This window comes from Lynx canadensis, chromosome B3 (assembly GCF_007474595.2).
Source record: "Lynx canadensis isolate LIC74 chromosome B3, mLynCan4.pri.v2, whole genome shotgun sequence".
Lineage (NCBI taxonomy): Eukaryota > Metazoa > Chordata > Mammalia > Carnivora > Felidae > Lynx > Lynx canadensis.
The window spans coordinates 121258720-121330808 of NC_044308.2; the positions used below are offsets into that span (position 1 = coordinate 121258720).

General features: G+C 45.8%; 1 long non-coding RNA gene across 1 annotated transcript; it reads right to left on the bottom strand.

Annotated features, from left to right (window-relative positions):
- Positions 1 to 1295: 1295 nt before the first annotated feature.
- LOC116738105 lies at positions 1296 to 18108 on the bottom strand. The gene is made up of 3 exons (XR_004343714.1): positions 18098 to 18108; positions 8252 to 8255; positions 1296 to 2447 (listed from the first exon to the last, which is right to left on the bottom strand). It is a non-coding gene; the product is annotated as an uncharacterized LOC116738105 (long non-coding RNA).
- Positions 18109 to 72089: the final 53981 nt, after the last annotated feature.

The following is a 72089-nucleotide window of genomic DNA, read 5'->3' on the forward strand; positions in this document are numbered from 1 at the left end:
AAGGGGATGGTAACGTTCAGATAATTGTGGATATTCCCTGATAATGAACCAAAACTCAACAAGTGACTATTTCTTAAAGATCAGCTGCAATGTGAAATCCGAAACCATCTCAGTGAACTTTTTGTACCCTTACATGAAGATGCATTGATCTCGGGGTGCCTGGGTGGCTCAGGCGGTTAAGCATCTGACTCTTGGTTTTGGCTCAGGTCATGATCTCACGGTTCATGGGATAGAGCCCTGAGCTAAGCTCTGTGCTGACAGCGTGGCGCCTGCTTGGGATTCTCTCTCTCCCTCTGCCTCTGCCCCTCCCCTGCTCTCGCTCTCTCTCTCTCTCAAAATAAATAAACTTAAAAAAAAAAAAGATGCATTGCTCTATCTTGTACTTTGCATACATCTTTAACTCGTGATTTTTGTAACACCATACACTAGTCATTTGGAAAATATTGGTTCACCGAGCCCTGTAGATCTTCCAGATGTTAGCACACTTCATTAGACAATCTCAGAATTTTTCACTTGTTAATATCACCTCTGATCTTCAAAAGCCTGAGTATTAGGAAGCTGTTGTGCTCACAGTGGCAGACCTAAGGGTCCTAAAATTGGAAAGTTCAGGTGTCATTATTGGAAACAAATATTATCAGTTGTTTCTCCTTGACGTGACAGGCTCACTTCAGTTTTGAGAAAATATCTGCCAAATATCCGAAAACCCAAATAACCATAGTTTGTTGGCAGTTCTTTCAAGGAAGAACAGTGCTCCGTGGAACAAGTGGCCAGTTCATCCTTGAGCTCAGTCACATACGTGCTTTCCCTGGGGACCACTGTGCTTGAGGATTCAGCAGAAGGGCTTTATGTGCAATTTCCATTTCATCACGGGGAGTATTATAAAGACAGGGACTCTGGGTCAAGATTTTTAAAAATTAAAAATTTTACTGCTCCATCAAGAATGCTCCTCAGTAAAACGGTTTTCCTCCCTACAAAGTGCACGGCAGCACAGAGTACAAGCAGGGCTGGTATGGTTTAGGGACACCGCCTTGATTCGCACCAGCAGTTTTAGCCACCATTGCTTTTACACCACCAATGCAAATGTGAACACAGCAGAAAAGACAAGTCACTTCTCTTTTAAAAAAAAATTTTTTTTAAATGTTTATTTATTTTTGAGAGAGAGAGAGCATGAACAGGAGAGGGGCAGAGAGAGAGGGAGGGATCCACAGAATCGGAAGCAGGATCCAGGCTCCGAGCTGTCAGCACAGAGCCCGACACAGGGCTCGAAGCCACGAACGTAAGATCATGATCTGAGCCGAAGTCGGACGCTTATCCAACTGAGCCACCCAAGCGCCCCGACGAATGACTTCTTAGTATTATTCTGAAGACATTTTTGACCTTGCAGGTCCCCTGAAGCACCTCAAAGATCCCCAGGAGTCTGGGATTACACTTGGAGCACCGCTGCTCTGGGGTGTCTACCCACAAGACAAACTGCTGGGTGGCCGGGCAGGCACGTTTTACCTTTACTAGTCACTCCCGAATCGCTCTTCTGAGTGTTTATTAACTTTAATCCCACCAGCAATGTATAAGCATTCTCAAGTCCCCATATCCTGGTCATCATTTATAATCCAACTTGTATTTTGCCAACCCAATGGGTATGAAATAGTGCCTCGTCACTGTATTCATCAGGGCATAGAGTTTCAAACATATTTGCAACGGTCTTTCAAATCCGTTCTCTAATCACTCATAGTGAGATGGTGTTTATTACTCTCACTAATAATTGAGGTAATTTACAGAGATACAGATATAAAAGACAGTCTCTTTCAACATATGTTTAAGAGGGCTTTTTTTTTCTCTAGCTTTCATGTTGGCAAAACATTTTCCACTTCTCTTCAATTTCCTTTTGCAATTTTCCAAATGAGAGAGCTTCTGGGGAATGCTATTCTAGGGTTTTTAATCATTTATTCCCTGTAAACACTGCCAGCCCATATGTGATTTGGTTTCAGAATTGCAGCTGATTACGCTGCAGATTTGATCCTTCTGGTCTTGGGGCTGGTGAAAACTGCCTAGTGCAGTTCCATGCACCTCGGTGTATACATTGTTGAAATGCTCCGCTCCATGCAGATTTGTAGATGCTGGTAACACTGTCTGTGCAGGCCTTTGTGAGCAAGAGTTGATCAGTCTCCAATATGGCAACTTCCAGGAGACTTTCCAGGGTGAGTTGGGCTGTGTGTGATTTTCTCTTTACAAGTTGACGGCACAAGCTGTCCCGTCCCCCATGTAAGAAGCAACGCTGTTCTAAGTAGTCGCATGTGGGAGCTGGAATTAATAGGCATTAGTTCCTCTTCCTGTTGGTTTGGATCCTCAGCATCTGTTCATCTAGACTGGGGGTTTGCCAACTTTTTTGGTAATAATCCAGATAGTAAATATTTTAGACTTTGTGGGCTGCATAATCTGTCACAACTACTCTACTCTGGAATAGGGCAAAAGTGGCCATAGATAATAGGTAGCCTGACAAGTATGGCTGTGTTGCAATAAAACTTTATTTACAAAAACAGGAGTAGTTTGTAGTTTGCTGACCTCTGGTTTAGATTGCTTCTTCATTTGGTTCTCTGGAGGAAGACTGCTAATCCTTCAATGTCTATTCTTGTAGTATGATAGTCTATAGTTTACATTTCATATCACTGTATGTGTGTGTGTGTGTGTGTGTGTTTGAATCTTTAATGAAAAAAAGTACATATGAGAAGTCAGAAATGACAATAATTCGGTTAATAAATAAGATTATTATTATCATTACTACATATTATTAGAACACAAATACTCTGAGAGAGCTTAATACAACACATGCCAACTGGACCACGGTGACAATGACATATACATGGCAGTTGTTCCTTTGAGGGCCTCCACTGCTCTCTAGATAAGTGAACTCTAATTGGGCCTGGAAGGCTCCTTGGTGAAAAATCTGATTCCAGCTCTGGAACAAGGAAAGGACAAGAGGAGCCCAAAACACCTCATTGTGCCAGACAATAATGTGTGCCAAAGAATAATGGAGACACAGAAACCATATTGAAGGGATGGCAAAGTCTGGGACAATTTGATCATCAAAATTAATAATAATAGTAATCAATTGTAGCTCAATAAATAAAATAAGAACCCCCCCAATCCATATTGATTTAAATTGATAAACAAGTAAATGAGAAAGAAGGGATAATTTTTCCTTATAGTAGAATGCCAAGTAATAAACACAGAATGGATGATGGAGTTAGAAAATCATCACTAAATGCTAGAACGATAGTGAAATGATGGTGAAACAATGGTGAAAATCTGAGGAGGAGCAGGATATTTTCATAACCTTGAAGTATCTTCCCATAAATGACTTCTTCATTCCAGAGGGAACTTTGGTGACTTTACAATAGAGAAAGCTAGTGGACATCTTCTTACCAAATGATCAAAGTTGATACCACTAATATTGGGGCAAATCAACATCATGTGCCTCCTGATATGATGCACTGAAAAGAACACAACATTGTTTCTGTGAAATTCCTGTCCAAATGCATCCATTCCATCTAATCATGAAAAATAAAAAAAAACATCAGACAAACCCAGAATGAAGGACTACAAAATAACTGGTCTGCTCTCTTAAAAAATAATGTCAAGATCAAGAAATGCAAGGAAAGGCTAAAGAAATATTACAGATCAAAGGAGATGGAAAGAAACATGACAGTTGGATGCACTCTGTAATCCTGTAGTCCTGAGTCCTGGACAGAGGAGGAAAGACAGCTAGAAAGGATACTAAAGGGACCATTGATGTAATGTGAATATCAACTGTGAATTCAAGGATGGTGTTGTATCAATGTTAAATGATTTGATAATTATGATGTTACACGATTTTAATAATTATGCTAAGGTTATGTGAGAGAATGTCTTTGTTCTTAGGGAAAAAACACTACAGTATTTAGGATGAAAGAAAAAAACTGCTTCTGGTAAGATGAGGAAATACCTCATGAACCAAAGTTGGGCTTTAAAATCAAACACTTCATAAGGCTGATCTAAGGTGATGGTACCTGGGAGTGTGGCGGTGGTTTCTGGCTAATATCATGCCTTGGATTACTAGACCCCGCAGATATTATAGACCATTTACTATAATTACTATGTATTTTATAATCAGGAAAAAAGTAATTTTTTTTAAAGCTTGGGAGGGTATTCCAGGTAGAAGGAAAGAAACTGAGCAAATTTATAGTGGTGAGATATGCAAGTGGTTTGAGGTTCAAAATATGTCAAGGCTGTAGCAGATACATTGTGGAAAAATAAGACTACAAAGTCTTATAAAAATAAGACTGAAAAGTTACAGTCAGATTACAAGGGATCTTAAATGTCATAGTAAGGAGTGTTAATTTTCTTCAAGGGCAAAGGGAAGCCATTGAGATCTATCAAACAGAAAACTGACAAAGAGCTGAACTTTGGGACAATGACTCTGGTTGCATGTTCAGGTGGGATTAGAAGGTGTAGAACCTGGATTTGGAGAGATTTTTGCAAAAGGTGGGTGACAATACACTTATTTAGTCAATCTGGGAGCAGGGAAACAGGAGGAGAAGGGCATAGAGTCATCTGCCTTGAGTTGCTCTTTGAGGCTAGCAGAGCAATGGACTTATCCAATGGACTGAATGTTTGTATTCCCAGCCAAACTCGCATGTTGAAGTCCCAATCCCCAAAGCAATGGTATGTGCAAGTGGAACCTCGGGGAAGCAATTAGGGTCAGATAAGGTCATGAGAGAACAGCCCTCAGGATGGGATTAATGTCCTTATAAGAAGAGGAAAATCCCCCTCTCTCTGCTCATGGGAGGACACAGCAAGAAGGCGGCCATCTACAAACCAGGAAGAGAACCCTCACCAGATGCCGAATCTGCCGTCAACTTGATCCTGGACTTCCAGCCTCCAGAACTGTGAGAAATAAACGTTGCTTGTTAAGCCCCAAGTCTATGTTCTTTGTTACAGCAGCCCCAGCAGACGGAGACAACTCGTCAGGGGGAAGAAGTGGACATGGCAGGACACAAAGAACTTCAGGAGGTACCTGAATCTAGGGGGCGGGAGGGGAAAGAAGAGCCAGCGAAGGAGACGTGAGTGATTAGGGATGAAGGAGGAGAGCCAGGAGGGGGCAAGGTCATAGACCTATGAGATGAAGTGTCACAAAGGATGAGCAAGAGGTGGGCAGCAGGTGTGAGTGCTGCTGGGCAGCTGGGGGTGGTGGTTGTGTTGTTGCTGATGCTGTAGCATCCCGTTCAGCAGAGCAGGAGAGGAGAAGCCAGACTGGAAGGAGGAAATCGAGGTGCCGGGTGAAGGCTACTGAAGAAGTTTGAAAAAGTTTGGTGGCGTTATGAAAGAGGAAGGTGAGAAGGTAAAACTTGAGGAAAATGGGGTTGAGGGATGTTTTGATTCCCTTTTGGGGCTGGAGCAGACCCCCCTCCCTGCGGCTCTGAAAGACTCTCAGAGGGCAGGCACACCTCCTTGGGTCAGGGAGACCCCCGGGTGGGCACAGCCACCTCATTCTGCCTGAGGGAATGACGGAGTGGTGTCACGGTCATAGCCAATGTCCCCTTGTACTTGGTTACCAATATGGATATTCTAAATCACCAGACATCTCAATTACAGACAAAGACAGGATACCTCTACAAGAAGACATTAACGAAGAAGAAAATAACAGGTGTAACAAGCAGAAAAACAGTGACAAATGCACATCATACATAGGCAGTGACAAGAAACAAATTCAGTGTTCCCATCTCCTCACACAGGAGTCTATTGGTCAAGGATGTCTTTTCATTGTCTACAATTCTATGTTCCTTTAAAAATTTCACTACCTAATTGTGATAATAATGATAATGGTAGGGGCACCTGGGTGGCTTAGTTGGTTAAGCACCCAACTTCGGCTCAGGTCATGATCTCATGGTTTGTGGGTTTGAGCCCCACATCCGGCTCTGTGCTGACAGCTCGGAGCCTGGAGCCTGCTTCGGATTCTGTGTCTCCCTCTCTCTCTCTGCCCTTCCTTCACTCACGCTGTCTCTCTCTCAAAAATAAACATTTAATTTGTTTTAATGAAAACAGAAAGAATCCTAACACATGGAGGGAGTGGGGGGCTCCTGTCTTTCCCCGGTGCCCTAGGGTTTCCCTGAGCTGACCCGGAAAGACTGCCTCTTTGAAGAGACCTGGCCACACTCCAGCCCAATGAATCCATCGAAGGTCCTGTTTGCAGAGAGAGAGAGAGAGAGAGAGAGAGAGAGGACAAGGCCTCACCATCCCTCCCAGCTCCTAGCATTCCTGCCTCTGCTCTGGCTGTGTGCCAGCCAGGGTCCTCCTCCCCTGGGGGTGGGTGGTACAGCTCTAGACAGTTGACAGGCGGCATGGCCCTGAGCTCACTGAAGGTCCTTGGTGTCCCTCTGATCCCCTTCCCAGGTCAGGGCCACAGGGACAACACCTCCCAGGTACCTGCAGGTGCCCGATGGTCCCGGCTTCTCTAATCGGGGTCTCTGGCTGTCGAGTCTGTTGCTAACACGGTGACTCTAACTGCCGTGTACTACAAATTAATTCATTCCTTTAGGCCTTGCTGTTCGGTAACTGGCTGTCACAGCGATCGCCCCAGGAGCTAATTGAGAGTTGCGATCCGTGGCAGTATTTCCATTAGCAGCATAATGACAGCAGCCACCGTGCACACGCAAATACACATGGAAGCAAAAACACATGGGTACATGTATACACACACACACACACACACACACACGCTAAACATATACACACACACACAGGTGCCAGGCACACTAACACATATTCATCTGATTAGCCCCAGTGTGTTAGCACAGAGACAACTGGAAGGTCATGCTGCCAGGGCTGCCCGTAGTTTGGGAGCCCCCGTAAGAGGATGTGGACATGACACCCTGGGGGTGGGCCTGCGGGCCACTGCCAAGAGTGCAGGAGCTCACGCTGCTGAGCCTGCTGCCCAGGTGCTGGGGACCTGGCTTCCTCAGTTGACCTCCTTTGATCAGGGGGAGGAACTGGGTGGTGACCATGCAGAGACCCCGAGTGTGTGTGCACAGGCACAGAGGCTGGGACGGATAAGGAACAGGATCAACGGTTCTCATTCCAACCAAAGTTCACTGGGCCATCTCCTCGTGCTGCAGATGCAGGAGTTGGTGACCCTCAAAAGCCATTTGGCTCTAGGTCAGGCACCGTTATGGGCACCCAGCTGCCCTAGGCTGGATCCCCCCCAGGGAGAGGCAGAGATGGGACGAGAGTGTGCTGGTTGGCTGGGATATGACCAGCAGCCCCAGGACAGGAGAGGGCTATTGGAAGTGGGGAGGGAGATGAGGCAATGCGTGTGTGTGTGTGTGTGTGTGTGTGTGTGTGTGTGTACATGTACCTATGGGGGAGTGTGTGAGCCAGTCTCCCCTTCTGGAGGCAGAACAGGTGGGGTATTTGCCCTCCATTCCCAGCGGTTATTAAGGAGGGTCAAGGGTTGCTCCCAGGGGAGTCAGCTCCCTGGTGCTTCCAGCCTAATGCTGTATAGACCTAAACATGCTTCCTCAGCCAACAGGTACTCAGCGAGTACCTGCAGGGTGAGTACACAGAGGGTGCAGAGAGGAGGGGTGAGCGCACAGAGGGTAGGCCACACTAGCAGCCTTTTCCTCAGTGGCGCACAAGACAGACCCAGTCTCTTTCTCTAAGAAGCTTGTTTCAGATGAACCAGACCAGGGCATCAAGTTCAGGAGTCAAGTTCAGGAGTCAGGACAGCAGTGGTTCAGAGCCAAGCCCTGGCATCCAGTGAAGCAGGGTAGAGGATGGCTTTGGCCATGAACCCCTCCGCTTACTGGTGCTCCACCAGGCCCCGACCCAAGGCCTCTGTGTCTCGTTCTATACCATCTCCAGCCACTCCCCTGCACCTCCAGCTTCAGCAGCATCTGTAGACAAGAGACCCCCACTCAGGTAACTCTAATCCAGCCTCCCCTCCAAGCCCTAGTTTGTGTGTCCGACTCCCTATCTGACACCCCCACTTGGAAGTTGTGAAGGCATAAGACACTAACATGGTCAAAACCAAACTCACCGGTCCCCTCCTCCCCAGACACCTGGTCCTCTGTAATGTGTCCCATCTCGGGACGGGGCAGCCATTCCATTCTCAAGCTGGAAGCCTAGGACCCAGCCAAGACACCTCCTTTCCCATGTCACTGATGGCCCATCTCTACCAGGTTTTGTTGATTTTACCTCCCTCTTGTATCTCCACTGCCACCAGTCTAATCTAAGCCCCTTCCCAGGCAAATACAAGACAGGCACTCAAAAAATATCTGATGAGGCACCTGGGTGGCTCAGTCGATTAAGCATCAGGCTCTTGATTTTGGCTCAGGTCATGATCTCACAGTTTGTGAGTTCAAGCCCCAAATAGGGCTCTGTGCTGAAGTGTGGAGCCTGCTTGGGATTCTCCTCTCTCTTTCTCTGCCCCTCCTCTCTCTCTCCAAATAAATAAATAAACTTAAAAAATATATATCTGATGAAGGCTCTACTCTACTCTACCAGGGGCCTGCAATGACACTCCACAGGGGCATGCCATCCACTTCTTAATCTGGGTTGTTCCATAGATAAACAAAAAGAAGCATTCCAACCAAACAAATTATAAAGCCCAGTCTGGTGGATCTATTCTAAGTGAATTATAATTAATAAACTTTCTGTACTAGTGATAGAAAATATGACTCAAACTCATGGCTCAAGCAAAGTAAGGAAGAGAGGTGGTGGTAATTTAATGACTCAGATAACTAAAAAGACCAATAGTAGAGCTTCAGGCAAGGCTTGATCTAGGGGCTACTGAGAACATCAAACCCCAATTTCTCTCTGTTGATCTTTTGATTCCACTTTTTCTATGTGAGTTCCATTCTCTGGGAAGTTCTGACCTCACAATGGCAAAGTGGCTGCTAGAGGTCCAAACTGCAGGGTTGCAGGTTCAAAACTAGAAGAAAGAATTCTCCTTTTCTGTACAAGTTCAGGGAATCACTGTGATTGCATTAATTTGAAGCATGTGCCCATCCACCTTTGTGACCAGGGGGATTGAATATGTTTATTGACCAGGCTCGGAAGCCTCGGATGGGGCCCTATATAGTCTAAGAGTAAGGAGGACACATCTCCAAAAGGGGATCCAAGAGCTATGTACTCAAAGAAGGGAACTGGAAGCCCAGGGCAGAGACCACAGACAACAAATACTCACTATTAATACATACTGCAAACAAGAGGATGCTTTGCCCGGGACCAGCAGGACCCTTGGATGGAAGGCCACGGGAGCTGGTTAGTGCAAGCCATTAACTGTGCTGCAGTCATCTGAAAAGAGCTCTGGGCATGAATCACCTGCTCCAAAGTCTACTACACAGGTGCAAGGCCACATCCTGCATGCATGTGATGCAAGGATGGGGGTGGGGGAAGGGCCTGGGGTCATTCTGCTTTCCCCAGGATTCCACTTACGGATCACAGTGCCTCTCATTTCGTGAACTGGGCTGAATAGCGTGCCTCCCAAAAGTGCATGTCCGCCTGGAACCTCAGAATATGAACTTATTTGGAAATCGGGTCTTTCCAGATGTAATTAGTCAAAATAAAGTCATACCGGATTGGGGGTACCCTAGATCCTATACAACTGATGTCCCTGTAAGAAGAGGAGAGGACCCACAGGGACACAGACATGCAGAGAAGAAAGCCATGTGGCGACAGAAACAGATCAGAGTCAGCCAAGGAGTGCCAAGGGTTGCCAGCAGCCACCAGAAATGAAGAGCTGGGAGGGAAAGATTCTTCCCTAGAGCCTTCAGAAAGAGCATGGCTCTGCTGACACCTTGACTAGGGACCCCTGTCCTCCACAGCTGTGAGAGAATATATTTCTGTTGTTTAAGCCCCCTCATTTGTAGCAGCCTCAGGAATCGAACACTCTTGGGCTGGCCTTGCTGTCCAGCTCCATTTCCTAAATAGCCACCCTCTCAACCACTGCAGACACAGGCAGGCATTTTGGTGCGTAGCAAACATTTTTGGAAGTTTGGAGGAGTTTTATTTGGTCACATCAGCAACCCAATGTGACCCTCATGACACTCTGGTGCCCTTTTCTCCCATCTGCCTTTCCTCCCAAGTTCCCTCAGAAACTCAACTCCCTCAATTTATTGTGCAGGATGATCTAGGCCCCTGGTTGTCCTTGCTCTGGGCTCACCTGACCCTCCGAAGCCCTCTGCTGAGCTCTGCAAAGACCAGTTAGTTACTACAGGCCTCACTGCTCAGCCACAGAAAACACGGCAGGTGTTTGGACCTTTCTGTCTTTCTCCTCTTCCTCTCACAGGTCTTAGCTAGAGGAAGAAAGGAATAGAGAGCTTTATTTCCTTACTCATTTGAATGATTCTTTCCTCCCTAGAAAGCAGAAACAGTTATACTCTGTTTGGTTTTAAGTAGCTTTTTTTAAGAAAAAAACAAAAAACCCCACCAAGCCTAGGAAGGCCATGTCTTCTGCCATGGGGTACAGGGCCACGACTGATCTTTAATTAGCTTTGGTGACCCTTTATCCACATGGATCCACCTTGGCTCCAAATCGTGCCCCATTCCCAACTGCCACAGAGAGATAGGCCATCTTCCCAGCTCCTGCTGGAGGACCTCGCTCCCCGATCTGTGGCCGTTTTGATGGTCAGAGCAGACGGACATCTGCTCTGGGATCTCAGAGTCCATCGAGTGAGGAAACGGAGGCTCAAGAGGAGAGGGACTTGCCTGGGGCCGCCCAGCAGGTGGCGAGGCAGCTGAGACCAGAACAGGGTCTCTTGTCTCTTTCAGCCTAGTCTGCTGCAGACAACCTGCTGTCCAGCTGTTTTAAAGCACTCTCCTTGCCTGTTTGCTAAGGTTTTCTCAAATTTCCCCATTTAAACTTGATCTCAGATTGTCTCCATAGGGCTTTGGTTAACGTGTTAAATTCTGGGACACCTGGGTGGCTCAGTAGGTTAAGTGTTTGACTTCAGCCCAGGTCATGATCTTGCGGTTGGTGAGTTCATGCCCCGCATTGGGCTCTGTGCTGACAGCTCAGAGCCTGGAGCCCGCTTCGGATTCTGTGTCTCCCACTCTCTCTGCCCCTTCCCCACTCGGGCCCCATTTTTAAAAAATGTTCACGCACTGCCTCAAAGGTAGCATATTGTCAGCATTTGGCACTATAGTAATAGTAATTCATTACAAGGATGATAGCTCACACATTTAGCCTTACAGAGTGCTTTTCCATATAACTCAACCAGCAACTATTTTGTCCCCCAGAGGATATCTGGCAATGCCTAAAACCAGTTTTGATTGTCACAACTGGGAGTTGCTACTGGCATCTAGTGGGTAGAAACCGGAGACACCGTGAAACATTCTACCAAGTACAGAACAATACCCACGACAAAGAGTTATCTAGCTTAAAACGTTAGTGGTGTGGTTGTTAAGAAACACTGCCATAGATCATGTCATTTAGTCCTCCTACAACCTTCCAAAGTGGAACGTTCCAACCTGGGTGCCAGGGGCGCCAATGGGTTACATACACACAGTGAAACCTCCCCTTCACCCTTGAGGCAGACAGGTAGGGCCCAGGAGCACCCCAGGCCCACTTGCATCTGGCTATTTACAGACTCCTGCTCTTGCAAAAGTGGCCAGAGCTGAGGAGGAAAGTGCTTAGCAAGTGTTCTCCAGTCTCTCGCTTGGAGTGAAATCCCTATTCCAAAGGGAAGTCAACTGAGACCCAGGAGGCCTGTCAGTTACAAAGTCACACAATTAAGTCCTGGTTCCAGGATTAGGGAAAAACCAAAGCAGAATTTTTTGATGCTCACCATGTAATATAAAGAATGAATGACAATTGCTATTTTGTGAATAAAGAAATTATTGCTGAGATTAATTTAACCAGGGTCATATAGGTCATAAGTAGAGAAAATGGATTCAAACTCAACACCTGTCCTATTCCAAAGCTTGTGCCTCTCTCCCAACATATAACAGGTGTTGGGTCTTACTCCCCTCGTGGCTGAGCTCAGCATAACACGCGGTACACAAAAGGCGCTCGATAAATACTTGTAAAGTGAACAGAGCCATCGCTCTTTCCATCCTTGGCTTAGGTATCCAGATTGAGGACTACTGGATACCTCTGAGTGAACTGGCATTTCCCACAGCAACTCTTGCTAGAACTCTGTCTCCACCAACCTTGCCCCTCCTTTCCAAGGTAGTAGGTAGGATGGAAAGAAGATGAGGCTACATGCCAGGAGGCCTCATTGGACTTCTGTCTCTTTTTCTAGAATGTTAAGAGAGTTGAAAAGATCATAAGACCCCTTCTGAGGTTGGCCGAATAATGGTACCCAAAGACGTCCTGTTGTAATCTCCAAGAGATGACTAATTTCTCTAATGGCTACCTATTGGACACCTACCAAGGCTGGCACTGATATAGACACAAGAGGAGCAGTGGTGAGCAAAGTAAGATAAGCCCCTGCTTTCGGGGAGCTTGTCCCCCAGCATGGAGGGGCCACTGGGGCTGCTGACAACAATCCAAATATGTGCACAAGGCTTTATGGTCTTTGGCATTCCTCAGTAGCCACATGTATGCTGAGGTCCAGGCAGGGAAGCCACCAATTCCCTCACTGGAACCTGTGAGTCAGGTCCCCCTCTGGAGGGACACATGCTCGATCCAATTGATAGAGGATTTCCACACATAAAATGTCACTAAAGATAAGCTCACAATCCAAAATTACAAAACTCACAAGGAAATAATACACTATGAGAGAATGATGGCAGATATAAGAGATGATAAGTTCAGATCCCCAAGAAATTCAGGTAAAGAGACTATAGGCACAACCCCGTGAATATCCTAAAATCTACTCAATTGTACTCTTTAAAAAGGTGAATTTCACGGCATGTGAATTATATCTCAATAAAGCTGTTATTCAAGAAAAAGGCCACAGTGTGGAGACTATCATATACATAGGTTTAAAATGACTAAAATCACATTATCTTCCTGTGGGGATTATTTAAGAATTAGAGAAAATGTATAATTGGCACAAAATAAGCACCCAGTAAGTAGTATCAGTTATGATTATTCAGTGCTTATGAATTTATCCTCATTTCCACATTTCCTAAGCTCCTTATCATCTATCAAAATGTACCTGTGCAGTGTCCCCATTCTTTTAGAGCCTTAGCACCACATTCTCTCAATTCTAAGACACCAACAATTGTAACACGTGCCATCAATTCCATAAAACTTTTCTTAACTAAAGCAATATATCAAATGAACTTATCTCTTCTAAGTTGCATTCTAATTCTGGAAATATTAAGATGAGAAAAACACATTTAAATTTATAGTACTTGATAAAGTTATTTGTGGTAATGTGATAATGGATGCCACTGAGCAGCTGACATAATGTTTTTTGGCTCTAAATCCTACATCATCGAAAGGCTGGCAGCCAGAGGCTGGCAATGTTAGAGGCTGGAGCATGAGATGAGTGTCACGGCCGTGATGTTTGTCCCCAAGGCAGTGGAGCCCACAGGCCTGAAGCAGAAAGGGAGACAACTCAACAAGGGAAATTGTTTTTGTAGCACGTAGGCTGCATTGGCTCAGTCTTCATCTTCCTATCAAGGACGTGATACTTACTCAGTGTTTGGTGTCATCGCCTACATGGGGCCTCTCCTGCCTCCTGGGTCTCAGTTTCCCAAGCTATACGACTCTATTAAGGAACAGGACTCTATTTTCCAATGGACCACAACAAGTAGAGGCTTATTCGGCTCAAAGCTCAGCAGGATTGAGTTCTCTTTCTTCCTCACCCCTCTTTGTTCTTCCCCGTGAGAGGGGATAAAGTCTTCAACAGAGAGTATTGTGGCCAAGGACAGTGCCCAATCTGAAGGTTTCAAGGATCCACTACTGGCCAGGACCACAAAGCTGGGACCTGTAAGGAGGGAAGAAGGGAAAAGAAGTAAAGGGGCAGGGAGACAAGGAAAGAAAGGATTTGCAGGTGCCCATACATGGCTGATTTTGACCACCCCGGAAGATCATATAATGGTGGTGATTTAACAATGGGATTTAATGATGCATAAAATGCTATCACAGAAGTAAATGTGAAATTCAACCTCCCTTCACCCACGATGATGGAGCAAGAAAGCTTGGGTCATCAAGACAAAGGGTCTCATATATATGCCAATGTCTCTTAAACTTTGGCATATACGTGAATCACCTGAGGAGCTTGTCAAAAGGCAGATTCCGATTGAGGAGGTCTGGGGTGGCACCTGAGATTCTGCATTCCTAACGAGTGCCCAGGTGATGCCAATGCTACTGGTCTCTGAACCATACTTTAGTTGGCCAATATTCTACCATATTGGACTGGACCAATATTCATTCATTCAGTCAGTTATTCAACAAATACTTGTTGAGCACCTACTACAGGCCACACAATGAATATTCCAAGTGCTGGAGATACCAAATAGGAAAGACCAAACAGAACATAGAGCTTACATTCTAAATGACAATATGGGATTGAATTAATGATGGAAGCTTGTGTGTGGTGCAATGTAGCAATGAAGATGTAACAAAACCACATTTCTCATGTGACAATTTATCTTGCCAACCCAAACTCTAATCTTTGTTCATTGAAGGAGAGGGCAGGAAGCGGTGGGAGAAGAGAGGGGATCCTGGCCACTCAGGAGTGTTTCTTAAACTCTCTGGTCTTCAGGTTCTTTTAAAGAGGAGCTTACGCTAACTTTACACTATCATCGTGAGGCACTTGATATATGGCGACTGCTATCATTTTATTATTACCGGCCAAAGTGTGAAAATGCAGCTGCTGGAGTCTGTGTCTCCCCTGCACCCCCACCTGGAGTTCTCCATCCTCCCCCACCACCCTTGCCTCCTGGAGCCACAAGGCTACCCTGATGAGCTGTGCAGCTTACTGTGAAATGCGTTGCATTTTCTCCCCAGCTGCCTCCTGATTGCAGTATTTACTTTTAATCTCCTGTGCCTCAATGCCCGATAAAAACTTTGTCACATTAGATGGTGACAGATGGGGGAAAGAAGGGGGGTAGCCCTGCGAGGGAGCATCGGGGGCTGCGCAACAATCCTTCACCACGCCAATTACGTCCTTCGGTGCTCCCCGGCATGGGCACCCATGTCAACGCAGAGGGAAATGGAAAAGCATAAATAAAGACAAAACCAGGCTCGGCGAGGCTTTAATCTGCAGAATAACATTTCTCATTTGTGTGAAATATCACTGGATCCTCTCCCTATGCTCCAGGAGGCACACATGATTGCACACGCACACACCCTGAGGGAGACAGGGGTTCCCAGCCCCCTGTGGGGAGTGTTAACTATGTGCCACAAGGCTTGGAGCTGGGTTAACCCATCCCATGTTCCCAACTGGGCTGTCAGGAATGCTTGCTCCTTCCAGTAGGCATTCGAGGGGAAGAAGGGAGACAGAAACTGGCAGAGAGGGGAATGTAAATGGTTAAGAAATTATCAGGCTGGTGATCAGAATCGGTTCTGCTTTCACAATAGTGGGATGATTCTTTCATAATAGTACCTGTGATGGTGCTTAACACTTTCCAAACCTCTTCTTTCACAGGTAAACTTCTTGATCCTCAACAATGCTGTGAAGCAATTAAAAACACACCCTCCTAAGTTTTCAAAACATGTCTGTTTTTTCTCTCTCTCTCTCTCTCTCTGTGGAGGTGTGGACTAACTTCCTGGTTGCCCTAGGGCTGGGGGTGAGAAACGGAGGGTTCCTCCTGGGCCCCTCTTTGTTCTCCAGAACCTGGTGTGTGCGTGAGAAGGGAGAGACAGAGACAGAGACAGAGACAGACATGACAGCCCGGCTGACTATTTAGCTAGAAGACAAGACCTCAAGTAAATTGGGGTGACTCCATAATATTATTCTTAATGAACTACATATTTCTATGTTTAACAAAACTACCCACAGTTTCCTCTCATGTAGGCTCAAGTTTTCTCAGACAATCCTTTTCTTGCCTTCCTAAGATCCTGAGTTCAAAGGCCCCTCCAGGATTGGGACTTGAGTCCACGTGTATGGGGTCCACATGGAGATTCCAGATAAACAACACCCATGCGGTGTTTCTCAAAGTGTGACCGGGAGACGTGCGACACAAGAAGCTGGGGTACTTGCTCAAAATTCAGGTTCCTGCGGCTTCTGTGAGAAGCGTTCCTCTTTCTCAATGGTGGTCTTCCCACCAAAGTCCAAGAACTGGGTCCCACTGGTTCCCGTTTTTCTGGCTTGAGTCCTGTGCTGCCCAGAACCAGCCGTATGGCCGGAGGTGGGGGCAGGGCTGGAACCCTCTGTCAGGCGAGACAACTGGACAAGGGTGTTTTCCAAGAGAAACTGACAGCCATGAGAGACAGATTTTGAGTCCACAAAGGAAGCTTTTTCCACAACGACAGCTGACCAGTATCTGATAAGCTCTGTGCTAAGGAGTGAGCTCCTGGTTCCTGGGAGTCCTCGAGCAGACACCGGCTGACCAGGAATCAGGTTTGCTGCAGGGAGCTAAGGAGCTGGAATAAATGAGGGCCCTGCACTAGTCCTGTATGGCTGCTGTAACCAGTGACCACAAGCTTTGTGGCGTCGAACAACACGGACATACTATTTTACAGTTCCGTAGGTTAGAGATCTAACGTGAGATGCACTAGCCTAAAATCCAGGTGTCAGCAGACTGTGGTCCTTTCTGGAGGCTCCGGGGAGGATCTGCTCCTCGCTTTCCCCCTTATTGAGGCCACTTGCATCCCTTGACCTGTGGTCCCCTCCCTCCATCTTCAAAGACGTCATGGCCAGCTGAGTCCATTCCCCATCACCTCTCTCTGACCTTCTCTTCTGCCTCCGGCTTCCACGTGGAAGGATCCCTGTAATCATATTGGGCCATTCTGGATAATCCAGGACAATCTTCCTATTTTAAGGTCAGCGACCTTCATTTCATCTACAGCTTTAGTTCCGTTTTGCAACGTACTGCAACAGAGTCCCAGGTTCAGGGGATGAGGATGGGGACATCTTTGAGGGGCCTTATTGTGCTTACCCTCGCACCTCCACTCCCTTCCTGGCCAGGGATTCAGTGGTCCTATAACTGATTGGATCACTGGGTCTTTTCGAGCAGGGCAGAGCCTGCGACCCAACCGGGTACAACAGTAACACCCTTCAGATGTGCCCCCCGGCCCCCCAGAGCACAGCACATGTGATTGTTTGCTTTGAAACCAGAAGGCAGGTTACACAGTAATTACCTCTTTGTCTATTAGCAGCAATTACACTCAAGTCAGTAGGAGGTCCAGAATGACTGTGGACGTGAGCTCTTTCTCAGGAAATGCTATTAAGGGTAACTAAAAAGTTGTTATACAGCACTTGAAATTATAGTGTCCCCTGCCTGAAAAGATCCCTGCCATCTCCCAGAGAGGGGAGAGAGAGTGAGGCAGCAGGTGGGTCGTGGGGAAGAGCCTTCTCCCCCTGAATCCTCATGATCCCTTGAAAGTTGGAACGATCTGGGCCTTGGTAGTGCCCAAAGGTGGCAATCTGTAAGAACAGCTATTCGTTGCTCCTTCCTGGGTGACAGGCATAGAACTGGGGCTTTATGCACCCCAGAGCCAAGTTCCTGAGTGACGCTCACTCCTCAGGGCGTTCCAAGGCTGAGAGGAACACCGAATCTGTGTTTCAAGGATGGAGGTGCTGAGGCCTCCAGGGATGGGGCTAAGCGGTCCAAGTGGGAGTTGGGAAAGGTGTTCTGGCCTCAGCCTGCCAGAACCATCCCACGCCAGCCTCATGTCCTTGGCAAATGCATGGAGTGAGAAACAGCACTGAGCAGGGGAACTGCCAGAGAGAAGCTTGTTTCTAAAGCATGCAGTTTGGAGAAGAGGGAGGCTGGCTGGTGGCCGCAGCCCGGGTGTGGAGGGGCTTCGCCTCTTATGTTTAAGAGTTTACTCTGTCGTCATCAGGAACCAGTGAAGGGATGGGTAGGGACATGGTTTTACTCTTTAGACAGATCTTTCTGTTGGCTGTATAGATAAGGGGCCAGCAAACTTTTCTGGGAAAGGACTAGATAGTAAATATTTTAGGCTTTGCCGGCCATCTGCTCTCTGTCACAATCACGGAACTCTACTGTTGTGTAAAAACAGCCAAGACCCCATGTAACTGAAGGAGCATGGCTCTGTTCTGATAAAACTTTATTTACAAAAGCAGGCTGTGGGCCAGATTTTCCCCACAGGCCATGGTTTGTCAACCCCTGGTCTAGATGATGGATTTGAAGAGCATGTGTATTCTATGTTCCTGTAACTCATGTGGATTCCCATCCGTTGCTCTTTTATTCATTGGCGTATTTAAATGGATCATTGGACTGGTGCAAATGACAATTAACAGTGATAGCAATTTATCATATTAATATAAGTTTTATAGTTTGCAGAGTTCTTTCATATAAGCTATTTCACATGATCTGTCCATAATGTGGGCACATAAAGACTCAGAGATGTTAAGTGACTTGCTCAGAGTTGCACAGCTCATAAGCAGTTTGTTTCTGTTTAAGAGCAGTTTTGTCAAGGGTAGCATATCCCAGCTCCATGTTTTCCTTTCATTAGTAAGAAAATGTGACACTTGATTGAGCAGTTCATTCTTTGGAGATGTCGTAGGATGGCAGGAAGTCCTACCCAGTTTCTAAATTCCAGAAAGCAGACTAGAGAGCAAGGGTGGGTCTCAGGCATGGGGCTGGGCTACACAGTGGGGAAGGTCTTCAGGATTGTGGCTATGCCTCCTCTCTCTCTCTCTCTCTGCACCAAGCCAAGAGGATGATTGCTCTCAGGAGGATGACAGCTGTATCCAGAAATTCAGCTCCTGGAACGTGGCTTCAGAAAGATGATGTTGATTGACATGGGCCAGGCTAAAGGAATATGGAGTCGAATAAACATACAGAGGAGGGGGTTGCAAACCATTTCCTGGAGTGGCAGGAAGCCTGGCATTTCAGGCCCAAATTCAAGACAATTAATATTAAATGAATCCCCTTTCTCCTGCCCCTCTGCATGTTAGGAACCCAGTTCATGATAATGGCTCCTTGTGTATGAGGGGTAAGTGTTGGTTATTCCAGTGACCAGGTTTCCACATTGGCATTTCGTGGGTGTGTCCAGGGAGACTGGCGTCCAAAAACACACAGGGTAACCCTGCACAACAAAGACTGTCTCCTATCCCATGTGAATTTTGGACATTCCACTGGATATCCATGTACGTGAAAAACCTGATTTGAGTGATCTGAGTCTGGACCTAACGGTGTCTTACATGTAACACATAAAGCAATTTTTTGCAAAGTTTTAATATCACCAAATTTTCCAGCAGTTCATTTCTTGTGTATCAAGGTGAAACTAGACTTTGTTTTGTTCAGGACCTTGCCAAGAATTGCTCACCGTTTCAGAAAAGGAAATCACAAAATGGGGACACCACTCATAGCATTTTGCTTGTCTGGAAGGATGTATCTGTCTGTATTTGAAGCTGTCAAATTCACAGTGAATCTACAAATAGGTGCAAGCATCCAACTTCTTTTTAAAACTTTTAGCTCATATTTTGAAATACGTATGGACTCAAAATAAGCTGCAAAAATAGTACAGAGAAGTGTCATATACCCATCACCCAGCCTCCCCCAATGGAAACATCTTACCTAATTATATAGTTCATTATCAAAATCAGAAAACTGATTGGCACGATATGATTAGACTGTAGACCTGACTCAGATATCTCCAACTGACTCTTCCTTTATGTTGGCTTATGCCATTGATTAGGTTAAAATATAAATGGTTTTGTTATAAATTATTTGGATTTTATTTTTCTTTATATTACACCTAAAGTCACTTTATTTTTTACATAAGTCACATATTTTTTTACATAAATGACTTTTATTTCTTCCTTACATTACACTTGGACTCATGATGTTATAGTTTAATTATGCATTCAAGTAGGTTATATTATTTATGGATTTCCTGTTAGAGTGGTAAAGGAAGCAGTAAAATATTTGGTAGAAGACAGGGGTAGGGGGTGAAGAACTTATCGGGTCAATGTCAAAACTGGCACCCTAACCATCCCCGTGCTCTTGCCTTACGCTGCTGGGTCCCTGCTTGGGTGGTAGGCATCTTTGTCCAAAAGTATTTTAAGACCTTTGCTTCTACCTTTCTTTTTTTTTTTTAACGTGTATTTATTTTTGAGACAGAGAGACAGCGAGCAGGGGAGGGACAGAGAGAGAGGGAGACACAGAACCTGAAGCAGGCTCCAGGCTCTGAGCTGTCAGCACAGAGCCCAATGTGGGGCTTGAACTCATGAACCGTGAGATCATGATTTGAGCCAAAGTCAGCCGCTTAACTGACTGAGCCACCCACGTGCCCCTGCCACTCCCTTTCTGCCTAAGTCAGCTCAGGCTGCTGGAAAAAATACCATAGGTTGGGTGGCTTAAATGACAGATATTTATTTCTCACAGTTCTGGAAGCTGGAAGTCCAAATTCCGGGTGCTGGTTCAGGTTCCGATGAGGGCCCTCTTCCTGGCCTCCTCACTGTGTCTTCACGTGGAGACAAGCAAGAGCTCCGGTCTCTTCCTTTTCTTATAAGGACACTAATCCCATTATGGGGCCTCACTCTCATGATCTCATCTAAACCTAATTAATTACCCCTAGAGGCCCCGCCTCCAAATACCATCATACTGGGGATTAGGGCTTCAACATATGAGTTTGGGGAGGGACAAAAACATTCAGTCCATAGCACATTCATACCTTGGTTTAACCTGTTCAGGAAGCAGGAAAGCCACATTAATTGTAAGACAACGTGGCAGGTCTTGTGGAGAACACAGAAACGGATGAAGTATGGCTGCTGTCCTCCAGGAATTCACATCCTTGCTGGCATGTGCAAAGACCTGCTCCCTCCCATCCTCAGAATCCGGAGATCAAAATGCAGTAGCATTACCAGCAACGGGTAGCACTTCTCTGCCTCTCTTCTCCACCCATTGTTGGCCAAAGTCCATTCTGGAGGTTTCTGGGAGTTCCTAGTAGGTATGTCTTATGGTCTCATCAACAAGCCCTCTAGCCAGCAGGGAACGCCTTTCCGCTCCCCCCTCTCCCCCCGGGCCTGATACATCCCGGGTACTGTGGAAACACTCACCCTCACATCACTGCCCCTGTGGCTGCTAGGAGGGCGCCACATGGGCATAGAACCCACCTTTACAGAGCTGGTGTTGGTTGCAGGCAACACCCAGGCCTCCAAAGCACCCTTCCTGCACCAGGAGCTCCCACAACTGCTATTGCCGACACATCCTGCACCAGAGGTCCCTTCCTGCTGTGGGTGCTGCTGACACACTGCCCTGGGGACTCCCACGTGCTGGAGCCCCCACCCCCACCCCCCACCCCCCGCTCCACAGAGGAGGAGGAAGAATTCCCTTCTTAGCTTCCACCCAGCCCACCCGACCCCCAACAGTGCTGGCCCGAGCTCCCAGTCGTTCAAGGAGATTTGGAGTAAAAACAGCTAGAGTCAGAACACCTGCTTTCAGGTCCCAGCTCTGGTATTTACTCTGTGACCTTGGGCAAGAAACTTAAGTTCTGAGCCTCAGTTTACATGTGAGCAACACAAAGTAAGACAATAATAACTATCTCATAGGTTTCTTAAAAAGACGAATACCAGTCAGACTTCAACAAGCACTACTCTAAGAGATTTCATTCAACCGCTATCATCATCCCCTTTTCACAGATGGGGAAACTAAGGCACCCAGTAACTAACTTCAACTGCCAGAGGCCACATAGCTAATAAATGGCACAGCCAGGCCTCGTAGCTCCAGAGGACACGTGCTTAACCTCTGTGCCACATCGGCCCTCACAGGGAGCCCTGTTCTAAGTGCCTTGCTTGAAAGAACTCACTTCATCCTCACATAATCCTAGGACCTAAGAACTCTTAGTATACCCATTTTACAGAGGCAGCAAATGAGGCAAAGAGAGAGTAAGCAAGGAGGACGTGTGAGACAGTGCACTTCAAGTGTGTGGCACTAATCACGTTAGCTTACTGTTCCCAGAATTGGAATATGCGAGTGTGGTTAGTACGTCAGGAGTGACTTGGAACACCATCAAGTTTTCATTTATTGACATTTTTCAGGGTCCCATGGAGTCAAAATGCCTTTGTGTGAAGCCCAGTCTTCACCAAGTGCTGCCAGGAGCATGACCTTTTTGAAATTCCATTTCCACATCAATTATGTAGGTAAAGCAATGCCTTGCTGCTCAAAGTGTGGTCTGTGGACCAGCGATGGCATCGCCTGAAAGCTGGAGGGAGATGAAGAATCTCACTCCTCAGAACTGCTGAGTGGGTTGCCTTTTAGTTTTCTCTTTGCTGTGCAGAAGCTTTTTATCTTGATGAGGTCCCGTAGTTCAGTTTGCTTTTATTTCCCTTGCCTTCGGAGGCATGTCAGGTAAGAAGAACGACCCAGCGATAGCACTACTAGGAATTTATCCAAAGGACACAGGAGTGCTGATTCATGGGGGCACCTGCACCCCAATGTTTATGGCAGTGCTTTCAACAACAGCCAAAGTATGGAAAGAGTCCAAATGTCCATCAAGTGATGAATGGATAAAGAAGATGTGGTTTATGTGAACAAGGGAATACTACTTGGCAACGAGAAAGAATGAAATCCTGCCATTTGCAACGACATGGATGGAACTGGAGGGTATTATGCTAAGTGAAGTAAGTCAGTCAGAGAAAGACAGATATCATAGGTTTTCACTCATATGTGGAAGTTGAGAAACTTAACAGAATACCATGGGGGAAGGGAAAGAAAATAAAATAATTACAAACAGAGAGGGGGGCAAACCATAAGAGCCTCTTAAATACAGCGAACAAACTAAGGGTTGATGAGGGGGTGGGGGAGAGGGGAAAATGGGTGATGGGCATGGAGGAGGGCACTTGTTGGGATGAGCACCGGGTGTTGTATGTAAGTGATGAATCACAGGAATCTACTCCCGAAGTCAAGAGCACACTGTATACACTGTATATAAAAGAACCGCTAATTGGGCAACTTATTTTACCAAGAGTCCCGGGGATTCGTGTGCATTGTCACACTAGTCCCATTGCGCTTAGGAGGGTGGTGATAATGATGAACCTCAAATATTTAGATGGGGTACCAGATGCTTAACAGAAAATAATAACTGACTTTTTCTATGCACTCACCATGTGCTAAACCCTTAACGTGTTATCCCATATAATTTGTATAATGTCTTATGAGATGGTTTTTATGATCTCTTTTTTTTGCAAATTAGGAAACCAAGGCACAGGAAGGTTATGTGGTTGGAACAAAGTGATAGGTAGAAACAGGTGCCTCCTGAGTCTGCAATATCAACCACAAGTCTGGATGTTTACAAAGCATTGTCACTAGGTCTCCTAATAATGCTGCCATGAATGTAATAATAATCCCTTCTACTAATTGAATCCCTTTTAGGTGTCAGAGAGTGGGCTCTGTGCATTACACATGTTATCTATGTCTCAACAGTCCTAAGAAGAAACAATTTCTATCCCTACCATAAAACCAAACCACAGAGACCAGAGAGGTTAAGTAACTTGCCCACAGTTGCATAGCCCGAAAGTGGTTGAGTCAGGTTTCCAATCAAGCAGTCCCACTTCAAAGCCCAGGGACTCCAGCCACACATCATGCTGTCTCAACTGCCCTTCCCATTTCACATTGTGTTTTCATCATAATCTCCTAAGATCTGCCCCCACACCCAGGCAACAGGGTCCCTTATCCCTCACGCTGTGACTCTTCTCTAGCCGTGCTCTTCCCTATGGGACAAGGAGTCCTGGAGCCAAGCCCGTGCCCCTCAGTAGACCATATTCTGCATCCTCCTAATTCCTGGTCACTTGGAATTCTGCCTAAGTGGCTTCCTGTGTCTATATGGGCCCCCTTCGTGGGTCCACGCCCGGGGTGGGGGGTCGAGCTACCACCGTGCTCACGCTGGCCTGCTGCAAGGTCAAGAGGCAGCTGTGTGGCACAGAGGGTTACAGCGCCGGGCGGAGGCTGGGATGTCCTGTGGGAAAAGGAGTGGGAGAGCCACAGGTTGGGGACCGCCCACCGTCCACTCTTGTTCCAGCCCACGCAGGTGAGGGGTGGGCCTCGTCTTAGCTTGGCCTCCAGGTGTGCCTGCTTCTAGCTCTATCTACACTTTGGTCTGAAGTTCCTGGTTTAGGAGCACTTGAACTTAAATTCCTCTTGGCCACCACCCCCAGGGCCCACACCAGGTGCTCTGCCCTCTGTAAGCACGTCGAGCCAACAAGGAGCCAGCCGAGGGGTCTTGTTGATTTAGCTCGGCTTCAATCCCAGCAGATGGGCCAATGGGCAGAGACCCACTGAGGCCTGTTGTCAGACCTCCGGGGGGCCCTGCCTAGGCGGGAGTGGGGTGGGGGGGACAGCTTGTCAGGACGCATGAACAATGCGGGGGGGCGGGCATCGGGTGGGGGGGGGGCGCTCAGAAAGATTATCTCACAGTTCAAACTCGTTAATGAAAGAAATAAATTAACCAAGCTCATTTTTCAGGGAATTCTTGTGTAAACTGGAAATTTTCCAGTCTGTGAGCCCTGTGCCAGGGCCTCCCATAAATCAGAGCAAGCAGGCTGTCTGCGTGGCAGACGGGGAACGGGCCGAGGGGGAGAGCAGCCAAACGGAGGGGAAGCAAGCCGCTGGCCGGGCAGCTGGGCCGGGAGGACCATGCTCTCGGGGCGCCTTCTCCCTCCACAAAGCACCAGGAAAGGAAAAAGGGAAAGAAAGAGCAGCATGCCCCCAACCTGGGAGAGGCCCCCGAAACAGGTCATTTTTTAATTGAATACGATATTAATTACCGCGTGCACCATTAACGGTTTGTGGGATTTGACTAATTAATGTAATAGTTTTTGAGTCACGCTCATTAAATATGAAAATTACGCTGGTGAAAGGTATTGGTTTCATTATTAATCTTGTATGGACAGGATGGGGGCAGGGGCCGGCAGAAGGGACGGACCCCTGCCTGTCTCTTCTGGCCAGGAAGAGCTGTATTGGGGTTCGGCAGTTGAGGGGAGCGTGCGAGGGGGCGGGGTTAGAGGAGGAAGGGAAGAGGGGTCTGAGGGAACGTGGCAAGTAAACTCATCGGGCATAAGCCAGTGCGACCACCAGGACTCTGGACACCAGCTCTCCAATTTCCTTTCTATCCTGGACCTGTCCCGGTGGGAACTCTCTTAGATTCATCATTCATTCATTCATTCATTCATGCACACTGCAGCAGGCACTCGTGACTGGCTATCTGATACAACGCCTATCTGTAGCCCCTCATTCCTAGCCTGACGCCACCTCTGGGGCTGACAAAAAGGGAAACACATAGATTCCCAACCTCCTTTGCAGCTAAGAATGGTCATGTGACACCGTTGTGCCAATAAGATTTAGGGGGCAAGACTGAGAAGACAGTTACTGCTAATGGCACTGTGGCAGCTGTTTGTAGAACATGAGGGGAAAGCCAAGGGTTGTGCAAAATGCTGATGCTGTGGAGACACTGAAACTCCCTCCTTCCCATCATCTCCCAGACTCCTTGATTTGGGGGGATGGGGATAACCCTTTATGTCTCTAAAACACGGAAAGTTGTTTTTTCTTTTATTTGCATCTAAAAGCACCCCCCCCCCCCCCCCCCCCGAGGGCACATGAGTGGCTCAGTTGGTTAAGCATCCCAACTCTTGCTCAGGTCCTGATCTCACAGGTTTGTGAGTTCAAGCCCCGCCTCGGGCTCTGTGCTGACAGCTCAGAGCCTGGAGCCTGCTTCAGATTCTGTGTCTCCCTCTCTCTCTGCCCCTCCCTCCTCCACTCATGTTCTGTCTGTCTCTCTCTCAAAAATAAAACATTTCAAAAAAATAAAAAATAAAAGGGTCCCTAATAAACACACATGATAAAGGCATTAAGCCAGGTGCTGTGAGAAATTCATACAAGCTTACAATTTAGTCACAGGGAAACAGCAAAAAGCTGGAAAATTTTAAAACACCTACCATCTAAGGCAGCCAATGCCAAGTACCAGCCGGGTGGCTTCCAAGGGTTGCTCTTCAGCTGGGGGAGTCCCATAGAGGCTTATGGTTACAGCTGGGGAGCATCTTGACCCACTGGTGCCCGTGACATGCTGTTCTCAAATATTTCGATCATCACCCATGGATACAGCAGCCTGAGGTGCTCAAAGAAAGATCCACGGGGTTGTCCAGGAAGGCTTTGTGGTCACAGGGGTGGAAGGGGGTGAGGGAGTAGCTGACTTGAGATTAATAGGATGGACGGGATTTCCAAAGGCAGAAATGGGAGAGGGGAGGAGAGGAAGTATCTCCATGGGTAGGTAAGGAAGTGGCAGCAAGCCAGGCCCAGGGGTGAGAACGGGAAGGTCTGTTTCCAGAGATTAAAAGTAGCCCCAGTAGGTTACAGCGGAGGGAAGAGAGTGGGGTCCCTGCTGTTTTCCCTGCTGCACCCCCTCCCTACCTGTGTGGGTAGGCTGCATTATTGTGATTAAGTTACAGAAACGCCAGTGGTTAAAGACAACCTTGGGCACAGGGTGACTGATACACTGTGTTCTTCCTGCTTAGCACAGGATTTAACACAAAAATAACCGGCACTCAATAAATATTAATGGGATAATCAGGCAGAAATCAGGGTAGTAGAAATAAAAACAATTACCATTTAATGAGAACCTGCTATGTGCCAAGCCACTGTTTTAGCTACTTTATGTGTGTTGTTTCCTTTGATTTAACCAGAGATTTGAGTTCCAAATTTAACTGTGTCCTCCCTAACTCTGTAGTCTCAAGCAAGTTTGTTGACCCCTTCGAACATCAGTTCCCTCAATAGCAAAATGGTGAGAATAACACCCAATCAATATATTTACTGTGGTGAGTAATAATACTACCACCGAGAATAGTGATATTTATTGAGCATGTGCTGTATGTCTAATACTGTGCTCAGTGGCCACTGTGCTCAGTGGCATGTGCTCAGTGGGCATTTATTGCCCACTATCTCATTTATTCCTTATGATAGGCCTATGAGGTAGGCCTAATCTGCCTATTATAGACAAATAACATCAGGCTCAGAGAGGTTAAGTAACTTGTCCAAGGCCACACAGCTGGTCACAGGAGAGTGCCAGAAAAGCTGATTCGTGCAGTGGGTGCTGTGGGGAGATACAAGGAAAGAGAAGACGTGGTTCCTTTCCCTGAAATGCTTAGCAGGTGGCCAGCGAACCTCGAAGGTAGCAGCAGCCAACAAACAGGGTCAACAACCTGGAGGGCCAGCTGTACAGTGCCTCAGAGGACATGGCCAGGGAATGATGGGCCACCCCTGGGTGGGGCAGGCGCAGAACTCAAGCCAGGCAGGACCGGAACAGGCCTAGAGCAGTGCCGTCTGCAACACCTGCTCCACTCCCTCTTTCCCACAGCCGCACTGAACTGCCAGGGCATCAACTCCTTCCCCAGTGAATGTTAGTTGTGCTCTGGGCTGCGGGTGCCTGAAAAAAACCCTGAACTTACAGTGGCTGTGTTCATTTCCTGTGACTGCGGTCACAAACTACCACAAGCTTAGTGGCTTACAGTAGCAGTCCCAAATGGATCTTATCACACTAGACTCAAGGTGTCACAAGGCCATGTTGCTGTTTGAAGGTTCTAGAAGACAGCCCATTTCTTGCCTTTTTCAGCTGCTAGAGGCTGCCTGCATTCCCCGAGCACATTCCTTGGAAGGTCTCACGGCCCCTTTCTTACCCTCTTTAAAGCCAGCAACGGCCAGTCACGTCTTTATCACATAGAATCACTCTGACACTCACTCTTCTGCCTCTCTTCTACAGTTTAAGGAACCTGGTGATTACCGATGGCTAATTTTATGTGCCAGCTTGACCAGGCTATGATGCCCATTCTTTGGTCAAACACCAGTGTAGATGTTGCTGGGAAGTACTTTTTAGATGTGATTAACATTTAAATCAATAGACTGAGTAAAGCAGATTACTCTCCATAATGTGGGTGGGCCGCATCCAATCAGTTGAAGGCATTAAGAGCAAAGACTGAGATTTCTCAAAGAAGCAGCAAATTCTGCCTCAAGATCACAACGTGGAGCCCTGCCTGAGTTTATAGCCTGCAGATTCTGCATTCAAGACTGCGGTATCTACTTTTCCCAGAATTTCCAGCCAACTGGCCTACTCAATACATTTCAAACTTGTCAGCACCCACAGTCCCATGAGCCAGTTCCATATATATATATATATATATGGTTCTGTTTCTCTGAAGAATACTGACACAATTACATTGGGTCCACCCAGATAATCCACAATAATCTCCCCATTTTAAAGTCAGCGATTAGCAGCCTTAATTCCACCTGCTACCTTTAGTCCCTATTGTTATGTGATTTAGCACATTCACAGGTTCTGGGGATTAACACACAAACCTATTTGGGGTGGGGGGCATTATTCTGCCTATGGTAACAACATAAAGAAATAGAGGCTTATACTCCTACCATAATAAGGAGCCTGGAGGTGAGACTTGGGGCTTGGGGGCAGTGCTTCATGATTCAGTCTCCTCATATCCTTCAACATATTGCTCTTGATCCTAAAGGTTGGCACCTCATGCCCACAAAATGGCTGCCTTGGCTCCCAACATTATATCCTAATACCACCGTGCCAAGCAGGAAAGAAGAGAATAGGCAGAAAAGCCCTTCCTTTTAATACAACAAGACAACACACCTTCCTTGGAGCTTTCTACAAATTTCTCTTGTGTGCACCTGTGGGACCTGAGTTACATGGCCACCCTAGCTGGAAAAGACACTGGGAGTGTGGGTATGTGGCTTTCTGTCCTGCTTTGGGTAGCCAGATGGCAACGTCTGCCACACACGTTCACACAGCTTTGCTGGGAAGAGCTGGGACTGAACACACTCCTGCCTCAGACTGGGGGCCACTCCTGTCCTCCCTGGTCCTGCTGAAAGAAGCAGGTCCTCTGCACAAAGCAGGGCAGCCTTGAGATAGAAGCGTGGCTCTCACTACCGTTTGAACTTGGGCACTGCCTTACTCGTGAAGAGGGGCTGCTCTGAGGATGAATAAAATTAAGCTGCAACTTACCTGCAACTGTCAGAGAAAGTTACTTTTCCACGGAAATCTCGGCCTCAGTGGTGTTGGAGAGGAGTCGCAGGGGGAGACAGGAGACCCAGCCCTGGGGCTCCAGCCCCACATCCCAGAACCCTCCACCCTGCAAGCTCTTTATTGGTGCTATTGATTATTCTAGTTAATTAATCAGTGTTTGCTGAGTGAAGGAGAGAGACCCATTTGGGCCAAATACTCTTTCAAGCTGCCAGCGGGCCTGGAGCAGGGCAGGGGGATCACAGTAGCAACACGGAAGGCAAAGCTCCCTCTGAGGAAAATCAAAGTCCCCTTCACTCTGGGCTCTCTCCTCCCAAGCACCGTGAAGGGAGCTGGGGACAAGGGCCTGTTAGCCACAGTGAGTGACTGCCGGCCCTGGGGAGGGGGCCGTGCCAGCTCCATTACATTTATGGCCCTAGCTTGGCGGCTATGGCTCTGGGCTTGCTCCCTGGGTGAGCTCCGGGTGGCTGTGTGCCAGGTGGGGGGCTGTCGGAGGCAGTGTCTGTAGGGGGGATGAGGGGAGAGAGGAGGGAGGAGAGAGGAGAGGGAGCAGGGCAGTGGGAGTGCATAAAAACTAAGCCCTGGCTGCAAGACTGCTTCTTTCATTTTAGAGAAAGGATTAAGGATTATTTTAAAGAAAGGAAGCTGTTGGAACAGAAGTAGAGGGGGAAACAGTACAATAGAAAGAGGGACAGGGGAAGACCGGAGGGACAGGATAGGAGACCAGGAAGTAACAAGGCTGGCCATGGCATAAGGAGGGGCAGCAAGCCTCAGAGGTGGGGGAACTAGTGCAGATTTCCAAGAGCGGCTTTAGCCTTGGCCTCTCTGACCCCAAAGGGCAAGCTCTTGCACCAGGCCACAGGCTGTGGAGGTGGGAGTTAAAGACGGGGTTTCTGGGGACCTGAAACAAAGCAGGTCACACTGACTGGCTCATACTGAGGGAAAGGGGCCCAGGCAGAAAACCTGACTGGGCGGGGGTGGGGGGGGGGGGTACTTGGTGCCCTGTTCTCTGATCATGTGGCAGCCCATGTCGTGTCTTGGGGAACTGGGCTGCCTCCCCTGCATCCCTGAGTTGTGGCATTGCCTAGAGGCTAAGCGTTAACCTCTTCCTTAAATCCTAATGCTTCAATTTCCTCTTACGGAAAATAAGGGTAGTAATGGTTTTCATCTTACAGAGTTGCTCTGAGTATCCCACAAGGTGATGTATGTAAAGTGCTTAGAACCAGTGTCAGTACTCCATGAGGGTTAGCTGTTCGATAATTCTTTACTAACAAAATCCTCATATTGTTGAGGAGGGCCATGTGCCCAGTTTAAATACTACAGTTCCTAGCTTCCCTTGCAGTTGGGACAGCCCATAGAAAAAGTCATTGTGTGGGGTTTCCAGGAAATCTCTTGAAAAGGGGCTGACTCTTCTTGAAAACTCATCCTTTCCCCCCTTCTTTAAGCCAGAAAGGTGGGCATGATGATCTGAGCTGCAGCAGCCATTCTGCAGCCCTGAGGTCCCTTGAGGATGGAAACCATGCTCTAAGGGTGGTGGAGCAGAAAGTTAAGGGAGCCAAGGACATTGACCACATCCAGGGGCTGGACCTCCTATCTCCACGAGCTCTTTGCCTGAGAGAAAAATAAACCCCTTACTTGTTTAAACTACTGCTGCTTCAGGTTTCTGCTGATTACTGCCGAACAAACCCTACCTGACATGGATAAAAAAGTTAAATGGATTCCAGGAGAGTTAGAGACATGTGTACTATTAGATCCAAATCAGGTGACTGAGAAAGGTGGGGTACGGTGGGGGCACGTTTGAGGGATGTCAAGTAACCTGACGGGTCCCACGACCTGCCCCCTGGACTAGATTGTCTGTGAATCCAAGTCAGGTAGTGATTGTCTTAGTACTGTTCTCATCAAAGCAATGAGGACAAAGACCTTCTAGAAACCAGGGAAGGATGTGGGCTCCTGGACATCGACATCCCATCATCAGGAAGGGCGGGAAGTCCCCAGAAGATGCGTTTATCAGCATAAGGTCACACGGGCAGACACTGACGTCAGTCACCTGCCTGGCTCAATTCATGCTTCTGAGGATGGCAGATGTTTCTGGGCCACACAGGAACCCTCCAGAAAGCCTCAAAAGATCACTATCGGGTTGGGATGGGGTTGAAGGAGGGCCCCAGGATGACTCCTAGCTGCATTTCTCCCCTGAGTCCGTGTCCAGCGGGGGCTCCAGGCCGGGAAGGAATAATGACTCTTGGGCTGCGGCCACCTTGCCAGGGCAGTTCAGAGCAAGATCGGGGTTCTTGGCTCCTCCTGTGCTGGCCCTTCAGTTGGATAGTGGCTGCTTCTTGCAGGCAATGAGGAAGGACTATTTTCTTCTAGGGAGCAGAAGTGGGCTGCTTCCTGCGTGGTTCTCCCAATCCCAGCTCTTTGAAATGGATGCGCGGAGAAGGGGCCAAGAGGCTGTTCCCTGCGAGGACTCAAGGACTCGACGGAGGGTGCACTGAGAAGCTGCCACGCCCAGGTGTTTGAAGGAAGGACACTGGTTAGAAAGAAGGTAGCACTGAGGTTCCTACTGATGGGCTGGGGCCTGAGGCCGAGGGGTAAGGAGAGGCGAACCCTGGGTGGTGGGCAGCAGGTCTCCCCTCCAGACCAGACACCGAGACTGGAGGCTCCAGCTCCGGGTGAGCGTGCGCGGAGGCTTGGCGGGCCTTCGGCTTCCATTGTGTTCTGCAGATCTCTGGTCTATGCCCACGCATTCTCGTCAGTGAGTTTCTTCGTTGACGTTGAGTCAAGGGTGCTTGCAGATCCAGAAAAAGTCTCCGATTCTCAAGTGGAGCTCCGGAGCTAAGGGGAGAGTGGGAACCCACCCCACAGAACCTGGGGCCCTCGGGATAAGGAATTCGCCTACGAGAGCAAAACAACGACGGTGCACGCCTGCAGAGAGCGCCAAGGAGGGATCAACACCAAGGAGGCTCAGGATACAGCTCTAGACCAAACTTTGTCACAGGTATAGGATTGGGGGGACACAGAGGGGTCAATGCCCAGAGGAGCCCCTGTGAGGCTATTTTTACACAGAAGAGCAACCTGCGAACTGTGAGAGCAGCTGTGACCTGTAGGGTGGCTCCAGCCGCATGCAGCACAGTCAAGGTTTGCCTCCTCACCAACACATGCTCCCCAAGTCTTTCACTCATCATTTAGTCCTTCCTTTATTCAGTCCACAGTATCTTTGCTGCGCTGGGCACATAATAAATATTTCACTTTAAGCCATATCTGTTGCTTCCTCCAGTGCTCAATTCTAGATTCACTGTCTCCCTCCTATTGCTGGGAGACCCTTCTTTGGCTCGTTGGGGATCGCTGATTTTCTACTCAGGGATCTGAATGTGGAAGGCCCAAGGGCAGCAAAGAACTAGCTAGAGCTGGCCATCCACCTGGCTTCAAAGTCACAGATGCCACCCTGCCCTGGCCACCAAATCGTCATTGCATAAGAGGTCCATTTCTGCCATTTTTGTACAGGGTCCCAGAATTTCTGCTACACTGTCAGGATCTACTCAACAGTCTAAAGTTGATCCAGTGCTGTTAAGAGTCTTCATTCATTTAATATGTATTTTTTAAGTGCTACTCTCATACCAAGCACTTTACTGCCTGTAGCTTTCCCTCCTGGGACTCAAGCACCAGAAAGCCCACAAGAATGGCTGTACTCCTAAGACATACACACACAGGCAAGGTCTGCAAAAGAAAAACAGAATGATGGCACCAAGATCAGCATAGGTTCGCATCTCCCTGAACTCTCCCAGAGAAACAGATGGAGGAACAAGGATAGAAAGACAAAAGATCCATAGGCAACATCTACAACAAAATTGGTGAAGAGAAATCCCATGAATCCCCAAATATGAGTGGGTGAGGCCAAGCCTCCAGCAACAGTAAGTCCTGTGTGGTATGAGTAACTGTGCCCGAGGCAGCAGAGACAAGGCCCAAATACTTCTGCTGGCCATGAGAATTAGACACCCTCCAAGCCACTGGCAGGTGCTGGCCTGAGTGACAGGCCAATGGGAAAAGAGCAGCCAGGCTGGATGTAATCTTGACGGGCTCCAGAATGCCGGTGAGGGCGTGCTGGAGAGGTCTGAACCTCATAACTGTTGAAACTAACACATGGGAGCTCCGTTCCAGATCAGAACCCCACACAGAGGAACCGCTGGTTGGATACTTTCAACTGAGGAGGCCTGGGATAGTAGGGGCAAAGGAGAAAGAAAATCTAGAATCCTGTGCTGGCCAGTGTGGGAGCCCCTAGCCACATGTGGCTTCTGGCACTGAAGCTAATTAAAATTAAATTTTAATATTCAATTATTTTCTGGTATTCATCACATCCCAAATTCTTGATGCATGTGGCTAGTGATTTCCCATTGTATGGCTACTGTATTGGACAGTGTAGCCACAGAACTTATCCATCACCCTAGAGAGTTCTATAGGACAATGCTGGAGGTGAAGGTGTGGTAGGGAAGCTTGGAAAGAAAACGGTCATGTTTTTTATCATTTTGATAAAACAATAACAGACGAGATCTTGAACAGAAAGCTAGAAAGTTCTCTTGCCTGTGTCCCCTTCCTAATAGTATAGGACACAAATCTCCCTTAAACAAGAGCCAAGAGGAAAGGATTAGAGTCACGACGGCAAAAGGCCAAGTCATTTACAAAGGAGAGAAAATCGAATTGTCATCAGACTTTCAACAGAAATGCTTTGTGCCCCCCCCCCCATATAAAGAATAGATCAGTATATTAAAGCAACTCCAGGAAAGTAAAAGTAACTGAAGGATGTTATATCCATACAAACTTATAGCCAAGTACAGAAGTTGCAGACAAACTTGTGAACTGTCATGAAATCCCCATGAACCCCTCCTAAAGACTACCAAAAATGGACTAAGACAATTAAAATGATTGGAGCAACACTGACCAAGACTAGAGAGGAGCATTAGAAATGTAAATGTAAGGCCACCTGGGTGGCTCAGTTGGTTAAGCATCCAACTTCGGCTCGGGTCATGATCTCACAGTTCATGGGTTTGAGCCCCGCATCGGGCTCTGTGCTGACAGCTCGGAGCCTGGAGCCTGCTTCAGATTCTGTGTCTCCCTCTCTCTCTGCCCCTCCCCTGCTCATGCTCTGTCTCTCTCTGTCTCTCAAAAATAAATGTAAGAAAAAAAAATTTTGAAACGTAAATGTATTTAATACATAAACATATATATTTAATATAGAAATGTATTTTTATGTTTATATGAATATACACATACACACAGACATATATATATAATTCCAATTATATATATATATAATTTCAATTATATATATATATATATACACACATATATATATAAAATCCCAATTATGTATATATAATCCCAATTATATATATATATAATCCCCAAAAAGGAGAGAATTTATGAAGAGTTATTTGAAATCCAAAATAGGCTTTCGGATTGCCTGATAGGTGTTAATCAGGAGTAAAAAGTTATTGTAAAGAATGAATAGTGGGTCAGTCTGCCTGTCTATATGTGACCTTGGCCATGTAACTTCTCTGATGCTCAATTATCCCAGCTTGGAGATGGGGGGAATAAAACCTTCTTGTCTATCCTATAGGATATGAAGAAGTGGCCAGCATTCCATAAACATCAAATTGTAGTATTCTGAGACCTGGTAAAAACACTCCATTCTAGAGTTGAGGAGCCTGGGGGCGAGGGGTGGCAGGGTTAGCCAAGGTGCGTGAACGCAAGAAGGTGGGGACACAGTGGAGCTACTTAAGTCTTTTGCTTCTCTCTGGAAGAGGTGAGCTGTGGCCTCTCCCTAGGTGCGGGTGGGAAGCAGGAGGTAACCAGATTGCACCAGAAATTCAGGGCCACATGTTAGGGAAGTGAGCCCCCGCCCCCTTCAGGGACCTCTAAGGAAGTGTGTTGCTCTCGAAGAACAGGAAAGAAGGCAACGGGGGCCAGGGAGAGGGAGAGGAGAAAGGCAAAGTTGGAGGGCTGGAGACCAAGCCAGCAGGCTTTACAGCAGAGGCTAGAAAAGCTTGGCTGCAAGGGGAAAAAATCCAACAGAGGGGTAGTCCTTTGTTGAAGGGCATATTTAGGAGTTACAAGGTCAAGTAGCCCCCACAGGGACAGAGGAGCCAATTTAGCTTTGTGCTGATCTCAAAGAGACACCCCTTTTGCTTTCCTAGCAGGAAGGGACAGATGACCCTCATATGCAGTTAGCCACGTCACATTCGTAGAATGCACACCCAAGCCCTCCAGAGAAGGTTGGAAGCTGGGTTCCCACCCTCGGGGACCTGGCATATTCTGGAAACCTCTGGGGCTGAGCTGGTCCCTGACACTTGGTCAAATAAAGTTTGCCCATGGTCCCATCACTACTGCTGTGTCCCTGACTCCCTCTCCAAGGAACCCTGCTCTCCATTTGTCAATTTTAAGTGATAATTTCTATTCAATCTGATACATATTATAAGAATATAAACAAATGCCTCTCCCCCTATCGGCACCATAATCACTTTCTTTTATAGCTATCATTTATTACGGGACGACAGATGGCCAGTTCGCAGAATTCCAAAGAGGCTACCCGCCGGCCAGTCACCTGGGAACACGGGCACATTTACATTTCTCCAAAACAGATGGGAAAGGGAGGGGAGAAGGAGGCAGATTCCTGTCAAAACTTTGGCGCTTTCCAAAATATGTTTCTTTTGCTTCTCCCTCTATCCCTTTGCTTTTCTCACAGATGGCATTCCTGTCCTGTCGCCCCTTCCAAACCTCCTCATACCCCCATTCATCCATTTCCCATCAGTGGCAACTGATACCACCAATATGGCGGCCTTGATAGGTGGAGACTGGTGGGCCCTTGGCAGGCCACCTTCTGGGGATTTTCAGGGCCTGCAGTTCAGTATTCCAGCATCCCCTCCTGGCTTGTTATTTGAGGCTGAAGTAGGAAGCCAGAAGACGGCGAGATGGGAGTCTGCTTCACCGAGGGCAGATGCTGGATATTGCCGTTTTCACAAAACTACAGAGCAGTGGGTCTCAGACCTGACAGTACATGAGATCATTTTTTAAAAAACATTAATGCCAGGGTTCCCACCCAGAATGATTAAGTTGGAAAGCCTGGGGGAGGGGCCCGGCAAGGTGTGCAGCTACGGCTGAGAACCCATTGCCGCAGAGTCAAAGGCAAAAGAGATTGTAGGAAATCAGGAAATGAAGAGGCCCTAGGGAGGAGAGGCTAATGTGTGCCCGGCATTACGAAAGTTGCAAAGTTAGAACTGGGTGATATAAGATCCCTGCTTGTGGCCCGGTGGGGTGAATGCAAGTTACTGATCACTACAGTGGAGGAGGAGAGCTGTGAAAGAGGTGACATGGGAGAAAACCCACCAGTGAGGGCCTCAGGAACATCTTCCTATAAGAAGACAGCATCCCTAATGAAGAAAATAAAGGAAATAAGAGAATATCAAAAGCCCCCAATGTAGAGAATGATTTCTTATGACACAGGAGTGTAAACCATAAAGGAAATTATTGTTACATTTGCTTACATTAAGATCAAGATTTTTTTGTTCACCGAAGGATACCATAATGAGAATGGAAAGATAAGAAGGCATTTGTAACACAGGTAATTGATAGAGGGTTAATATCCAGAATACAAAAAGAAGGTATATAAATCAATAGGGAAAGAAACAAAAACAATAAAAATTGTCAACAGATGTGAAAAGGAAATACCCACTAGAGGAAATAAGGAATAGTCTATAAGCATAAGAGGGGGAAAAAAACCCTTTAGATCATTAGTAATCTGCAACATGCAAATTATAACCATACTGAGATACCATTTCACACATCCTAGATTGGCAAAAATCTGACTGTAACAACAGCAAGGATCATGAGGATGCTAGTGGGGGTGTGAACTGGCACAGCCACTGTGGAAAAGCCACTCAGCGATAACCACGAAGGCTGAACACACACACGCACTGTATATGCAGCCTTCTATTCTCAGTTCCTATTGTAAGCAACTTGTACATGTGCCCTAGAGATGCACACAGAAAGAATCTGTATAGCAATGCTGATCATAACAGCAAAACTTGCAAGCAATCCAAATATCCTTTGACAGCAATAGGGTAAGTAAATGTGGGTGTGATCGGGCAATGGAAAACCACACAACCGTGAAGCTGGAGAAACTATAGCTACACACACCGACATGGACAACACCCGAAAGCATAATGTGCAGTGAAAACAGCAGATTGTGGAAGAATACATCGAACATGGTTCTGTATATATTTACCTACGTGTATACAGTTGAAAACACATATATCTAAACAACACATTGTTCAGGGATATAGATAGATGTACCAAAACCGCAGATAAAGGCAAGAAATTGTCAACACAAACTTCTACAAGTCGGATGCCATGGACTGAAGGTATCCCTCTCCCACCAAATGCTGTGTTGAAATCTTAACCCCCAATGTGATGCCATTAGGAGGCCTTGGGGAGGGGGTTAGTTCATGAGGATGGAGGCCTCCTGAATGGGATTAGTGCTTTATAAAAGGGATCTCAGAAAGATGTCTCAACCCCTTCCACCAAATCTCCCAGGGCCTTGATCTAGGACTTCCCAAATTCCCAAACTGGGAGGAAACAATTTCTGTTGTTTAGAAGCCACCCAGTTTATTTATTTTTTATTAAGTTTATTTATTTATTTGGGGGCGGGGAGAGTACATGCAAGTGGAGGGGGGCAAAGAGAGAGGGAGAGAGAGAGAATCCCAAGCAGGCTCTGCACTGTCAACACAGAGCCCAGTGCAGGGCTTGAACCCATGAACCGCGAGATCATGACCTGAGCTGAAATCAAGAGCCAGATGCTCAACCAACTGAGCCACCCAGGCGCCCCTAGAAGCCACCCAGTTTATTATATTTTGTTATAGCAGCCAGAATGCACTAAGACAATGGGAGTGCTCAGATGGCATTGGGAATGCCCCACACACACACACACACACACACACACACACACAGATTTCAAAGATAACGGTGATTCTATATTTTAAACTGAGTAATGGGTACAGAGAAGTTCATTTTATTACTAGTCTTTAAATACTTTTATATGTATGATATAGGAAGAAAATTCTAATGAAAACAAAGTGGGTATCGCCACGAAAAGCTCATATTATAAATGTTATTCCTTATCCCAAAGTTTATCCAAGAAAGTGGCCCAGTCTGGCCTATTTTTCTTCCATGGGAAACAGCCTTTCCTCCTTAGCATATTGGAAGAGCTTACTGGACCCATATCAAACATTAAGTGGACAGTTTCCAGCTGAGAAGCAGGGCTCAGGGGTTTGGAAATGGCCCGTGTCCTACAGGCCTCTCAATACCATCTCTGCATCGATCAGAGAGTCAACAAGCACCCATCCTCTGAAAATCCCTAGACTAGGCCCCAGGGAGAATTGATGGCCAGCCCTTGTCCCAGTGTGTATTGCCATCTAATGATGAGGCAGGACAAATGACCAGTCAAAATAGCCATTAAAGTAAACTCTAATGAGTGACAAACATATGGTACTCCGGTCATGTCAGGATGTGCGGTGGGGGTGGGGAGTGGAGGTGTGTACATGGGCTGATGGTCTGGAAGCTAGAAGAGGTCCTGGAGTCCTGGGATGATGACTCTGGCATTATGAACAACACTCTTATTTCCCTGGGCCTCAGCTTCCTCATTTGTCAAGTAAACACAATGCCCCTTCCAATTCTAGGCTTTTTTATCCTATGTATATTTGGGGCTAAATTCCCCCAAATACGTATTAGCAAATTATCCGTTTATACCTAGGCTGACAATTCGGTTCTCAAATTAATTGCATGCTTATTTGCATGACTTTGAGCACACAGAAAGTAAGGAGAGAGTCAGTGTGCCCCCATCTGTTCTTGTCTGAGACAGGTATCGGTCAGGACTAGGACTCTGGCCTTGGTCAGCGTCTGGGCAAAGATGAGATTGTGGGGGTGGTAGTGTCTGAGGGGATGTGGCAGGATGAAGATTCAAGAGATGGCCTGTGAAGCACCACAAATGTCGGAAGACTGGAAGAAAAGTGGGATGTGGGTGTCCTTGCTGACATTAGGGTATGAAGAAGGTTTGCCAAGGTGGAGGCAGTTCAGTGTTTGTAAACAGAAACCTCCTTGGGGCACCTGGGTGGCTCAGTCAGTTAAGGGACCGACTTTGGCTCAGGTCACGATCTCGCGGTTTGTGGGTTTGAGCCCCATGTCAGGCTCTGTGCTGACAGCTCGAGCCTGGAGCCTGCTTCCGATTCTGTGTCTCCCTCTCTCTGCCCCTCCCCCACTCATGCTCTGTCTCTTTCTCTCTCTCGCAAAAATAAACAAACATTAAAAAAATTTTTTTAAAGAAACCTCCTTAACCAAGGGGTCCCTCACACTCCTGAGAAGGATTTCCATTCCAGGGGTCCTGACCCACAAGTCACCAGAGGAGTAGTGAGACAGGAGGTGGTGTTTTGAGGAAGGGGATTCCTGATGGCAAGAGCAGAGGACAGAGCTGGATAGGGAAGGTGGGGAACATGGGAGCTGCAACAGAGGCCAGCAGGGGCCACTAGTGGGGGGCAACGGTGGGAAGGTGGCTGATCCAAGAGCCACCACAAAGCAGACCTCTGGTGACACAGCCTGGTTCTGTTTGCCACCACACACACGGCCCAAAGCCTGGCGTGTGGTCAGTGCTCAACAAGTAGTTACTGAATGAATGGATAATGATGATGGCTACCGTGTATCAGGAGTTTACTCCTAGACACCGGGCTAAGCCTGCGGCACACTTCACCCTTCAGTGGTCTAAGAGTCTGGTGCTATTCTTATAACCATTCTGCAGGGCGGCTATTGAAGTGCGCAGCGGGGGTTGGAGGCGGAACTGGATGTGACCTTGTGGTCTGACTCCGGAACCTGCTTGCTCACCCTGCTCTCTTCTTGTCGGAATGCCCGTAACGACTCTGGCGGGTCACTGCCACATGAGAACATAGTCTTTTTTTTTTTTTTCTAATATTTACTTATTTATTTTGAGAAAGAGAGAGAGAGAGAGCAAGTAGGGGGGCAGCAGAGAGAGAGAGAGAGAGAGAGAGAATCCCAAGCAGGCTCCCTGCTGTCGGCATGGCCCAAAGTGGGGCTTGATCTCACAAACCACGAGATCACGTCCTAAAAATCAAGGGTCGGGTGCTTGACTGACTGAGACACACAGGCGCCCTGAGAACATATTCTAATTACAATTTGATAGACAAAAAAAGCTGAGGCACAAGCTGAGGGCCACACCGCTAGTTAATGACAGAGGGGAGGATGACCCACAAGACTTCTGACTCCTCTTTTCTTGTTCCACTGGGGTGCTGCGATACCACGTGAGCTTGGGCATTTGGCCGGCACACCTGGAGACACCTCATACAAGGTCACTGCCCTGACGGCATCTATAGTGACAGAGAGAAGGGCATGGAACCAGCTGGCAGTTCCTGCTCTGTGCTCCCCAGTGGGTGAGGCCCTGCACCTCTCATCTGACACCTGCAATAGCTCTAGAATGACATATTCTCACCTCCACTTACAGAGGAAGAACCTGCGGCAGAGAGAGGCGTGCACCTGGCTTGGGCGCCAGCAGCCGGGTCAGACTCGAGCCCGCATGGCCCATGGCACCAAGGCTCCTTCTTCTGCTGCTTCAGACTCGGCGTGGAAGGCGGGGCTGGGGAGACAGTAAGCTTGTGGACCTGCCACATCCGTTTGTCTCCTCTGCTTCACATGGTGCATTTAATTCTAGACAAGCATGATTTGCGGAGGGGCTGGCAGGAAGAAGGCAGAACATCTGGATGCACGCATCCCAGTCCAGTGGTGTAGACTTGAGGTAAGCCTGGCTGTGTACCCTCTTGGTCCACACCCTCAGACAGTACCCAGAGGGCAGAAGGTAAACGATGAGGCCACTGCTCCGGGAGCCACTCGACACAAGGAACAGAGGCTGGGAGGTAGCACAGCTTGGCAAAACTGAGTTCCCTGAAAACTTTCCTCCAATTTTCGATCCCTGTTTCCGGGCCTGTTTCCTTCTTCTGGCCCCGTCTCTCTCTCATCCCTTCCTACCAAGCTCAGGTCTGTCCTGCTTCAGGGGTCTCAGCCCCATCCTGGGAAATGACGAGGATTAATCTCCACATTGGTACGATGAGGGGCTCTGGGCCCCGCCTGGATCTGACCTGCTAGGCCCTAGGGGCCCAGGAACTGTGGGCTGGAGCCAGAGAACCAGATCGAAATGCCCGCTTTGGCCCTGACAGGCTGCATGGCCCAGGATGACTTCCATTCTCAACCTCCAGCTTACCAGGTGTAAGATGCAAATAATAGCAACTGTTTCCTCTGTGAGTGTGAGGGTCAGCGACATACAGGACACCACGTGCTCGCCCAGGGTTGGCAGAGCCTAAGTGTTCTCTAAATGCTGGTCTGTGCTAAGTAACAGCCTTCCCGCTAAAGGGTGAGGCCCAAGGACTGACTTCGTCCAGAGCTATTTAGGCCCAAAGACTGAATTTCGATCTGTGGAATTTCAGGCATCAGTAAGCAGGCAACTAAGAGGAAAGAAGAACTTTTCGGTGACATTCAGTTCACATTCCTTAGCAACCCAGGCCGGGAGATGCATAGCTGTAAATACTAACACTGGTTAGCACTTTAGAAGCATATCCTGTTTGCCAAGACAGGGCTCAGCAAACTTCAGCCCAGGGGCAAATGGGGCCCACCGCCTGCTTTTTTGTAATCCAGGCTTTACTGGAACATGGCCTCTCTTACTTGTTTCCGTCCTGTCTGTGGCTGCTGTCCCGTTACCCTGGCAGAGTGAAGTTGCTGTGAGACAGGCTGTCTGGGCTGCAAAGCCTAAATTGTCATGATCTGGCCCTTCCCAGAAAAAGTTCGCCAGTCCGTGTTCTAAGTATTTGGTGCACTTAATTTAGTTTAATCCTATAATATTCCTAGAAGTAGGTAGTATTGCTGTCCCCATTTAATAGACGAAAAAACAGAGGTCAAAGAGGTGAAATTAATAGCAATTCAGTTCTGAATGTAGGTGATGCAGAACCCGAATCTGGGATCATAACCATTCCACTAGGTAGGGAGTTCTTTCCCTGGTAGGGTTGCCAAACTTAATAAATAAAAATACAGGACACCAGTTAAATTTGAATTTCAGATAAGCAACAAAGATTTTTTTTAGATTTAAAATAATTTCTTTTTAAGGAGGCTTCATGCCCAGCAGAGTCCGATGTGGGATTTGAACTCACGATCGTGAGATCAAGACCTGGGCTGAGATCAAAAGTTGGATGCTGAACCGACCAAGCCACCCAGGTACCTCACAAATAATTTTTAAAATACAATTATGTCCATGAGATATTTGGGACATACTTATACTTTAAAAGGGTTCATTGTTTACCAAAAATTCCAAATAACTGGATGCTCTATATTTCAACTGGCAATCCTGCTGAGGACCCGAGGAAGAAAGAACTCAGCCAGGCAAGTGGTCACACAGCAGGCGTGTGTTCCTGGAGCTTGGTCCCAGGAAGATCCCTTCTTGAAGCCAAATCTCGTCCTGGGAGGCTCAGGGATGGGTCATCCTATGCCTCTCAAGTTCTTCGTCCCACTAAGGTGACTTTCACGAGGTTCTTTGGGAACCATTGCCATATCGCTTCAGACCTAAGTAGTCAGGAGCAGACAGAAAGGCTCCAGGGGGAAGCACGTAGCTCCCACCTCCCTTCCCCTTAGCACTTCTGTACCCTCCTCTCCTTCTCTCTCCTGTCCCCCTGGGCAAAGGCCCCCGCCAGACCCTCTCTCCAGATCGCATAGGAGTTTAAGAAAGAGGAAAAAATAGGGCAAGCCAGAATGACAGCAATCCAGGACCAGAGCAGGGTGGGGGAATGGGAGCAGAGAGAGAGGGAGAGAGAGACAGAGAGAGACAGAGAGAGAGAGACAGAGAGAGAGAGAGAGAGAGGAGAGAGGAGAGGTGGGGGATGGGAGAGGGCCGTCTAATTTTTAATAGACTGAGACATAAATGCAACATGATTCACTTTGAGCAGGCCACCTGGATTAGATGGAAGTTAATTAAAACAATCCCTCATTTCTCAGCGTTTAAAACTTCTTAAGTCTCACTTGGGGAAGGGTGCGGCAGGACTTTTTATTACTCTTAGATGGTGTTCAGAAGGCCCATAAATACATCTCCTCTTCCTGTGATCCCATTAATCTTGCCGCCTCTCCTGCTCCTCTCTGCCAACAATCAGATCCCAGTAAACAACCTCAAGTGAAATTTGCAACTGTCAGATAAACATTAAAAATGCTTCTCTTGTCCTTTCCCATTGATAGTCCCATTAATATTGTAATGGAACAAAAAGTTATGAAAATGAATGCATGCTGGTTTTGGAAATGAATGATGCCGACTGCTGCTGGGATACAGACACACATGCATATGGATGGGCTCAGAAGATAGCGGACGCTGCCTACACCGACAGCAGGGCTGTGCGCCGACGGCCTGGCGGTGTGCGTGCCGAGGACCAAGGACAGCAGCACACAGCGCTGGGCACACGCGTGTCCACACATGTCACGGTGGGGAGGGCTTGGAAATGGAATAAAGGAATTCCGCCTCAGAAACTACTGTAGACACTCAACGGAGTAAAATATTACAACGTTTCCTATTTTATCATTGTTTCTCTCCTCCCTTATCTGTTTGCAGTCAGGGGTTGGGATTCTCTTGAAAAGATACTAAGATAACCCATTGGATAAGGCTCTCTTGACATTTCTTCCTCATTTATTTTCCATGCAATGGCCTTTTTAATACACATGCATGCTCTTGTGTGTGTGTTTATCTATCTGACGAATGAGGCCTTAAAATCTGAAGTGGAATATGTGGGGACTTTATAAGAAGAAACTTCTTAAGGAGTATTTTAGGTCAAAGAACCACATCTGATGTAAGAGGTGGGCTCAGGTTTTATGTATATTTTAAGTTCACTAGGAGAGTACACAATAAAACAACAAAACAACCAAATGAACAAAAAACCTGTGCACTGAAATCTTTTGTAGAGGGATGGGAATAACCATCTCATCAAGGCCTGGCCATGGGCTCCCGGTGGACAAGGACCCCTTTTGCTTTGGCCCATCATGTAACCCAGTCCCTAGCACAGGACCTGGCACTTAGTAGAAGCCCCAGAAAGATGAGGGAGAAGAGAGGAAAGAGAAAGGAAGGAAGAGGGGACAAATGTCCACTGAGCTCTACCTCTGTAGGGAAGCCTAGCAAACTGGAGGCAGGAGGTGGGTTTTAGCATTTTCACATCCGGGGAGGTCAACCCACAGGTCCAATTGAGGGCATCAGAACCTGGCCTATCTCTGAGCATGTGAAAAAGGACACACTATTTGACTGGCCTCTCCCTGTGTCTTTGGTTTCGCACTTTTTCTTCTAACCTTTCTTTTTCATGATCTTAACTGGTCACGTCAATGTATCTCCTAAAAACTAGAAAAGTGTCATTGAGTACAAAGCTTCCACGGACCTCCCTCATGCCCATTCCAGCGATGCTTTGACCCTCACGCTCTGGTTTAGTGAATGTTCCCCCCTACAACAGGTCCACTCTGGAAAGCCCCTTTGGCCCCTCAGCAGGGGTTAAGTCACCCCACTATGACTTCCCAGACCACCCTTCTTACACTTTGCCAAAAGCCAACACGGGTTTCCTCCAGGCTATGAGCTCCCCCATGGCAGGAGCCTGGCTCAAAGCAGAAGCAATGCTGTTGATGGACTGATAGAGTAATGATTTTGAACGGAGTCCTACAAACCTTCTACCCTAACCTGTGAACGCCTGACTTACACCATTTGCAACGTGGCAGTGGAGTGACCATGAGCACCTGAGTCCACAGACCAAATCCTCCCATGCCCCTGATTCCCAGTGAAGTCTAAGGCAGTTCGTTCATGCTTTCTGTGCCTCGGTTTCTTTATCTGGGTTAGTAAAATGACCTCACAGAATGTAACTGTAAAGCAGACAAAACCAAGCGAGATACCCAAAATACGTGACATTCAATTTGGTATTACATTCATATAGAAGAGTTGTGTGTATATTAAAAAGATAGAAAAGATATGAAAAGAAGGCAGAATTTCATTCAGTTCCTGCCTAGGAAAGAAGACGTATAAATCTCAGGAGGGGGGCGGAAAAGGAAGACGCAATCCTATAACACCTAATTGGAAGTTGCGGGCTTTCTGGAATGTACGTAATGTGGATATATGGGTAACGTACTTCACCACTACCCACTTTGAGTTGTGGAGACGTCAACATTATGGCATCCATAAATAGTATTTAGTGCATCCCAAAAGAGGCATGGGCTGGAATCCAGGTAGAATCCTGGTAAAATCTCAATCATCAGTAACCTCAGTTGACTGGTGTCATTGCTTTCTAAGGGCCATCCATCATTCAACCCAGGAAAATGTATAATCTAGGAAATATAATTAAAGAAATCAAAATTATATGTTAATACTTTTACATTAGGGAATCTTTAAAAATGTGACATCCTCTATACTTGCAAAGGATTTTGGCCTTGAAAGTAATAACTTTCTACTCCAGTTTAAAATGTATAATTACATAATTGATTTAAGACTTGAGATTTTACATTGTATGTGTTGGAACATTTAAGAGAAACTTATACTCACTTTATTAGCTTAATTTTAAATTTTCTTATTTTATTTTAGAGAGCGTGCAAATAGGAGAGAGGGGCTCTTTTCTATTCAAGAGAGAAAGAGAGAGAGAGAGAGAGAGAGAGAGAGAGAGAGAGAGAGAGAGAGTCTTAAGCAGGTCCCACACTCAGCATGGAGCCCAATGTGGGGCTCGATCCCTCAACAGTGGGATCATGACCTGAGCAAAAATCAAGAGTTGAACGCTCAATTGATTGAGCCACCCAGGTGCCCCTATTAGCTTACTTTTATAGATTATTTTTAAAAAATTTTTAATGTTTATTTATTCTTGAGAGAGGGATGGGGGGAGAGAGAGAGAGAGAGAGAGAGAGAGAGAGAGAGAGAACAAGTAGGGGAGGGGCAGAGCGAGAGAGGGACACAGAATCTGAAGCAGGCTCCAGGCTCCGAGCTGTCAGCACAGAGCCCCATGTGGGGCTCGAACTCACGAGCCATGAAATCATGACCTGAGCTGAAGTGGACGCTTAACCAACTGGGCCACCCAGGTGCTCCTTAATTTTATAGATTCTTGATAATTATTTGAGTTCTTGGAGAGACATTTTTAAGTAAGGAAATGGAAGTACTTAAGAAGGAAATAAAGTATATTTACAAATGCAGTTTTAAATTCTCAAAAGCATTTAATGAACTAGGTTTTAAAATGGGGCAGAATTAGAATTCAAGGGCCCCTTAAAATGACTGCTGAAGTAAGAATAACAAGATTTGTAAACTGACTTATAAATTGAATAATAAGATTGCATAAGGTGATCTTAAAAACCTGTAGAGAAATCTCGTCACCTGCAACAACATGGATCAACCTTGAGGATATCATGTGAAGTGAAATATGCCAGTTGCGAAAAGACAAAAATTGTATGATTCCTCTTATATGGGGCCCCTGGAGTAGTCAAATTCCTAGAAGCAGAAAGCAGAATGTGGTGTCCTGGGGCTGGGGGAGATCAGAAAGAGGAGTTTAATGGGTACAGGGTTTCAGATTTGCAAGATGAGAAAGTCTGGAGCCCCGTTTTACACCAGCGTGAATATACTTAATACTAATGAACTGTACCCTTTAATACGATTCAGAGGGTAAATTTTATGTTATGTGTGGGGCTTTTTAATCACAATAAAAACAATGGGTGGGGGAAGCCTATGGAAGAACTTGGGCTTTTAATGTATAATTTTGGTTTATTGCACATTAATGTTTAAACCCCTAAATAACTACTTCCTTCATACAAAGGCCACCTCAAAGGCATAAAAACACCTCCCATCAACAGTTACATAATGGGGATAATCACGCATGGCAAAATTGCTATGAGGCCTGACAGAGATACTGTTCAGAACACAAGACAAGAGAGGTTCATTTTTTAGAGGTTCCTACAAGCCAAGCCAAACAGAAATGAGTCTCTTGGGTGAACCTGAGTCACATGCCTATCCCTGAGCCGGTGGTGCCATGGTCAGCGACCTGATGCACCTGACCTTATGACAATGCCATTCTCTATCCCTCTCATACTCAGCCTTTAAAACACGGCTTCATCAGACCTCCGAGAGCAACCTCCTTCATATCTTGCAGTAATTCCTGCTTTTCTTCCCCACTGGAACCCTCTCCCACTTCACACACGAAAAAGCGAATGAAAAGGTGTGTTTGTCTGGGAGTGAACACCTACAAAACACCTCCATGATCGGCAGCCACCTGAGCCTCAGCTCATAGACTGTTAATTTACCACATTCACTATCAATGGAAAAAGACCAATATTCTGAGCATAGGGGAGCTCCCAAGTCCAACTGAGAAAATATTCCCATATCCAAACATTTTTGTTGATAAATATATACTTATGGCCTATTTGAACGATTGGCCAAATGAAAGACTGGAGTCCAGGGAAAGGAAATGCTCTTTATCGGAACACATTGGTGCATAGAGGGAGGGAGCTGTACTCAGGCAATTCTAGAAGTTATTAGGGAGACTATAGTGGGAGCCACTGGCTAACACTTGCTATGGGCCAGTTATTATTCTCAGTGTTTTGCACGTAGTAATCAGCTTAATCCTCACAATCACCCTCTGAGTTTTATTATCCCCATTTTACAGGTGAGGAAACCCAATCTCAGAGTGGTTAAGGGATCTGTCTGGTTACATGGCTTACCAGTGGCAAGGCAGCCTGTTCCAGGATTCACATACGCTCTCACCTACCAGACTAGACAACTGCCATGACCCTCTATTTGCTACAGAAAGTACAGCTAAGGGAGAGTAAGTGAGTTGACTGGGCTACACAGCAGACATTTGAAAAGACTGAGATTTCAGCTGGGGTTCCCTCGTGCTAAGCTCTTGGCAAGAATGCAAACCCAGGAGTACTGGGTCCTTCAGAGAGGACCAGCCATAAAAATGCCTTCTTTCCACTCACTCATTTGAGTGACAAGTCTTTCCACTCCATTCGTGAACCCACATTTTGCCACTATGGTTCAGCTGTGGCTGATTTTTAGAACCACAGTGACAAAAAGGAAACCATACTACATTTTGTGCAGTGGTTCTTGGCAATGGCTACAATTAGAATCACCTGGGGTGCTTTATAAACTATTGATGCTGAGGCTCCATCTCAGACCAATAAATCAGAATATCTGGGGAGCATCAGTATTTCATAAAAGCTATCCAGGTGAATTTAATGTATAGTCAGTGCTGAGAACTACTGACTTAGCCAACCCCAAACACATATGAGACCCACAGGATTTCTTCACTTTCCCCAGCAGCTTTCCTTTCCTCCCACACAAACTCTGCCCTAGATGGGCCCCTGGGAGTCTCTTACGCCTGGTTTTGTCTTTGCTCTCTTCTCTTACCCACCTCACCTCATCACTTCCCACCAGAGTTCCCGGCTCCCTCCCGGGAGGCAAAAGTGGATCCCCACAGAAGGAGATGAATTCACCTTTTAAAGCCTTCAGTGTGAAGTGCTGGAAGGCAGAAAAGCCTTTCCCTTGCTAATCCCGGCAGGTGAGGATGGGCAGGGAGGCAGAGGGTAAAAGAGGCAGAGAACACCATCATTCTACAATTACGGACTGAGAAGGGCTGTGAAGGAAAAGTGGATAACATCATGAGCAATGACAACAGAGCAAAGGCTTCAGCTCTCCTCTGAGTTCTTATTTCTACCTATTAAACCAGACTGCAACACCTAGTCATGTATCATAACTTTATGGCACCACTGAAGTCACTGAAAATTTCATCAGTTCCTTTTTCTGTGCCCCATCTGTGAACCAGCTCTTCCTTCACCATGTGTTGATGCTGGTTCTTTCCCCCAGTGCAACAAATTTTCCATACTGTCCATAAAAGGATATTACTTAGGGGAAAAGTTTTAGAATACAGTCATCTTTAAGATAAACTAGGCAAGAAGTACACCGCAAGGGTGGGACCTTTGGGAGAGATGTCAAAAATAATTCAATATGCATTTTCTAAGCTTTTACTTGGGCTCGGGCCTTATGATGGAAAGAAGACACTGGATCTGTGCTTCAGAATGTATCTCATATAGTAACAATTCTCAAATAGTGCCTGAGGGGCTGCCAGTGATCCAGGAGTGTCTTCAGATAGAACAGTTCCCTGATGTTGCAAGGACTATGAAATGATAGTACCTATACTTCGTTGCTGGTGTGGATGACAACGCAGCACTTCATGGGAAACAGTGCTTTTCTTCCATCTCTCCTTCTAAGTTCCTTTAGCAGCAACTAGAAATATGAACACAGTAGGCAGATGGGCCATATAGTCTCTTATCAACTAAAGTAGTATGGGCCCTAAAGAAATTGGAGATCATTTTTGCATTATATCCTCAAGCTAGGACCTGTCTTCACAGGTCCTCTTGAACCTATGGTGGTTTCTGCCAGTTGCCAGTCTCTTATTTCTAATCCTTCAAGAGATGAAGTTGGAGAAGATGCAGTGCTGACTTGGACTTCAGGGAGTCAGGAGCTTAGATAAGGAGCATTCATGTTACAATTGTTCATAAGGAGGGTTCTAGAATCACAACAAGGCTCTGCCATATGACAGATGGCAAAGGCAGGCTCGATGACCTTAATGACCATGAGAAATAACTTACATACAACTGTCCTCTGCTAAAATACAACTAAAAAACTAAAAAATATGTGAAACAGCTGATTCAGACTTTGGACGACAGGTATCACAGGACTGAGAAAGGAAACAATCACTCCAGTTTTATGCCTAGAGATATTTTCCAAACCTCAGTTCAAGAAGAAAGTCTGTTTCTTTTTTTTTTTAATTTTTTTTAACGTTTATTTATTTTTGAGACAGAGAGAGACACAGCATGAACGGGGGAGGGGCAGAGAGAGAGGGAGACACAGAATCGGAAGCAGGCTCCAGGCTCTGAGCCATCAGCCCAGAGCCCGACGCGGGGCTTGAACTCGCGGACCGCAAGATCATGACCTGAGCTGAAGTTGGACGCTCAACCGACTGAGCCACCCAGGCGCCCCCCAAACCTCAGTTCAAATAAGGAGAACCCAAGCAGAGAACAATAATTTGTCAAATTGAGGAAGCTGAGATTGTAACTGAAGGAAGCTGGAGTGGCTGGAATTTGAAGGGTAGGGCACCATAGATAAAGGAACTGTACAGAGAAAGATCCCAGATATCTTCTCGAGGGCCCGCCTTAAGACTGTTGGTCACAAAGGGCAGGAAGATGTTAGCTGAACACCAGGGACATTGAGTAAAGATCCTAGAAGGATGATACCTAGGGGCACCTGCGTGGCTCAGTCGGTTGAGTGTCCAACTTCGGCTCAGGTCATGATCTTGCGGTTTGTGAGTTCGAGACCTGCATCAGGCTCTGTGCTGACAGCTCGGAGACTGGAGCCTGCTTCTGATTCTGTGTCTCCCTATCTCTCTGCTCCTCCCCTGTTCACACTCTGTTTCTCTCTCTCTCTCTCAAAAATAAATAAACATTAAAAAAATTTAGAAGGGTAATACCTAAATACTATGTCTAAGATGGCCCTAGAGTAAAGTCTACTTTAGACTCATCCTAGCAAGACTTAAAAACAAGCCTAAAAAGCATCAGGTTGATCTACAAGTAACTTGACAACCTACCAGAACAAATTTCTCTTCTCTTTAAAAGAAGACAACAAAATCTAGACACCCAATAATGTAAAATCTATAACGTCCAGCAGCCATTCAGAAATTACTAGGCATTCTGGGGCACTTGAGTGGCTCAGTCGGTTAAGTGTCTGACTCTTGATCTTGGCTCAGGTCATGACCTCACAGTTCATGGGATTGAGCCTCACATTGGGCTCTGCACTGACATCATGGAGCCTGCTGTAGATTCTCTCTTTGCCTCTCTCTCTGCCACTTTCCCACTTGTGTACACACACACTCTCTCTCTCTCTCAAAATAAATAAGCATTTAAGAAAATAATTTTTTTTTTAATTTTTTTTTTCAACGTTTATTTATTTTTGGGACAGAGAGAGACAGAGCATGAACGGGGGAGGGGCAGAGAGAGAGGGAGACACAGAATCGGAAACAGGCTCCAGGCTCTGAGCCATCAGCCCAGAGCCCGACGCGGGGCTCGAACTCACGGACCGCGAGATCGTGACCTGGCTGAAGTCGGACGCTTAACCGACTGCGCCACCCAGGCGCCCCAAGAAAATAATTTTTAAGTGTTTTTATTCATTTTTGGAGAGAGCATGAGAAGGGAAGGGGCAGAGAGCTTTAGGGACAGAGGATCTGAAGTAGGCTCTGCACTGACAGCAGCGAGCCTGATGCAGGGCTCAAACTCACAAACTGTGAGATCATGACCTGATCTCATGAGTCAAAGTCAGACACTCAACTGACTGAGCCACCTAGGCACCCCCAAAAATAGTAATTCAAAATTAATAAAAGAAATTACTTGGCATTCAAAGAAGCAAGAATGAGACCCATGACCAAGAGAAAGGAAAAAGCCAATAGAAACAGATATAGAAATGACGAGATGATGAATTAACAAAAACTTTATGATCACTATTATAAAAATTATAAATATCCTCAAATATTAAAAAAAACATGAATGTAATGGAGAGAGAAATGTAAGATATGAAAAAGAACTAAATGGAACTTCTAAAATTAAACAATATAATATTAAACATAATTTTTAAAATAAAAAATCCATTGGGTGGTTTATTTAGTAGATGAGACACTTCAGAAGAAAAAAACATTAAAAGATATAGTAATTAGGGGTGCCTGGGTAGCTTAGTCAGTTAGGTGTCTGACTTCAGCTCAGGTCATGATCTCATGGTTTGTGTTCAAGCCTTGCTTCGGGTTCTGTGCTCACAGCTTAGAGCCAGGATTCTGCTTCAGATTCTGTGTTTCCCTCTCTCTCTGCCCCTCTCCCCCTCATGCACTCTCTCTCTCAAAAATAAATAAATATTTTTAAAAAGTAAAAAATATATAGTAATATAGTATAGTAGTAATATAGTATATATTATATACTATAATATATATATAGTATAGTAATATAGTATATAATATATAATATAGTAATATAGTAATTAAAGAATTAAAGATAGAGCAATAGAAGCTATACAATAGCACAGAAAGAATAAAATTTCCAAATATATCTCTCTATATACAGAGCCACTATGGGAAAATATAAGTTGCAGTTTAATACATATGTAATTGAAATCATAGAGGCGTGGAGAAGGAGAAAATAAATATATTTGAAGAGATAGTGTTCAAAAATTTCCTATACTTGATGGAAATTATACACCCACAAATTCAAGAAGTTCAGTATCGTAGCTTGGGCTTCTCTAACAAAATACCATAGAGTGGGTGGTTTAAACAACACTTAATTCTCTCTGTTCCAAAGGCTGGTAAGACCAAAATCAAGGTTCTGGCAGATTTAATTCTTGGTGAGGGCTTACTTCCTCACTTGAAGACAGTTGCCATCTTGCTATGTGCTCACATGTCCTTTCCTTGGTGTGTGTGTGTATGGAGAGAGAAGCTCTGGTGTTTCTTCCTCCTCTTAAAAGGGCACTAATTCCATCATGGGGACTCCCTCCTCATAAACTCATCTAAACTTAATTACCTCCCAAATGTCCCATTCCCTAGCATCACAATGGGGGTTAAGGTTTCAACATACAGATTTTTGAGGAAACACAAACATTCTGCTCATAACACTCAGTAAACCCCAAGCAGGATAAACACAATGAATAGCACACTAAGACACATCATAATCAAATATCTGAAAACCTGTTATAAAGAGAAAATCTTAAAACAGTCAGACAAAAAGGATTTATTACATACAGGGGTATAGAAATAAGAATGACTATAGACTTCTTGTCAGAAACACTGAAAGTCAGAAGGCAATGGTGTTGAAAGAAAAAAAAATTTGTTAATCTAGAATTTGAATTCTACATCCAGTGAAAATATCCTTCAAAAGTGAAGAACTACATTTTCATCCAAATAAAAGCTGATCTGTACTATAGGAAAAGTCAAAGGAATTTGTACAGGCTGAAGGAAAATGATACTAGAGGGAAATTCAGAACTACATAGAAAAATGAAGATTGCTGGAGATGGTAAGTATTTATGTAAATATAAACTCTGTTTTATCTATTTATTTAAAATATATTTCAGGGGCGCCTGGGTGGCGCAGTCGGTTAAGCGTCCGACTTCAGCCAGGTCACGATCTCGCGGTCTGTGAGTTTGAGCCCCGCGTCGGGCTCTGGGCTGATGGCTCAGAGCCTGGAGCCTGTTTCCGATTCTGTGTCTCCCTCTCTCTCTGCCCCTCCCCCGTTCATGCTCTGTCTCTCTCTGTCCCAAAATAAATAAACGTTGAAAAAAAAAATTAAAAAAAAAATAAAATATATTTCATTGTTTACAGGAAGAATAACCCCTCTTGGAAAATAAAGAAAATGAGAAAGATTGTAAACATTGTTAATGATCTCTTTTATTCTTGTCACATTACTTTCTGCTTACCATAGCCTAGTAGGTAGTACCCTTCTTTGTCCCTACCTATCCACCATGGATGTGGCCAACAGACTACCTTCCTAAAGCCCAACCCTAGCATGACACTCCAACCCCAAGCACTATTCAATCTTTACGGCCTCCCATTCAGTGGTAAAATCTATAGTCCTTAACCTAGCATTCAAAACCTATAATGTGGACCCCAAACTGCCCACCCTTGTCTACTGCTTTCGCTCTGCACAAATAATGTGAGTGCTTCTAACTTTCCATTCACCAGATACACCTCCCAGATTCTTATTTCTAAGCCTCTACTCACTTTCTTTTCTCAGTGGCATTTTCCCTGTGTGCTTCCTCCCCAACAAACACACTTATCCTTCCTTCAAGACCAGGCTTAAGTCTGACATCCCTTCTCACCTCCTCTTAGCCTGGAAGTGATCTTTCTCTTTTGCCTACAGAAAGACCATGGACTCTGGAGTCCTGACTCCACTGCTAAATGAGTGAGGAACGTTGGGGAATGGTGTAACTTCCATTTCCCCATCTGTAAAACAAGGGGTGATTGTCTTAGATTATGGAGTTGTCAGGATTAAAACGAAATAGTGGCTGTTAAGTGTCAAACTTTTCATTCATACCCACCCTTCTCTTTTAAAATGTGGGGTTTAGAAATGAATATGGTATTCCAGGGACAAGTTGCACAGTAGATCGAATGACTCTTGTTCCCTTTATCCTGGATGCTATTTCGGTTAGTGCAAGTTAAGATCTCAGTGGCTTCCTCCTGAACTGGGAGCTACCTGCAGCCCTTAACTCTTTTTCACATGTTCTGTTGCTAAGTCATAGTTTCTCCAGTTCTGCTTGCTCCATTAGCTTTATTGCAGCTGACTAACTTGTTCCCAAGTTTACTTCATGCACGGAGCTCCCACATGTGTCTATCCTTCATCTCTGAGTACAAAGGAGGCTGACTACTGATTCAGAGGGTTCATCACCCAGCTGGTAAAGGCACTGTGTTGTCTGGGTGTGATTGAAGGCCTTTGTCATCTCTTTGCTCTGTGATTCCCAGATATCTCTCCACCTCTCTGCCCAAATGACTACTACCTTCTTGGAGTTCTAACCACTGGAGACTTGGGTGTTAGTTGAGACACTCACTCTTCAGTCTGCTTTTCAGATGCAGAGTTTTGAATTTAGATGGAAAGAACCACAGAAGTAATATAGCTAAGCCTTTTCATTTTATACATGAGCAAACTGACACTAGTCAAGTGCATGGTCCAAGTAGTGGCATTTCTGATTCCAGGTGAGTGATTTTCTCCCTGGGTCAGGATGACCCAAAAGTTTATTCCAGGCTATAGGACTGTCTGTGTTGCTCACTAGTGTATACCCAAGCACCAAGCTTGGCACTAACAGGCACTCTATAAACATTTACTGAATGAGCAAATAAATATTAAAGTGCCAGCTCTGCTCAGTTGGAGCCCTGGATTCTCACAGGCATAGCAGAAAAGTATGTTACGACCTCTTAATGATGTCTGTCATGGTGCAGCAGGGGGAAGGGGTGAAATCCCTGTATCAGACCCTTCAAATCCTCATATGTAAAGGGAGATTCAGGGAGCCACCGACACTCTAGTAAGAATTAGTTTGCAAGCCATAAAGAATTCACTTACATTCCAAGGGTCTGAGAGAAAAGCACTTAGAACAGGTACACTGGAATTACTGGCCCAGGAAAAGACTCAGGTTTGGGGACCAGGTGTTTCAGCAGTCATGGTGAGGGCTGCCCCAGGCAAGCTTGGATCAAAGTTACACTCGGCATTAGTTGCATTTGCCCTGTGTGACCCCAAGAAGTGCCACACATCACACCCTCCTTGCAATTATCTGCAAAGAACAGATGGCAGCCTGAAGAACATTTTCTGTAATTTAACAGGGATCAAGATCTTAAGCTAAGGAAACATCAGCCAGCAAGTAAAAATCCAGTCAAGACTTTTGCCAGTGAATTCGTTTCCTGGGCTGTCATAACAAATTACCACAAACTGGGTGGTTTAAAACATCATAAATTTATTCTCTTGGAGCTCTGGAGGCTAGAAGTCCAAAGTCAAGGTGTCAGCAAGGCCATGCTCCCTCTGAAGGCTATAGAGGAGAATCCTTCCTCGTCCCATCCAGCTTCCTGTAGCCCCAAGTATTCTTTGGCCTATGGAGCATCACCCCAATTTCTTCTCACCCACCCCCCTCACCTAGCCTTCTTCCCTAAGTGTTTGGGTCCTTTCTCTTCTCCTACAAGCACACCAAGCATTGGATTAGAGCCTACCCTAGTTCAGGATGACCTTAGCTTAATAACATCTGCAAAGACCCTATCTCCAAATGAGGTCACATTCACAGTTTCTGGGGCTGGGACTTCAATCTGTCTTTCTGGGGGACTCACCTCAATCCATAACACCAGGCCTCCCGGCCCCAGAACAACTTGGAAGACAGTGATTTCCATATCCGCCTATGTCTGCCTCCATCCACTTCTGTTTTCTCCAAACGAAGGTCCTTTCCAATGGGGCCTGAGCCAGGAGGCCACAGCTCCTCCCTAGAACCAAAGTCACCGTCATCAGACTGAGGTGGCCCTGATCCTAATGCTTTCTCCCTGGAGCTGTAGAATTAAATTGTGAGGAAAATGACTCATTCTCCTCACAAACCTCCCTGGCACAGGAGTCAGGGGCCTGGTCGGAATCCTGGGTCGGAAGCTCTCAAGCTGTGAAACCTCAGACAAGTTTCACATCCCTGAAACATCAGGTTGAGGCCCCAGACCCATCCATTTGCTTCTACATCAACAGATCCAGAGAGCCCAGAAATGGAAAAGCCCTTTGAGGTGATATGTCCAATTTCATCCCCACCACTAGGGGGACAAAAGGAAGACAAATAAAATGGCCATTTTAACTTATATCTTCTGCATTAATTTTCACAGTTAACTGCTGAACTGAATAAATTCTTTTCTTTTCTTAAGGACCTTTATAAATTCCATCATTAATAAAATCAGACATTCAATTAGCAGGGAACTCTGATTGGTAACTGATCGTTTCCTTGATACCTTTCTCTCCACTCTCTCTGTGCAGACTCCCTGGCTTGTCCTGGGCTTGGCCCAGCCGGCGTTCCATTCCCAAGTCTCTCCTCTTCTTCCCCCCGCTGCCTGTCAGGGCCCCCAACAAAAGCCAGAGAAGAACACGGGCTGATTCCATTAACCTCTGTCATCGCCTAACTCTCTCTCTTAATTAACATGAGTTAATATGATTAATCAAAATAATGAGACAAACCTATTAAATTAGGGGGGTTTAAATGACAGAACTTGGCAGGGAAAGTAAAAGAGGCATGAGAAGGGCCAGGTGGGGGGCAGTGAGTCCAGAGGTGAGGAGGGCAGGGAGCCGGTGGCCAGGCCAGTCCAGCCCAGTCCCACCCAGTCCAGCTTGGGGCTCAGGGGAGGGGAAGGTGGAAGACAGGGACAGCGGCTTTTGGGACATGTTCAGTGTCTGCACCAATCTCAGCTAATTATTACCAGTCCCCATACTTCTCTGGGGCCTTTCTGGCTCCTTCGTAGTCTTCCCCAGCTTCAGGATTCTTGGTGTCCCTACTGGGGCGTTCACACTGCCTGACATCTATATCTTCTCCCTCTGGAGGCCAGGATGACTGGCAGAATGAATGACACCCCAGATTTGCCCCTCACAGGGCATGAGACTGGAAAGACTTACTTTAGCTCTCTGAGGCCCAGAGGACCCATGTACCAGGATGGGACTAATACTCCTGAGCTGGAATAACTGTAAGGATTCAGAAAGAGGCTACATGGAAATGCCTGGTGTATCAGGCCCACAGCAGGCCTCCTGTGAAAGTTCTTTCCTTCCTCCCTCCCCTGGTTTGACTATGATAATACCTTGAGATTCTACAGTGCTTTGTAATTCTAAATAGATTTCCATTTATATTGTTCCAAGAAAAACCTAGGAGATAAGCAAGACAGGCATGGTTTTGCAGATCAGTGAGGTTTTTGTCAGCACTACTGAGCACCTGTTCGGTGTCAGTCCCTGTGAAAAGTCACTCAGAGCCAGCAAGGTGAAGTGACTTATCTGGACTTATTCTAGAGCTGGGTCTCCTAACCCCTAGGGCCAATGGGGCTTGCCATTGCCCCTAATGCAAGTGACCAGGAGTGCCCACAGTGCCCCCAGGAGTTCCTTTTCCTCCTCATGATCCTTGAGTTGTGCCAGGGTCTCTCACAGGCCTATGGCTCTGTGGCCACCAGCTGCTGGGTTGCTTAGCAGAAAGTCTATTCAAAGAGAACAGCGGCTCTCCAAAGCAGGACATGTGGCAGATGGCTTGGGCTCATTATTAGAATTTCTCATTCCAGTGAAACCAGGCCCTGGAGCCTCTTCTGCATTCCGTTCAGTGGCCACCCAGACAGCAGAGGTGGCCCACAGCCCTAGACCTCCATAGACACATCACTTGGATAGCAAAGCCCTTATGAAAACCCTGAGGCATAACCTCATTTGGGGCCTGAAACACCCCGACAGCCCCATGGAAGGTCTTTCCTTTTCTTTGGAAGCATACTTCATGGGTCTCACCAAGATCCATGGGTATCTTCCCAGAGATGGACTGAATATCTACAACAAAGGAGAAAATATAATGCCTGAAAATCCCCTGCTAAAAGGTCTGCTTTCTGTAGGATTCATATTTATTTCTTTTTATGCTTCTATAAAAGAATAGATAGAAAACTGCCCCTCCACATCCCAAATGAGGTAAGAGCCATGATCGGATGTCACTATAAGCTCCCAACTCTGCCCTGAAAACACACACACACACACACACACACACACACACACACACACACAGGATCAGAACACCCACAGCTCCCCACCCTCCCAGACCCGACACTTCGCAGTCTCTGATGGTTCTCCAAGGAAGTAGATGTGCCTCTTCCACCTTGTCAGTTAATGAGTGGCCTGGCTCTGGGTCCAGGAGTGTCCAGACAACTGAATGACCCACCTTCAGACTCAGGACGACAAACACTACTAGTAATTCTGAAGCAGCAGCAGTTGGCATTGCACTTCATGGGGAATAAGTGGCGAGTAGCTGTTATAGATACAAGTGTCCCTCCAAAATTCACAGGTTGAAACCCTAACCCTCAATATTACTATAATTATTTAGGGAGAGCCTTTCAGGGGGGAATTCAGGTTAAGTGAGGCCATAAGGGCAAGCCCCTAACTGCATAGGATTGGTGCCCTTACAAGAAGAGGAAGAGACACCTGAGTGCTCTCTCTCACCAGTCATGTGCAGAGGAAAGTCCATGTGAAGACACAGCAAGAAGGTTGCCGTGTGCAAGCCAGGAAGAGAGACCTCACCAGAAACCAACCCTGACCGCACCTGGATCATGGATTTCCAGCCTCCAGAACTGTGAGAAAATACATTTCTGTTGTTTAAGCCACCCAGTGAGTGGTATTTTGTTATGGCTGCCTTAGCAAACTAACCTAGTGGGTGAGACTGGAACTGGGTCCTGTCTCCTGGTATCCTGCGACACCCATTTCACTATGAGTAAAAATAATAACAATAACACATTTAAAATAACAACAATAATAATAAATATATCACCTCATGCAGGGATCATAGGCAGCCTTGTTTTTTTTTTTTTTAATGTTTCTTTATTTTGAGAGACAGAGAGAGAGAGAGAGAGCAAGCAGGGGAAGGGCAGAGAGAGATGGGGAGAGAGAATACCAAGTAGGCTCCGCACTGTCAGTGCAGTACCTGATGCGGGACTTGAACTCATGAACTGTGACATCATGACCTGAGCTGAAACCAAGAGTTGGACGTTGAACCCAATGAGCCACCCAGGTGCCCCTTAAGAGCCTTAATTTTGACAACCCTAACACGACTGCCAAGTTTCCATGCTCTGATATGTGCTTCAGCCTTCCTCAGGCCTCCACCAACTTCCTCCTCACACGGGCAAACAAGGCTCTCTCTCTCATACAGTTCCTAACACCTTTTACTTTGTCTCCATAGCGGTTGGTTGTCAGTCATCTGGCTGACGATGTAGCCCAAGTGCCCAGTGCCATGCCTGGAACAAAGGATGTACTCAGTACCTATTAGTCAAACATGTGAAGACACTGGATGCTGCTTCCCAAATGCGGTCAGTCCTCATGATTCAAATACAGAAACTACACATAAGACAAGGAAGTCTTCCATGAAGAATCCAGACACTTAGTGCAATGCAGTGATGTGCAGGTAAACTAGCTAAGTCCTTCAAAGACAGGGGCAGTGTGTGTGTGTGTCTTTCCTTGGTCCTCCCCTCGCCCAGAGCATTTATTATATGTTCTGTGCCAGTAAGTGCTACCCAAACACTAGTGACTAGAACCGTGAGTAGTTGCCTTGGTCAGATTCTCAAGCGTGGGTCCCTCGGTGCTGAGGATTCCACAGATGTACCCATAAAGGTCCTACAAATTTCATTGGGATTGTCTTCACCGGCATACAAAAGTCATTTCCATGCTTCCACTATGATCTTCTTGCTGCCTTCTACTATAGCATCTGGCGAGGCAGGCACTATATTTCCCAATCTCTCTGGTAGTTAGAGGCCATGTGATCAAGTTTGGACTATGGAAATGGTGAACTGCTAGAAGGCTCTTAGACAAACTAACTTTCTTAATCAGAGATAGGTGAGTCTGGAGCTGCCTCTTCCTTCTCATTTTTGATGTGAATGACCACACAATGCCTGGAGCCACAGTAGCAGTTTTATGACTCTTAGGCCATACACATCAAGCTTAAAAAAAAGCTAACACTCCTGGATGGTTGATAAAGATAGAAGAACCTGGATCCTCGATGCCATTTTGGCATTGCAGACCAATCTGAAGTCTGTCTACCTCAGGACTTCTTAGTAAGTAAACAACAAATATCTAAAGTTTAAGCCACTCTTGGGGCACCTGGGTGGCTCAGTCCATTAAGGGTCCAACTCGTGACTTTGGCTCAGGTCATGATCTCACAGTTCATGAGTTCGAGCCCTGAGCTGGGCTCTGTGCTGACAGCAGGGAGTCTGCTTGGGATTCTGTCTCCCTCTCTCTCTGTCCCTCCCCCAACTTGCTCCCTATCTCTCTCTCAAAATAAATTATTAAAAAAAAACCCTTAAACTTTAAGCCACTCTTGGATGGGTTTTCAACTACCTGCAGCTGAAGCATTTCTGACAGATACAACTTCTTAAATTTGTGCTTTAACTTCAATGATTGTCTAAAAATTAATGTAAGCATATCCTGAATCATCTGGAAGCCCCCCTGCCTTACATAACTGAATACTATCTTGATATTTCAGTAGTCATGTTGACATAAGTCAACAACTGTTTTTATGGCAAAGAGTACTGCAAGTATCCTTCGCTATCTAAATATTTGCTATCTGAACTCAGGAACTAAATAAAATCCATATTTAAAAAAATAGGGCTAATATGCCTTGCTATCTAAACTCTCAGGATTTGTTACCAAAACTGGGGAACAAAATTGCTTTGGATAATTTGGCACGCCTTGCCATGTGAAATCTCACCATATTGATTTTGCAACTGAATAGATTTAAATAGCAAGGAATACCTGCATTTTTGTCTTCGAGGAAAAAAGAATCGTGACTACTTTAATACATAAATGATAGATTCATCAAAGCAAAGAACAAATTATGTTACATCACTGTGCCCAAATGAACACAGGTTTATAGGAACTGGAACAGAATACGGAGGGGACAACGGAGTTACTTAGTACAGCACACAGAAAAACAGGCACAGGGAATTCAGAAGAAGCCGCAAAGCAATGGTGTGCTGGAAGCAGCGTGTTCTGGCTCACAAGAGTGAAGGGTCAGATTTTCAGGCATTGTGAGAGCCTGTTGTTAAAACGCAGCGAGTATGATGGGAGCCATGGTAAGAGTATTTACACCATGGAAATCAGCAAACACTATGACACAGGCTTTCTTTTTTCTGGAAAGGCAATTTACCAGCACATCACTCTCAGTAACAGCCAACACCATATTTGCCTCTGAGAGGCCATTTACTTTCAGCAAACATCATCATCTGGTCCACAACATTAATGTGGAATTTTATTAGTTTTATCTCATTTTGTATTTAATTGGTAAATTAGGTTTGATTTTATGATTCATATAAGAGATATAAGCATAAGGAGTTTTATATCTGTATATATTGAGGTATTATTATATTAACAATATATCTGTATATATTTAGGTATTATATCTATATATGTTGAGGTATTCTTATATTGATAAAATTTTAAGTCAAAACTGGTGTTAACAAGAAATATTTTATTTACTCAAGTTGGAGAAACATTGATCAAAGTCCATCAAAGTTAATAACCCCAGCCTGGCACATCAGGTTTTCTAGGATCTGATTCCAGCCTGACTTTCCCCACCCAGTGAACTATCTGCTGCAGCCAAAGTGGTCTGTCCCTGTGGCTTCAACACATTCCTCAGGGATTTAAACGAGATAACAGAAATGGAAGCACAGTGTGGACACTCTACCCCGCCACCCCCAACACTAAGTTCATTCATCCTTGGAGGCCTGACCCAGAATCTTCCTCCCTGATGGAGATTCTCCTCATGACACCAGCGGGAGGCGGTCCTTCTCTTCTTTGCACACCGCCCCCCGCCCCACCCTGGGGTGTTGGATTTTATCAACTGATGCCACTCACCTCCTTGACTAGAGGGGAAGCACTTGCAGGCAGGAAAGTTCAAAGTGTCCTTACAGATCCTTCTGTCAACTTGTCTCCACCTCCCAATTCACTCATTTCCTCATACCACTTTCCCTTCTGTACCATGAGGAAGGACTTTGCCTGTTTCCTCCCAAGTCAGCTCCTCCACCAGCGGTCTTGCACACAATCATTGCCATCCAACCGCCTCCCCCATCAACCCCCTTCTCCTCTGTTTTGTGTCTTTAATTTCTTTCTCATCTCTGAACTTTCTCCTTTGACCCTGAGTACCCTCCATCCTGAAAATAAAATAAAATCCACGGATATTCATCAATGATGCTTTCAGCTGCACTTAACAGAAAACTCAACTAACATGGTTTAAACAATCATAAAATGTATTATTTCATGTTAAGGAGAAACCTGGGTGTAGGGCAGTCTCCAGACACCATTCAGATCAAGGTCCAGCTCTCTGTCCTCAGACTGGCGTCTCTCCTGGTGGTTATCTAGTGGCCAGTAGCAGCCATGGGCACACTTGATCAGTCTGATTGGACCACAAGGTCAAGTGCCCATCCCTGGAGAATAAATAACAGTTGCCAGATGAATGCTCTGCACTGATGGACTTAACGCTCATGTTCTTGAGTCCATCAATGGCAAAGAGAAATGGGATTATCATGACTGACTTAGATTAATCGGTACCCATCCATGTGACTCTGAGTCAAAAGGGTTTCATCAGGGTAGGGTGGAGGTGTTAACAAAATTGGGATTCTGTTAGGAAGCAAGAAGTGGGGGACAGAGCTTGGAAGATAACCAGCAGGTTCACTTGACCACTTTCCCCTCTCCCATCTACCATTTTCTCTCCTTTTCTTAGCCCCTAATCTCCTCTAAGTGGACACTACATTTATTTGCTGCCTTCGCTCAATGTGCTGCAATTCGGTTTCCCACCCTGTCACTCTAAACAAACCGTCTTGCTAAAGTCACTGGAGTCCTCCTTTGGCTTCTCTTCAGGCTTTGACACCTCCACGAACTCCCTTCTTTAACCTCATCCACCCATCACCCGATTCATAACCCTCAGGTAATCAATCCATCCTCTCCCAAACATGCTCCTCATCACTCAGCAATGTGTATTCCACAAACATTTTTTGAGCACCTACCATATGCCAATTCAGTATATCCAACACATAACACTTTGCAAATTATCCCTGAATGCATGGTTTAGTCTCATCATTTTTCACCTCCACCACTGCAATAACTTCCCAACTGGTCCCTGTGCCACCAGTCTCTACCCATCAGCAATCTGTCTTTCTCGCTCACAAATGTGATCTTACCAAATGCAAGTCTAATCATTACATTCCCCTGCCTCCATCTCTCCTGCAGGAGAAAGCCCGAAATCCCCAACAGGGCATGTAGGGCCATGGCAACCAGACCCCACTGACCTCTCCTAGTCTGGAGCCCATTCCTCTCCCTCTTCTATTTTAAGCTCTGGGCATAATGAACTACTATTTCACAAACACATCATGAGCTTTCTTACTTTGGAGTTTTGCTCATATTCTTTTTTTTAACTAAAATGCCCTTTCCTGTTTTTTCTGCTAAAAAAAAAAAAAAAAAAAAAAAGCCCTAGTCATTTTTCAGAACGTAGGCTCCATGTCACCTACTCAGTGGAGTCTCCTCTGGGGCCAAATCAAGCACACCCTCTGTGGTCCCAGAGCACTTTGTGCATAGTAGTAATGAGCCATTCTCAGAGTGTATTACAGTTAGGTTTATGCTCACAAATTCTTGCAGGGGGAGGACTGCATTTAAATCATCCTTCTGTACCAAGCACAAACACCTGGCAATGCATGCTCAATATATCTTTGAAGAATTAAATTGAACTCATTATTTTATCCTCCTCATTTAACAGATGGGGAAACTGAGGGCTAGAGAGAAAGTCACTGACAATGGTCATTCTATGTATTTAATCAGCGTTCTTTCGCTGCATGCAGGAAGAAAAAAGGATTTGTTTATTTATTTATTTATTTATTTATCTATCTATTTATTTATTTTTAGCTCACCAAATTGAAAACTCTCTCTTCAAGCACATGTTTTGTCAAGGATCCAAAAAGTATCATCAAGAGTTGATTTTTTAGCTCTGCTTCCCTCTCTGTTGGCTTCATTCTCTGGTCCTATGTCAGAACAAAATGGCTGCCAACAGCCACATGTTGCTACATGTTGCTGCTATAAGCCAAGGAATGCCAGGAGCCACCAGAAGCTGGAAGCAGCAAGGAAAGAGTCTCTCCTAGAGGCTTCAGAGAACTGGATCCTGCTGACACCTTGATTTCAGACTTCTGGCCTCCAAAACTATGAGAGTAAATTCTGTTGTTTTAAGCCACCAAGTGTGTAATTTGTTCCAGCAGCCCCCGGGGACTAATGCAACAAGGGATCCATGTGGTGCTGGAACGCCTCTCTATCTGACTGTCAAGGTCAATACCCTGGTTGTGATATTGTACTGTCATTTTTCAAGATGTTACTGTTGGGGGAAACTTGGGGAAAGGTGCATGGCATCCCTCTATATCATTTCCTACAACTGTATATGAGTTCACAGTTATCTCAAAGTAAAGTTTAATTATGAAAATGTCCCTCTGAATGATGTGGTAAACAGATTGGAGGGTGGCTAGAGAGGAGGCTGGGAGATTTGTTGGGTGCTGTTGAAGCTGTTCAGCAGAGAGGTGATGGCACGTAGACGAAGTGGTGGCCAGGGAGATGGAGAGAAGGGGGTGGGTGGGGGAGAAAATTGGGAGGTAAACACGACAGCAGTCGGGGATTTATTGTGGATAGGAGTTGAGGAGTAGTGGTGTCCACGATGACTCTGGCTTGTGTGACTAAGAGAATGGACACGGCTTTACCAGGGGCCTCTTGGGAAAAGAGCAGATCTGGAGAAAAAAGAATGGAGAGCATAGCATGCTTGGGACAGAACAACTCAAGGACAAGGTTGCCAGCTCTTTCTTGTAAGTGACAACTCATCGCTTCCTAACCCACCTCTGTCTGCATTTCGCACCCTTACTCCCCAAGAGAGATTTGGACCGGATCAGTTTGTCACAATCCAACACAAAGCATCCCTACTGGGCAGTCATGTACCAAGCTCCTCATGGGCCTTCCCTGTAATCACTGTACACTGAGCATCTCCCTCGGGCACTGCTTCCTGCTCACAAGGCACAAGACAGGGCCACTTTGTTCAGACAGATTGGGACCGTGGTACAGCAAGAACTTAGGGTTTCGGGTGTCTCCAGGACAGCCACTGGAGCTAAGCAGAGATGGCTAAGAATGAGAGAGTCTCTACTTTCAGAGATTCAAGTCATTGATCAGGCAAAGAATGAGAAGCAGAACCCTCCACAGCCACTCCAGCATTGTTTCCAGACGAGAAGGAAAGAAAGTCCTGCAGGAGAACAAAGGTGGAGGACTACATCTAATTTCAAGGCTCACCATAAACTACAGTAATCAAAACAGTGTGATATTGGCATCAATATGGACAAACAGATCAATGAAACAGAACAGAGAATCCATAAATAGATCCGCACTCATGAATACCTGATGTTTGAAAAGGGTATAAATACAATCAGTGGTGAGAACATAGTCTTTCCCACAAATGGCACTAGAACAATTGAATATTCATATGGAAAACAATTGAACTTCAATCCATACCTCACATCATATACAAAAATTAACTCAAAATAGATCATAGACCTAAACGTAAAACCTAAATCTATAAAACTTCTAAAGGAAAATGTAGATGAAATATGTTTAGGATCTTGGCTTTGCAAAGATTTCTTAGAAAGATGCCAAAAGCATGATCCATCAAAACAATGGTAAGTTGGACTCTGTCAAAATTAAAAGTGCCAGTTTTTGAAAGATGCTATTTTTTAAATTTTTAAATGTTTATTAATTTTTGAAAGAGAGAGAGAGAGACAGAGCACAGGCAGGGGAGGGGCAGAGAGAGAGGGAGACACAGAATCTGAAGCAGGTTCCAGGTTCTAAGCTGTCAGCACAGAGCCTGATGCAGGGCTCGAACCCACAAGCTGTGAGATCATGACCTGAAGTTGGATAATTAGCCAACTGAGCCATGCAGGCGCCCCTGAAAGACGCTGTTAAGAGGGGAAAAAAAGCAAGCCACAGACTGGGAGGAATTATTTGTAATCGTATATCCAATAAAGGACACGTATGCAGGATAAAGACCTTTCAAAACAATGAGAAAATGAGCAAAAGATTTGAACAGACACTTCAGCAAAGAAGATATACAGATGGCAAGTAAGCACATGAAAAGCTGTTCAATTATTTTTAGTTGGAAACTAAACTATCATTATTCATTAGTGGTAATTAATGAAGCCTAAGCTCTCATTAGTCATTAGGAAAATGTAAGTTAAAACCACACACCTATTAGAATATCTAAATTTAAAGGAACAGCTGTATCAAATGTTGGGGAAAATGTGGAGCAAATGGCATTTTCAACTAGTTTGGGAAACAGTTTGGCAGTTTGTAAAATAAAAAAACAAACAAAAAACCAAAAAGCCATATACCTAGTATATAATCCAGCCATTCTCCTCCTAGATATTTATACAAGAGAAATGAAAACATATGTTCTTACAAAGGCTTATACATGAATGTTCCTAGAAGCTTTATTTATAGTACCCCCAAACTGGAAACAAACCAAATGTCAACAACAAGTGCATGAATAAATGAATTGGTATATCAATACGATGGAATACTACTTGGTAATGAAAAGGAATGGACTTTTCATGCATAGTGCAATAAATTATAAAATAATTATGTTGAGTAAAGGAATCAGACAGATTTATAGAAAATGCAAACTAATCTATAGTGACAAAAGGGGATCAGCGGTTGCCTGGATATAGCGTGAGGCAGAGAAGGGCAGACGGTGGGTAGTTAGAAAGGGCATAAGGAAACTTTGGTGGAGGGGACAATTGATACATTAATTATCTTGATTGTGGTGGTGGTTTCATTGGTGTATAAATATGTCAGAACATCAAATTGTACACTTTAAGTATGCACCATTTAGTATGTCAATTCTACGTTAATAAAATTTTTTAAAAGAAGAATCTAGGAAATATAACAAAACAGCACTTTTCTCCCCTGTGTGCTTGCTGTCACTCCCCTCATCCATCATAGAGCTTATTTGTTACTGAAAAGTGGGGGCCATGTTTTCTTCCCCCACAAGCCAGGCATTTATAATTAAAGAGCAGTCTTGTGGGGGTTAAGCCTGGGTGCAGGAGAAAGAAGACAGGCAAACGATTCTTTATCAAAGTCAAGGCAATTCCTTAGCAAAGTCCCTGGAACCAAATAGATCTGGGTATAAACTATGACTCCATGACTTAGCAGTTTTTTAATTCCTAAGCTCTCTAAATCTCTGTTTCTCTACCTGCAAAATGGGATCAAAATGCCACACAAAGGATGCCGGGAAGATTAAGTGAGATTCTATTTACAAAGAGACCTACATCAGGCCTGACACAGAGTAAATGCTTCCTCCATCCAGAGCGGCAGCATCTAGAACGGGGACGGACCCAGAGTTCGAAACTGAAAAATTTGGGTTCTAGTTCTAACTCTGCTGCCAACCCCTTACATGACCTTGCTGCTGGTTTGTGAAGCCTTCCACAGTGGACGAAACATAACAGATCTCGACTCTGGTAAGTTCTCGAAACTATAGCCCTTGGGCCAAATCCAGCCCACGACTGTTTTTATATAGCCTACAAGCTAAAGATGCTTTTAATATTTTAGTGATTGAAAAGAATTTTTAGACAATAATATTTTGTAACACGTGAAAATATACAAAATTTAAAATTTCACTGTCCATGAATAGAATAAAGTTTATTGAAATATCACCACTCCTGTTTTACACGTCTGTCACTGCTTCAAGATACAAAGTCAGAATAGCAGTGGCAGCTGAGACCATATGGCCCGCAAAGCCTAACTCTTCGCTATGGATCCCTTTAACAGAATAAGTTTGCAAACTCCTGAGTCAGAGCTTCAGAAACAGCATGTTTGTCTTGCTACTGGCACACCTCCCCAAAGAAAAGCATTCAATGTGTTGAGACTTAATGTTATGCCCTTAATTTTTATAGGGTTCATAAGAAATATCCATTTGAATGGAACTTCTGGTCTCTTGCAATGAATACTTCCTTGAATTTTATGCCAAGAAAGAAGTTTGTCTTCAATTGACCTTACATATGTCATTTTATTACCCTCGTGTAGCTGGTGCATTTTAAGTGGCAGACAGAATAACTTCAGATTATTTTAAATTATATTAGCGGGGCGCCTGGGTGGCGCAGTCGGTTAAGCGTCCGACTTCAGCCAGGTCACGATCTCGCGGTCCGTGAGTTCGAGCCCCGCGTCGGGCTCTGGGCTGATGGCTCAGAGCCTGGAGCCTGTTTCCGATTCTGTGTCTCCCTCTCTCTCTGCCCCTCCCCCGTTCATGCTCTGTCTCTCTCTGTCCCAAAAATAAATAAACGTTGAAAAAAAAAACTGTTAAAAAAAAATAAATTATATTAGCAGACAATTCCTTATTTTAATGATTATGCATTTATGTATGTGTTTATCCTCTATTTGTGGTAAGTGATGGTGGTCTTCCAGCTATGAAAATATCAAATTTTCTTTTCAATTTAATTAAGTGAAATAATTGTATTGATTAAAAAAAAAAAGCAAGCGCGTAAAAATTTGGGTAGATCCACAGGAAAGGCAAAAAACACGCAATGGCTGTTGAAGAATGATGGAAGTTTGGGAATACCATATTGGACAACAGGAACATGTTTTCCTTTTTACCAAGGTTTCCAGGAAGCTCAGGATTAAAGATAGTGCTCATTTGCAGAAATAACCAGAGTTGTGTAATCTATCTCATTCTACTTCTTTCCATCTGACTTTATTGAGAGCATTGACCACAACATATAGCTTTTGTTGGCTCAGCATGTCTGTCTTCCAAGCAGAATGGTAGCTTGGTATCCTACCATGTCCATATACTCAATTCTAGAACATATTAAACAGAAAGAGGTGCAAGGTTAATAAAGGAACAAAGAGATGAAAGAATGCATGAATGTAATGTTTATTTCCCTATTCTTTTCAACAACCAACTGGGAAGGATTCCAGACAGCAGGATTCCAGAAAGGGTGAAATATTCAGCCAGCCCTGGGGAGAGGAGCATTGTGGTGTTCCGGCTCCTTGTTTTCCTCTGAACTCTCATGAGTGGGTCCTCCAAATGTCTGAAAGGGGGGGGGGGAGGGATGTGGGTGTGGCTAGTGGCTAACGAGTGCCTTCCTGTGCCTTCCTGTGCCTTCTACTGTGCCTTCCCGCAGGACCTCAATCTACACAACAATTCTGTGCAAGTACCCAATGTTATTATCCCCATTTGGTGTCACAATCCAGCCTAGAAACTTGGATTTCATGGCTCAATAAGATACCCCCCAAATCAGGCAGGGACCCATATGGATGTTACAAACATCCATTTTCTTAAGTAAGGTCAGTAGAAAAAACTACCATCTACCCTTACCCTTATTTCATAAAAGAATGCACATCTTAACGATTAAATGAAGGGAGAGAGGAAATGACCTCAAAGAAAGAACAATTCTTTATATTAAAAACAAAAGTTAGCTTTAAAAGAAACCATCACATTGTCCTTAATGTCCTCATTTCCCCCGCGATCAAAGAAAATGTTGACATGAGACGGGGTAGGATGAGTTTAGTGAGCGCCCGTGGAGACTACAGTAAGATGAACTCAGGTGTGCGGGGCAGAGCCTCAGGGTGGGGCAGAGGCTGGTGTGCCCACTTTGGGGGGGGTGCCCTCGGTACACACCTCAGCAGGCACTCAGGACACAGCCTGGGCACACCCCTAAACAAAACATTGGAGTGGAAGATGCTTGTGTCCACGCAAGGCATCTGCCCCAGCATCCCACAGAAATAGGAGCTCAAACCTGGAATACACCTGTGAGTCCATTCCATCCCATCCAACCCCTGACATTGCAGAGAGGGAAATTCAGTCTCAGAGAGGTTAAAGTGCCTCACAGAACCACGAGGCTGTCAGGCACAGAGCCAGGATTCCCAGTCTCCGTCATTTCCCACCATGCCACTGGTACCAGCCAGAGCACAGAAACTCTGCAGAAAGGATGCTAACTACGAGGGCATCTACTTCTAGGGGTGGGCTATGGTTGTTTGCCATCTCCAAGGTTCAGGAAGGACACACTTCCTGGGAAAGGATGCCCCTCTCCTCCCCCATCTTCCACACATGTACCAACAATCACTGGATCTTGAAACTGCTGAGGACCCACATGGTGAGAAGAACACCCACCACACACACACCAAGAAGCCCCCAGGTGAGTTGACCCACCACTGGGAGTAGTCCGTGGGGTCGGGGCCCTAGGCTGGGAGAGACTGTGCATTCCCCAAGCTCTGCCTCTGAGAAGAGCACTCACTGGGCTTGCTGGCCAGAGCGTGGGGACAATGAGCCGACCTGTTCCATTTCCTGACTCCCATTCCTGTCAAATCCATTGACATCTGATGCCCACTGCTTTCCTAAATCTACTCCCACAAACGTCGTTAATTACCTCTGAATGGCCAAATGCAAAGACGTCCCTTTCAGTCCTCAACCCACGGGACCTCTGCTCAACACGGCACTATGTTCACACACGTTCTTACGTATCGTAAGCCAATGACATCCCCGTCCACCCAAGAGCACGAGCCAACAGTTCAGTTATTCTTGACTCCTTGTTCGGCCCCACCCTCCTGTCCAAGCTCTTGTCCAGTCTGTCCTTTATTCCATCTCTTAACATTCTAGCCCCCACCCCCCGGAAGCTCTACAAGCCCTAACTCAGACATTCTCCTCGCTCCCCTGGATATGGCATTGGCTTTGCTCTCCTCACTTCTGCCCGTCCCAGTTCTTCTCCACTCAGATGATGGATAACTGTCTAAAACAGGAGCCGGCAGGCTATGCTCAGACTACGGTAGGTCAAGTCCACTCACCACCTGTTTTTGTATTTTTATTTTTTTAAGTTTATTTATTTTTTTTGGGGGGGGGGTAGGGGCAGAGAGAAAGGGAGAGAGAATCCCAAGTAGGCTCCATGCTGTTAGCACAGAGCCTGATGCAGGGTTCAATCTCACAAACCATGAGACCATGACCTGAGCTGAAATCAAGAGTTGGACACTTGGGGGCCTGGGTGGCTCCGTTGGTTAAGCGTCCGACTTCGGCTCAGGTCATGATCTCGTGGTCTGTGAGTTTGAGCCCCGCGTCGGGCTCTGTGCTGACAGCTCAGAGCCTGGATCCTGTTTCAGATTCTGTGTCTCCCTCTCTCTGACCCCCCCCCCCCGTCATGCTCTGTCTCTCTCTGTCTCAAAAATAAAGGTTAAAAAATTAAAAAAAAAAAAAGAGTTGGACACTTAACCAACTGAGCCACCCAGTTGCCCCTAGTTTTTGAATGGTTATCAGTACCTACATAGTGTCCTCAATTTTCCTCTTAGCCCACAAAGCCTGAAATATTTACTCTCCCTTTCCAGAAGAAGTTTGCCGACCTCTGCTTTTCCTCACCTGTGCCAAACTTCAGTACAGATCAGAGTGTCCTGAGGCACTGGCTGAAATGCAGATTTCCAGGCCCCAATTCCTAAAGATTCTGGTTCAGTGGGACTGGCACGGAGCCTGGAATCTGCATTCTAACAAACTGGCTGCACACACCCCAGGTGGTTCTCATGTAGGTTCTAATTATAGAACCAAGACCACACTCGTGAACTTCTACTCCACCTATAGAG